At 46.7% G+C, this 60,948-nt stretch overlaps 1 non-coding gene across 1 annotated transcript; it reads left to right on the top strand.

Annotated features, from left to right (window-relative positions):
* Window positions 1-10,165: 10,165 nt before the first annotated feature.
* Window positions 10,166-10,247, top strand: TRNAS-AGA (transfer RNA serine (anticodon AGA)). Its single transcript has one exon. It is a non-coding gene; the product is annotated as a tRNA-Ser (tRNA).
* Window positions 10,248-60,948: the final 50,701 nt, after the last annotated feature.

The following is a 60,948-nucleotide window of genomic DNA, read 5'->3' as shown; positions in this document are numbered from 1 at the left end:
TTCGGGAGAGGTGCGGGATAACTCTACCCCCTGTGATCACTCCACCTCCTACAAGGTCCCCTCATATGGTGGTTCCCCTGGTCAGTCCAGAGGAGCCTATGCAATTAGGAGGGACATCATTTCGGGGGAGGGGACCAGTGGTGCGCCGTAAGACAGGAAGGTGTTTCTTCTGCGGGAGAAAGGGACATTTTATTGGGGGGTGTCCATCCCGTCCCTTGCAGAGTGAAGAGTCGTCGGAAAACTGTTGATCCCAGGTTGTGTGGTGGACGGCAATCTGGGAGTAGGTATTTCGTCCCTAGGTTCGTCTCAGTTTCTCGTACCGGCGGAGGTGGTGGTGGGTACGAGAACTGAGAGGATATCTGTTCTTCTGGATAGTGGGGCCGGGGCTAATCTGGTTGATGCTCGGTTTGCCCGGGTTCAAGGTATGCGATTGAGTGAGTTGGCTAAACCCATCCCCATATTCTCGATCGATGCCAGGCCTCTCGGTCAGGGAAGTTTTTTGCAAGCTGTGCATGATGTAAAACTTCAAGTGGGGGCGATACATAAAGAACTGTTGTCTTGCTACGTGTTGGAGGGTCTTCCCACTCCTATAGTGTTGGGCCTTCCTTGGTTAACTAAGTATAACCCGGTTATTAATTGGCAAACCAGAGAGATAAGCCAATGGAGTAAATTCTGTAATAAAAACTGCATGAACACGGTCATCGGTGCGGTTACTCCTTGGGTCTTACCTCCATTTCTGGCGGACTTCGAGGATGTATTCTCGGAGAAAGGGTGTCAGGAACTACCTCCTCATCGCGAGTATGACTGTTCTGTAAAACTGCTCCCTGAGGCCAAGTTACCTAAAGCTAGGTTGTATAACCTTTCTGGTCCTGAGAGGCAGGCCATGAAGGATTATATTTCAGAAAGTCTGGCTAAGGGGCATATTAGACCTTCATCTTCACCGGTGGCTGCGAGGTTCTTCTTTGTTAAGAAGAAAGATGGAGGCCTACGCCCTTGCCTGGATTTCCGCGAACTTAATCGGATTACGGTCCGAGATCCGTATCCGCTCCCACTTATTCCTGATCTCTTTAATCAGATCGTGAGCGCCAAATGGTTCTCTAAGTTGGATCTCAGGGGGGCGTACAATCTGATTAGGATGAAGGAGGGGGATGAGTGGAAGACGGCGTTTAACACTCCGGAGGGGCATTATGAGAACCTTGTCATGCCATTCGGTCTGACTAATGCCCCGGCGGTGTTCCAACACTTTGTTAATGACATTTTTCGCTGCCTGGTGGGACAGTTTGTTGTCATATATCTGGATGATATCTTAATTTACTCGCCGGATCTGGTGTCTCATCAGGAGCACGTTAGGCAGGTGTTACAGATCTTGCGGGATAATAAACTGTATGCCAAATGGGAAAAGTGTGTGTTCGCCGTACAGGAACTCCAGTTTTTAGGCTTCTTGGTTTCAGCGTCCGGTTTTCATATGGACCCTGGGAAAGTGCGGGCAGTTCTTGAGTGGGATCGGCCAGAGAATCTTAAGGCACTACAACGTTTCCTGGGGTTTGCTAATTATTACCGGAAGTTCATTCGTAATTTCTCGTCCATGGTTAAGCCTCTCACAGACATGACTAAAAAGGGGACGGATTTTTCTAGGTGGTCTGACAAGGCTTGTCAAGCATTCTCCTCCTTGAAAAAATGTTTTGCCTCGGCACCCATACTCATTCAACCTGATGCGTCACAGCCATTCATTGTAGAGGTAGACGCTTCCGAGGTAGGGGTGGGAGCAGTATTGTCACAGGGTTCGTCCCCTGGTAAGTGGAATCCGTGCGCCTTTTTCTCTAAAAAATTGTCGTCCGCTGAGAGGAATTACGATGTCGGCAATAGGGAACTCTTGGCCATTAAGTTAGCTTTTGAGGAGTGGCGCCATTTTTTGGAGGGGGCAGTCCATCCGGTCACCGTCATCACCAATCACAAGAACCTGCTATATCTGGAGTCCGCGAAACGTCTGAATCCCAGACAAGCTAGGTGGTCATTATTTTTTACCAGGTTTAATTTTGTCGTTACATATCGTCCTGGGTCAAAAAATGTAAAGGCGGATGCCTTATCTCGTAGTTTCCCTGGGGCCGGGAATACGGACGACCCGATTCCTATCCTTCAGGAGGGGGTGGTGGTTTCGGCAGTATGCTCTGAGCTGGAGGAGGAGGTATTGGAGGCTCAGAGGGACGCCCCTGTTGGACCTCCGGGGAGACTGTTTGTTCCAGATCAGTTGCGACAAAAGGTGATCGAGGCACACCATAACTCAGTTTTTGCAGGACACCCGGGGAGTAAAGCAACTGTGGATCTCCTCTCGCGTCGGTTTTGGTGGCCTAACTTACATAAGGAGGTGGTAACTTTTGTCGCGTCCTGTGGGGTTTGTGCGCGCTCTAAGACCTCACATACCCGTCCGTCTGGGGCCCTCTTACCTTTGAATATCCCGGAGCGTCCTTGGACTCATCTGTCTATGGACTTTATTACGGACCTCCCTCCGTCTTCGGGTAAAACGGTCATACTCGTTGTAGTGGACAGGTTCAGCAAGATGGCACATTTTATCGCTCTTCCGGCTCTCCCTAATGCTAAAACTCTTGCGCAGGTGTTCATTGGGGAGATTGTGAGGCTTCACGGGGTACCCTCCGAGGTGGTGTCTGATCGGGGGTCTCAGTTTGTGTCCAAGTTCTGGAAGGCGTTTTGTGCACGGCGGGGGATGCATTTGTCATTCTCATCGGCTTTTCATCCTCAGACCAATGGTCAGACGGAACGTATGAACCAGAGCTTGGAGACATATCTCCGGTGTTTTGTGTCAGAGAACCAGGAGGACTGGGCTTCTTTCTTACCTCTGGCAGAGTTTGCTCTTAATAATAGGCGGAGCGAGTCCACTGGTAAGTCTCCGTTTTTTGGGGCATATGGTTTTCACCCCCAGTTTTGTACTTTCAGTAGGGGGGGCTCTTCGGGGGTTCCTGAGGAGGAACGATTTTCCTCATCACTCGCTTCAGTATGGAGAGGGGTGCTGAAGAATCTGAATACTATGGGGAACCGATACAAACGTATGGCTGATAGGAGGAGAGTGTCTGGTCCGGACCTAAGTGTGAACAATCGGGTATGGTTGTCTACCAGGAATATTAAACTTAAGGTTCCCTCCTGGAAACTGGGTCCCAGGTTCATCGGGCCGTACAGAATCAGTTCTATTATTAATCCGGTGGCATTCCGTCTTGACCTCCCCCCTACGTTTAAAATTCACAACGTGTTCCACAGATCGTTGCTTAAGAGGTATGTCGCGCCGGTGGTACCGTCACCTTTACCTCCCCCTCCAGTGGTGGTCAATGGTAACTTGGAGTTCCAGGTATCGAGGGTCATCGATTCACGCTTTAATCGCCGGTCCCTTCAGTACCTGGTTCATTGGAAAGGGTATGGTCCTGAGGAGAGGATGTGGGTTCCTGCGTCGGATATAAACGCAGACCGATTAGTTCGGGCCTTCCACACGACTCACCCGGATAAACCTGGCCCTGAGGGTCCGGAGGCCCCTCGTAGTAGGGGGGGTACTGTCACGGGTGTGTCGCCACGAAGATCGTCACGATTACACAGCCTGACTTCTCGCAGCTGACTTGTTGGTGCTTTGTGTTTTTCGGCAGTGAGGGAGTTAATTCTCTCTCTCTCTGTGCTAGACGAGGTCCAGCCTCGCCCAGCTGCAATCAATGCTGCTGTAGTGAGACTCCTTCAAATGCCTGCTGGCCTGTTTGGGAAGTGTCGGTGAAAGCAATTCATGCAGACTAACAGAGCGGATCGTGGTATTTGGAGTTTCTGAGATAAGTGTATTTGGAGTGTTTTTTCCCTTCCTCGCTTTATCATTTATCTCCTTTCCCGTTGGTGTTCCCTCTGTTGTAGTTGTGTAGTTTTTGTATGCAAGGTGGTTTTGGTTTTTCCCTTGTACTGTCTCGTTCGTCTAAGTACTGTGTGTGGGCATATTATTACTTGTCCCCTTTTGTTGTGATCGGGGTCCTTCTCAGGACTAGATTACTTAGGTGCAGGGATCCTCAGGAGGTAGGGGTTACACTGGCGGCCTGGACCTCTGTACCTTTAACACTACCTCCAGGTTGAGGGATTAGTCAGGGCCCCAGCTTAGGGTCAGCTTAGGCCCCCTACCTCCAGTATACAGAGACAGCGTGACACCTATGCACCCTTCTGCACAGTTTTGAAATGGCGACGAAGATGTTTAGTGCTGACGATGCCATTATCAGCATGACTATTCCGGTGATTTACATGCTGGAGCACATGTTAAACAGAATTCGGAGTCAGGTGGTGGCACAAGAGGAGGTGGAGGAAGTAGAGGAGGAGGAGTTGTATTCGGAAGGGCTAACATCTGCAAGGTCCAGACGGTCGGCAGCACCAAGGCGGCAGGCATGTGAGGGTGGGGGAGATGCTTTTACCAGGGCGCATGGTAGCAGCCAAACTAGTGAGGAAGGTGCAGGAGCCCAGGAAGAAGTGGAGGACGAACTGATGGAAGACTCATCAGATGAGGGAGACCTTGATCACATTTCTGTTGTGCGAGGTTGGGGGGAGAGGACAGAGGAAGGAAGCATGATTGTTACCTCGCCACCAACACAACAGGGACTTGGTGCTCCTGGATGCGCAACACACATGAGTGCCTTCTTGCTGCACTACCTGCAACATGACCCTCGAATTGTGAGAATTAGAAATAATCCTGACTACTGGGTTGCCACACTGTTAGATCCCCGGTACAAAAGTAAATTTGCAGAAATTATTCCAGCCATAGAAAGGGATGCACGCATGCAGGAGTATCAGCAGAGACTGTTGCAGAATCTTACATGTGCTTTTCCACAAAATACCAGTGGTGCACGTAGTGAATCTCACAGTTCCAACTTGCCAACCGTGGGACCATCAAGTGTTCAGCACTCAAACCGTAACAGAACCACAGTATCTGCTGGTAACATCAATTTTGCGGTATCATTTCACCACTTTTTTAGCCCATCCTTTGCAAGGCCACAGGAGACAAGAAGTCTGACACATAGTCAACGCCTAGAGACGATGGTAAAGGAGTATCTCCAAGTAAACATTGAAGCCACGACTGTGTCACTGGACCCTTGCTCTTTTTGGGCTTCCAATCTGGATAAATGGCCGGAGCTAGCCACTTACGCCTTGGAGATCTTGTCATGCCCCGCAGCCAGCGTTCTGTCTGAACGTGTGTTCAGCGCTGCTGGTGGTGTGCTGACAGATAAGTGCACGCGGCTCTCCACTGATAATGTAGACAAACTCACATTCATAAAGATGAACAAATCATGGATCCGAAACGACTTTTCTACCCCTGTGTCATCCTGGGGAGAGTAAAAGCTTGATGATTGGTTAAAATCACCCTACCAACCGTTTTAAGCTTTCAAATTACTAATCATGTTTATCTGTATCTTGACTGGAAAATAATTTGGGCTTTGTAGCAGTGTGCAGCACTGATCCTATTAGGTCATCTATACTAAAGCTTCACCAGATTTAAAATTAAAAATAATTTTTAGCTGCATCTAGCCCGGAAAATAATTTTGGGGCTCCGAGATGCGCAAGACACATAAGTGCCTTCTTGCTGCACTACCTGCAGCATGACCCTCATATTGTCAGAATTCGAAGTAATCATGACTACTGGGTTGCCACACTCTTAGATCCCCCAAACTTTTCGATCAACCTTTTCATTTTAATAAAGACCAAAAAAATGGTCATTTTTGAAATTATAAGCATTAGCAGGTTGTTAGAAACTGAAATCAAACAGTTTTCAACTCAAAACTTTATTCTAGGTGATGTTACATTTTCACATAGGACCCCTTGTTCGAAAGGAGCTTCTGAACTCTCTCGTCCATTGAATTTGTCAGGTTTTGGATGGTTTCTGCTTCAATTGTTTTGCATGAGGACAGAATACCCTCCCAGAGCTGTTGCTTAGATGTGAACTGCCTCCCGCCATCATATACACTCCTTTTAATGATGCTCCAAAGGTTCTGAATGGGGTAGAGGTCAGGGGAGCATGGGGGTCACACCATAAGTTTGTCCCCTTTTATGCCCATATCAGCCAGAGATGCAGATGTTTTATGTGCAGCATGAGATGGTGCATTATCATGCAGAAAAATGATCTTGCTGTGAAATACACGGTTCTTCTTCTTGAACCATGGCAGGAAGTGCTGTTTGAGAAAATCCACATACATTATGGAGTTCATCTTTAGCGCCTTCAGGGATCCTAAAGGGGCCGATAATCTCTCTCCCCATGATTCCAGCCCAAAACATTACTCCACCTCCTCCTTGTTGGCGCTGTAGCCGTGTTTGCGTGGGGTGTCCATCAACCAGCCATCCTCCACTCCATCCATCTGGACCATCGAGCGCTGCACGGCACTCATCCGTGAACAAAACTGTTTTGAAATCAGTCTTCATGTAATGTTTGGCCCACTGGAGCCGTTTCTGCTTGTGTGAAGTGGATAGAGGAGGTCGACAGGATGGCGTATGCACAGCTGCAAACCTCTGAAGGACCCTGCATCTTGTTGTTCGGGGGACGTTGGAGGCACAAGCAGCTTCAAAAACTTGTCTGCTGCTATGACAAGGCTTTTTTGCCGCTGCTCTTTCAACCTGACGTAATTGCCTGTAGGAAAGAGTCCTCAATTTGCCCTTATCAGCACGCACACGTGTGTACTGTGAATCAGCTACATACTTCTTGATTGCCAAGACACTTCATCCTGATCATCGCACAATGTTGATTGTAGTAATGCCTTGACCTAAACACTCCACAATTTGTTGCTTCTCAGCAGCCGACACATCCTTTTTCTTTCCCATTTTGGCAGAAAATGTAGGCTGCTTAATAATGTGAGAGAGCCTTCTTAAGTAGTCTTGCCTTTCATTGGACACACCTGCCAAACTAATTAGCACAGGTGTCTGCAATTGCTTACAGTGATATAAAGAGCCCTGACACACATCACCATCAATGAGTTTAACTGACAAACAAACAAATTCTTCCCTTATCACTCCTAAACACTTTTTGCATAATAATTTGGAACGCAGTGTACATGTGCTTTTCCACAAAACACCAGCGGTTCACGTAGTGAATCTTACAGTTCTAACTTGCCAACCGTGGTCTGTATGGAGTTGTTCAATAAAGGGCCCAAAATTAAGATAACATAGATGGGAGAGGTCTCTATGAATAGGAATTCCTAAGTATTTGATACCCTGTGAGGGACAGGCAAAGGGAAAGTTGGACTGGATGGAATCCTATATGGATTTGGGGAGGGAGACATCGAGGGCCTCAGACTTCGCTGCATTGATTTTAAAATTTGACCATGTAACAAAGTGATCTATTTCAGCCATAACAGCAGGGATGGATATATGTGATTGAGTGATATATACTAGGACATCATCAGCAAATAGAGAGCACTTGTACTCGGTGCCTCCCACCTCAATCCACCTAATATTGGGGTTATGGCGAATTGATGAGAGCAGGTGCTCCGTCACTAGGATGTATAAGAGAGGGGACAGAGGACATCCCTGCCTTGTCCCATTGGTGATTGTGAAAGGTGATGAAAATGTTCTGACGCACCCCCTGGGCCTTGGGACACCCGGAGCCGGACCCTTTTTGGTGGATGCTGGTGGTTGTAGTCTTCGTGGCGGTGACCCGGTTCCGTGGCTCAGGGCGGTCAAACCAGTGGCGGAACTATTTATGTGGTTTTGATGTTTAAATGTCCGACTACGCCACCCGTGGATTGCGGTCAGAGTGAACCGCTGCTACAGGGCAGACCGCTGGGGCTGGTGTTGTGGGTGCAGCAGAGCGTAGCATAACTCCCCACGGGAGGAGTATAGCCTCAGGGCAGTGTATGCGGAGGATGGGGGTGATGGTGCAGGGCAGCAGCAGTAACGACACGGAGTCAGTGATGCAGTCCAGGGCCTTTACTCACAGTTCTTATTATCCAGACCACGTCTGCAGGTAACGGCTGCCCACGTCGTACTGTGCTCACCAGGTGAGGGGCTCAGACAACTCCCAGATAACTTTGGAGCACTTCACAGGACCCCCTTTGTGTGTCCTTTGTCTGGCCTTTCTTACCAACACTTCTGTCCGGCTGCCTCGGGCCTCCTCTAGGTAAACTTGGCGCCAGTTTCCCTGACCCTATGTGGTGCCTTCCTAGAGGGTGTAGCGAGGGGCTGCGCCACATAAAATGTCAGAGCCTCCGGTTTCTAGCTGAGGGTCGTTTCCTGCCTCCACTAGTTCGGGGACCGGTCTCCCCCTTTGGCCTGACCCCTCCACGCAGGTGGATTCGGGCGTGCGGTGGCGACTCGCCCGTCCGCACCCCTGGGATCCCTTCATTCCTCGTTCCTGGAGCCTTCTCCGCTCCTCTTCCTTCCTTCTCCCTCTTCCAGGCCTGGGCCTCTGTTACTAGGCCCGCCTCCGGAGCAGAGCTCATGCAGAGCCCCTGCTCCCTGCCACTTCTGCTCAGACTTCTCTGCACTGAACTAAGATGGTGCCCACCTTTTATACTCCCTTCTCAATGCACCCAGGAACTGCTTCCTCCCTGCTCCTGCACTACAGGGTTCCCCTTCCTCAGTGTTCCCTCCCCCCACTCCAGCCAGGGACAGGGACTGTCGTGCCCATCTCAGGGGCATATTGGTCGCCCTGCCCCACGGCAATGTGGTGTAATGCATGCAGGTGTCGGGTCCTGATCCACACTCCATCCTTACCTGAGAGTGAGATATCACACCTCTGGGTGAGGTGCAATACGTCTGTAGCAACCGAGCCCTCAGGGTGCTACAGTTCCATTTATCTTCAGCCTAGGTGACGTATTGCGATACAGGGCCGTGATTTTGGCTATAAAAGGGTCCCCTAGACCCCTACCCCAAGCTTTTTAAAAGAATCATATATGGCGTGCCAGGAGACTCTATGGAATGCTTTCTCAGCATCCAACGAGATTATCTAATTACAAATTTTTAACTGCATCTAGCCCAGGAAATACTTTGTGCCTAGTAGCAGTGTCTGCTAGTCAGCGGATTATCCCGGCTGTTAAGCAAGCTACACCACCTGTAGTTCAGACACTTAATTTTTTCAAAGGAAATGCTTCGGGGCCATGGGATACTTAGTGAAGAGCATCAGGAGGCACCCCAAGGCATAGGGGCTGGGACTGGCAGTAGGATGCCTTGCGGTGGACAGCCGAGCTCGATCCTTATAAAAGCTTTTTAACTGCAGCAGCTTTAGTGGACGCTACTGGAGCTGGAATTACCGCGGCTGCTGGCATGATACTTGCCCTCCAATAGATCCTTGTAAATGGATTTAAAGTGTATTCATTCAAATTAGAGAGACAATTTAAATTAAAAAGCTTAGAGCTGCCTCCACCACAGGGGGCTCGCTCGACCCACCAGCGGACAGGCACCAGTATTGGGAGAGGGGGGCTGGCCGTCAGGGTTCACCGCGGCTCTGGCACAAACCCGGCGACACGGAGGTGGCACGGGCAGGAGCGGACTGGCCATGTCGGCTTCTCACTTTTTGGATTTTAGAAGGGCATGACATGCCTATATCTGTGTCTCCCCCTCCTTTTACTCCTCCACCTCTTTTATTTTCGCATGACTATATGTACTTGTCACTTTTCCATGTGTTAGTTATGTCTTCTGAGCAGTTTGTCAGCTTTTGGACACCTTTGAAGGTGTTTTCTATGTGTTTCTATGTGTTTTTGTTTGCCTGCCATTGTTTTTAACGGTGTTCGAAGGTGTTCGACGAACAGTTCGGCGAACACACGGGTGTTCGATGAACCGAACCGAACTCGACCACTACGGGGGTGGCTCAACACTAGTTAAAAGACGCTCAATACCTGATCATATGAACAGCAAGTCTTTTTGCATGGAAGTGAATCTGTTCAAACTATTGAGCATTTTCAAAGCCCTTTTCAGGAGGTGTTTGGAACAAAGTCACTCGAAATCCGCCTTATGAATTTTAATAAACCTTGAACTGTAAAAGGTTCCAATTGATGATACCTTTAAATCAGATTTTTACATTTCAGTGAGGCCTGTAATTTTGTTTCCAATTGAAATCTTCCATTTTCTGAAATGTCTTCCAGAAGGATAATCACTGATATTGATCATGGTACTCTAAGAAAAGGTGTGAAACTCATAAGGGTGAAACAGCATCTGAATAGTTGTGGCCGAGTGGTTAAGGCGATGGACTAGAAATCCATTGGGGTCTCCCTGCGTAGGTTCAAATCCTGCCAACTACGTTTAACTTCATGTAACACTTTGATGAATTATCTGAGTAGATCAATATCCACATTCCCAAGTCTATCCCCCACAGAAATGGTCTGTAATCTTTGGATTATATTTGTAGAACCAGCTTAACAGCATCTGTAGATTTTCTTTTGATTAGTCAGCCTGGTGCGATGTCACTTGTGCATCACACCACCAATCAAACAATGCTCAGTGGGTGCCATCAGGTATGTGGTGCAAATCCTCCTTTTTTCCAGTGAACATAGATCACTGTCGTGTCCTTGTTGTGATATCATGGAACTTTAAGCACACTTGTGGAATAAAAGGGAGGAGATATTAATTTACCAATGAGTATTAGATATACATTTGCAGAAAAGCTTTAGAACCAGTTTTCATCATAATGCATGAATTTCCCAGGTTCCACTGAGATTAGAACTAGTGTTGAGCGAACATGCTCGACACTGCTCGGTACTCGCCCGAGCATCACGCTACTTGGGATGTTCGGCGAGCACCGAGCATTTCCGGGTTTCTCGGGCGGGAGCTCGGGTCTCCGCCCTGCATGTTTGGCGCTCTTTACAGAGCCAATGAACATGCAGGGATTGCCAGCCAGTCACTGTAATGCCGCAGCCATGTTGTTTGTGGGCATTACAGTGATTGGCTGGCCGCACAGCGTCACCTCGAGTATTTAAAACCGGGTACCGCCATCTTGGACACAGTCGCTCCGGATCAGACAGTGTAGGGACAGCGCTGCTGATTTAGGGAGAGATATATCCTGCAAAATAGTTAGTGTAGGGTCTGTAAAGGCTGCCAGATCAAGCAAACAGTCCTTCTCAGGACTAATATCCATCCCAGGTATATCAGGCAGGCAGGCTGTATAGGAGACGCAGTGGTTATACCAGCAAACGCTACATTACAGTCCTGTGTGCTGCTCCTGTTGCTGAAATTGCTGGACTTAGCTCCAGGTCCCGGGGGCCAGGAAAAATCCTTTTTTTTTATCCAAATCCTCTTTTTTTTTTCCTCCTACACAATGTACAAATACCCATCTTATTAACCTTTTGGTGTCCCCCCCCCCCCCCCAAAAAAAAAGTGTGCCTCTGATTTTTCAGACACAAATATATCTGTTGAAAATAGTCTGGTGTAGGCCCGAGAAATAGAAGTGTGGTTTTGCAGTTCTATGGGCCATTTGTATCTAAAAAAAACAGTTTGAGTGTGTCGCTCACTGTTCAGCCGCAAATATATATATTTAAAAAAGTCTGGTATACACCAGTAAATTATTACTGTGGTTTTGATGTTCCACGGTAAAACATCTCTATTATCCTGTTTTTGGCATTTTTTGCTGTATAAAAATAATAATAGTGTCTCCCTGATTTTTCAGACACAAATATATCTGTTGAAAATAGTCTGGTGTAGGCCCGAGAAATACAAGTGTGGTTTTGCAGTTCCACGGTACAAACCTCTGTATTATCCACTTTTGGGCCATTTGTATCTAAAAAAAAGCAGTTTGAGTGTGTCGCTCACTGTTCAGCCGCAAATATCTCTATTTAAAAAAGTGTGGTATACCCCAGTAAACAATAACTGTGGTTTTCCTCTTCCACGGTTCTAATCTACTCTTTATTACCCTTTTTCCATTGATAGTGCAAGTGTAAGCTATTTTACTTCATTTACAATGGGCAAGGCACGTGGCAATGGACGTGGAAGTGGATGTTCTGGTGATTGTTCGTGCAGAAGATGGGGCCGTGGCCAAGGTGAAAATGTGCCACAACCAACAGCCACATCTTCTCGCTCCCACTTCTTGACCGAATTACTAGGGAAGCACAGAACAACACCAGTATTGAGAACTGATCAGTGTGAATAGGTTATTAATTGGATAACAGACAATACTTCCAGTTACCTGGGCACCACCACCGCCGGTCTGTCTTCCACACGGTCAAATCTTAGTAGCCCTGAGTCTCGACCGCATACTCCTCCTCACCCTGATGCTCCTTCCTCCCAGCATGCCGAGTGTCGTCAGACAGCAAGTGATCCCACACTTGGACACTCTGAAGAGCTGTTCACTGGTCCATTTCCATATTTGGGCCCCTCGCCTGATACGCTTGAAGTGGTGGAAGAGGAGATCCCATGTTGCGATGCCCAAATATTTGAACAGCCACGGCCACAGGAAGTCGACGTTGGCAATCTGTCACAAGAGGTGGACGATGACGAGACACAATTGCCAGGAAGTGAGGAGGAGGATCGTGGTGCGCAAGTGGAAGAGGAGGAGGTGGTGGATGATCTAGTAACTGACCCAACGTGGAAGGAGGACATGCAGAGTGAGGCCAGCAGCACACAGGGGGAGGGAGGCAGAGTACCCCAACAGGCAGGAAGAAACAGTGTGGTGGCCGCAGACTAGAGATGAGCGTTGTTCTACTCGAACTGTTCGCCAATCTCAAATTCGAGCTGTTTTGGGCGGTGTTCGAGCCGTTCGGCGAACACGAACAATTTGAGAAAAATTCGGCTGTTCGAGGTTATGTTCGATAACTGTTCGTGCACCAAAATCATAACTGGATTTTTTCTCAGTAATGATGAAAATTAATGTTAATACGCAGTTTGAGTGTACAGCGGGGTGGGGGGCGGGGCAGGGGATGGATCTCTGCAGGAACAATGAAGATCTCCATTTTTTTTTCTCTTTCCCGCATTTGCAGTGGGGAGGTGCAATCTGTCAGCCTATCAGCAGCGCACACACGGAGCGAAGTGCTTTTTTTCACACAAGCAAGGGCATGTGTCATTGGCAGTGTATGTCACATGTCCTTGCCCTATAAGACCAAGCCATTTTCCCCGTTGCCACCATTTTCTCACTGCTGCAGCTGCGTGTTAGACGGCACCGCTGTTGCTGTGTGCGCTATACCTTGTTAATTTCAAGCCAATTTTCGCACAAATATACAGATAGCTTGGTAGTAGGGAATAGTTGTGATTGCAGTCCTTTTAAGGACTAGGTTACAGCATTTCCTACGACTTTTATCAGGGAGGTCTGTGCTCTTAAATAGATAGGTTGTGGGAGTAAAGACTAATTGTAATTGGAGTCCTTTTCAGGACTAGGTTACATGAGTTCCTATCAGTTTTTGCCAGGCAGGTCTGTGCCAGTGCTGTGCAAGTTTTTTCACAGCATTTGGCCTATTGCAGAGTGTGTAAGTCAGTGGAGTAGCCTATCTGTGTTGCAAGATATAACACCTGTGTATAGAATACCAATTTTTTTACTGCACCTAGTGAAGTAAAATCTTTTGGGCATAGCATCATTCTATTAGTCCATCTATACTGACCTCCATCAGGTTGCAAACTGAATATAATTTTTTTCTGCATCTAGCTCTGAAAAAATATTTGGGCTTCTAGCAGTGTGTGGGACTTGGTCTATTAGTCCATCTATACTGACCTCCATCAGGTTGCAAATTAAAAATAATTTTTTTCTTCATTTAGCTCTGAAAAAATATTTGGGCTTCTAGCAGTGTGTGGGACTTGTTCTATTAGTCCTTCTATACTGACCTCTAGCAGGTTGCAAATTGAATATAATTTTTTTCTGCATCTAGCTCTGAAAAAATAGTTGGGCTTCTAGCGGTGTGTGGGACTTGGTCTATTAGTCCATCTATACTGACCTCCATCAGGTTGCAAATTAAAAATAATTTTTTTCTGCATCTAGCTCTGAAAAAATATTTGGGCTTCTAGCAGTGTGTGGGACTTGGTCTATTAGTCCATCTATACTGACCTCCATCAGGTTGCAAATTAAAAATAATTTTTTTCTGCATCTAGCTCTGAAAAAATATTTGGGCTTCTAGCAGTGTGTGGGACTTGGTCTATTAGTCCATCTATACTGACCTCCATCAGGTTGCAAATTAAAAATAATTTTTTTCTGCATCTAGCTCTGAAAAAATATTTGGGCTTCTAGCGGTGTGTGGGACTTGGTCTATTAGTCCATCTATACTGACCTCCATCAGGTTGCAAATTAAAAATAATTTTTTTCTGCATCTAGCTCTGAAAAAATATTTGGGCTTCTAGCAGTGTGTGGGACTTGGTCTATTAGTCCATCTATACTGACCTCCATCAGGTTGCAAATTAAAAATAATTTTTTTCTTCATTTAGCTCTGAAAAAATATTTGGGCTTCTAGCAGTGTGTGGGACTTGTTCTATTAGTCCTTCTATACTGACCTCCAGCAGGTTGCAAATTGAATATAATTTTTTTCTGCATCTAGCTCTGAAAAAATACTTGGGCTTCTAGCGGTGTGTGGGACTTGGTCTATTAGTCCATCTATACTGACCTCCATCAGGTTGCAAATTTAAAATAATTTTTTTCTGCATCTAGCTCTGAAAAAATATTTGGGCTTCTAGCAGTGTGTGGGACTTGGTCTATTAGTCCATCTATACTGACCTCCATCAGGTTGCAAATTAAAAATATTTTTTTTCTGCATCTAGCTCTGAAAAAATATTTGGGCTTCTAGCAGTGTGTGGGACTTGGTCTATTAGTCCATCTATACTGACCTCCATCAGGTTGCAAATTAAAAATAATTTTTTTCTGCATCTAGCTCTGAAAAAATATTTGGGCTTCTAGCGGTGTGTGGGACTTGGTCTATTAGTCCATCTATACTGACCTCCATCAGGTTGCAAATTAAAAATAATTTTTTTCTGCATCTAGCTCTGAAAAAATATTTGGGCTTCTAGCAGTGTGTGGGACTTGGTCTATTAGTCCATCTATACTGACCTCCATCAGGTGGCAAATTAAAAATAATTTTTTTCTTCATTTAGCTCTGAAAAAATATTTGGCTTCTAGCAGTGTGTGGGACTTGTTCTATTAGTCCTTCTATACTGTCCTCCAGCAGGTTGCAAATTGAATATAATTTTTTTCTGCATCTAGCTCTGAAAAAATAGTTGGGCTTCTAGCGGTGTGTGGGACTTGGTCTCTTAGTCCATCTATACTGACCTCCATCAGGTTGCAAATTAAAAAAAAATTTTTTCTGCATCTAGCTCTGAAAAAATATTTGGGCTTCTAGCAGTGTGTGGGACTTGGTCTATTAGTCCATCTATACTGACCAACATCAGGTTGCAAATTAAAAATAATTTTTATCTGCATCTACAGTACCTCTGAAAAAATATTTGGGCTTCTAGCAGTGTGTGGGACTATTTGTATTAGTCCATCTATACTGACCTCCATCAGGTTGCAAATTCAAAATAATTTTTTTCTGCATCTAACCCAGCCAATAGTTTTGGCCTAATACCACAGTTTGGCCACTCAGCTCTGCTCGGTTACCATCCATTGTTTTTTTGTGCAAACAACTCGAGAGTTGTGAATTAGTTAACCACCAAAATGAGTGGAAAAAGGCCTGCTGCTGGTGGAAAGGGGAATAGGCGTGTTGGGAAGGGGAAAAAAGGTTGTGTCCGTGGGCTAGGTGTTAAAGCAACAGTAACATCTGCAGAAGAAAGACCATCTTCCAGCCAAACTAAAATGTCTACTTCTTTTAGCGGACAATGTGATAAGATCCCTTTCTTACGGCCACGCCAATCGCTACAAATTCCAGATGAGGCACAAAAACAGCAGGTGCTTCAATGGATATCAAGTGCTCCTTTAAGTGGGCTCTCCTCCACATCAACTTCAACATCACAAATACTCCAGTCCTCAAAGGTGTCACCCAAATCGCACTTGCTTCCTCACAGCTCCCAAATCTCCAGCTGCCCGTCTGAGTATGAGGTAGAACAGATGGTTGAGTCTGCAGAGCTGTTTACTCATACTATAGCCTGGGAATCAGAGGTCGACTCCAGCGCTTCTGTGAATCCAGACGAGGAAATGATCTGCACTGATGCCCAGAATCTTTATGAGTCGGATCCAGGACCAGACGCAGAAGGTTCTGACCATAATGTAGACCCTCATTCCCAAACTGTAACTCCTGTTGGTGGAGACAATGAGGAAGACGATGATAAGACTCAAATACCTGATTGGAGCGACAACTTTAGTTTTTTGTCAGGGCAGGAACAGGTTGGCTCTGAGGACGACGGGTGTGATAACGCACAGGGTGATGATGATGAGGTCGGAGATCGAACTTACTGTCAACCCACAGTCAGCCAAGAGATGAGGTCAGCAGAGGAGGTGGAGGAAGATGCTAGTGACGACGAGGTCAGGTTGCGCCTTCCTGGACAGAGACGTAGTACTGGAAGCACGTCAACAACTGCATCCTCAAACACAACTCTGCCTCTCACCACAAGTCGTGGTGGCTCTTCAGGTCGCATGGGTGCTAAGCCTTGCATAGCCTGGGCATTTTTTCAGATCGATAAAGATGACCCAACTCGTGTTATCTGTAACATTTGTCAGCAAAAGCTAAGTAGAGGCCAAAAAATACATAGTTTGAGTACTTCATGCATGAACCGGCACATGGACATGAAGCATAAGTTGCAGTGGGAAGCTCAGTGTGCTACAATGCGGCCTAGCCGGCCGGGCCAATCACCGTCTGCCATATCTTGTGCATCCGCGGCCTCTTCATCCTCTGTGACTGGGGGGACAGCAGTCACACCTGTTTTGGGGCGCAGACCTGCCACCTCTTTACCCGCAACAGCCAGCGTGATTGGCAGGTCATCATTTTCTTTGGAGGTGGGAACACCAGCTGGTGTTGAGCGCTGTCCGACATCGATAGCACCACCTTTGGATCAAGGCAACCTAACATGTCCGCCTGCATCTTCCTCACAGACCGGCAGTTTGCCGGGGACACCGTTATCAACCCCGTCTAAGCACAATAGCCAGCCCTCGGTCCCTCAGATGTGGACAAGTAAAAGACCATTTCCTCCTAGCCATGAGAAAGCTAAGAGGTTGAATTTCACCATCTGCAAGCTCTTGGCTACAGAAATGCTGCCTTTCCGCCTGGTGGACACAGAGGATTTTCGAGACCTTATGTCCGTCGCAGTGCTCCAGTACCAGATGCCCAGTCGGCACTACTTCTCAAAGAAAGGTGTGCCTGCGCTCCACCAGCATGTCGCACACAACATCACCGCTTCTTTGAGAAACTCTGTGTGTGACAGGGTGCATTTCACCACAGACACTTGGACGAGTAGGCATGGACAGGGGCGTTACATGTCGCTGACTGGGCACTGGGTAACTATGGTGACAGCAGGACAAGGGGCTGCTGTCCAAGTCTTGCCGTCCCCACGAGTTGTGCGTCAATCCTCTTTATGTCAAAGTTCCTCCACTGCTTCTGCCTCCTCATCCTCCTCTCGGTCTTCCACCTGCACCCAAAGCCTGTCTGGTCATGCCACAAGCTTTCTAACTGCGCAGAAGGGATCCTGCACACCTCCTTACTATGCTGGCAGTAGGGCTCAACGTCATCAGGCGGTTTTTACATTGAAATGTCTGGGAAATGTGAGTCACACAGCTGAGGAGTTGTGGTCAGCTCTGGAGAACCAATTTCATGAATGGTTGTCTCCACTGGACCTGAAACCAGGGAAGGCCGTGTGCGACAATGCTGCAAACCTGGGTGCGGCCCTTCGCCGGGGCAATGTCACACACGTGCCTTGTATAGCTCACGTGTTGAACCTGGTTGTCCAGCAATTTTTAGCCCACTATCCCAGACTAGATGGCCTTCTGCAGAGGGCACGGTCGCTGTGTGCTCACTTCCGCCGTTCGCATCCCGCAGCTCAGCGACTTACATCTCTACAGAAGTCGTTGGGCCTGCCACTTCACCGGCTAAAATGCGATGTGCCTACCCGGTGGAATTCAACTCTGCACATGTTGCAGCGACTGTGGCAGCACCGACAAGCCCTGGTGCAATACGTTCTGACGAATAGCCTGGGCCAACGAGATTCAGAGGTGGGGCAAATCACACTGGAGGAGTGGTCTCAGATCAGGGACCTATGCACCCTTCTGCACAGTTTTGAAATGGCGACAAAGATGTTTAGTGCTGACGATGCCATTATCAGCATGACTATTCCGGTGATTTACATGCTGGAGCACATGTTAAACAGAATTCGGAGTCAGGTGGTGGCACAAGAGGAGGTGGAGGAAGTAGAGGAGGAGGAGTTGTATGCGGAAGGGCTAACATCTGCAAGGTCCAGACGGTCGGCAGCACCAAGGCGGCAGGCATGTGAGGGTGGGGGAGATGGTTTTACCAGGGCGCATGGTAGCAGCCAAACTAGTGAGGAAGGTGCAGGAGCCCAGGAAGAAGTGGAGGACGAACTGATGGAAGACTCATCAGATGAGGGAGACCTTGATCACATTTCTGTTGTGCGAGGTTGGGGGGAGAGGACAGAGGAAAGAAGCATGATTGTTACCTCGCCACCAACACAACAGGGACTTGGTGCTCCTGGATGCGCAACACACATGAGTGCCTTCTTGCTGCACTACCTGCAACATGACCCTCGAATTGTGAGAATTAGAAATAATCCTGACTACTGGGTTGCCACACTGTTAGATCCCCGGTACAAAAGTAAATTTGCAGAAATTATTCCTGCCATAGAAAGGGATGCACGCATGCAGGAGTATCAGCAGAGAGTGTTGCAGAATCTTACATGTGCTTTTCCACAAAATACCAGTGGTGCACGTAGTGAATCTCACAGTTCCAACTTGCCAACCGTGGGACCGTCAAGTGTTCAGCACTCAAACCGTAACAGAACCACAGTATCTGCTGGTAACATCAATTTTGCGGAATCATTTCACCACTTTTTTAGCCCATCCTTTGCAAGGCCACAGGAGACAAGAAGTCTGACACATAGTCAACGCCTAGAGACGATGGTACAGGAGTATCTCCAAGTAAACATTGAAGCCACGACTGTGTCACTGGACCCTTGCTCTTTTTGGGCTTCCAATCTGGATAAATGGCCGGAGCTAGCCACTTACGCCTTGGAGATCTTGTCATGCCCCGCAGCCAGCGTTCTGTCTGAACGTGTGTTCAGCGCTGCTGGTGGTGTGCTGACAGATAAGCGCACGAGGCTCTCCACTGATAATGTAGACAGACTCACGTTCATAAAGATGAACAAATCATGGATCCGAAACGACTTTTCTACCCCTGTGTCATCCTGGGGAGAGTAAAAGCTTGATGATTGGTTAAAATCACCCTACCAACCGTTTTAAGCTTTCAAATTACTAATCATGTTTATCTGTATCTTGACTGGAAAATAATTTGGGCTTTGTAGCAGTGTGCAGCACTGATCCTATTAGGCCATCTATACTAAAGCTTCACCAGATTTAAAATTAAAAATAATTTTTAGCTGCATCTAGCCCGGAAAATAATTTTGGGGCTCCGAGATGCGCAAGGCACATAAGTGCCTTCTTGCTGCACTACCTGCAGCATGACCCTCATATTGACAGAATTCAAAGTAATCATGACTACTGGGTTGCCACACTCTTAGATCCCCCAAACTTTTCGATCAGCCTTTTCATTTTAATAAAGACCAAAAAAATGGTCATTTTTGAAATTATAAGCATTAGCAGGTTGTTAGAAACTGAAATCAAACAGTTTTCAACTCAAAACTTTATTCTAGGTGATGTTACATTTTCACATAGGACCCCTTGTTCGAAAGGAGCTTCTGAACTCTCTCGTCCATTGAATTTGTCAGGTTTTGGATGGTTTCTGCTTCAATTGTTTTGCATGAGGACAGAATACCCTCCCAGAGCTGTTGCTTAGATGTGAACTGCCTCCCGCCATCATAGACACTCCTTTTAATGATGCTCCAAAGGTTCTGAATGGGGTAGAGGTCAGGGGAGCATGGGGGTCACACCATAAGTTTGTCCCCTTTTATGCCCATATCAGCCAGAGATGCAGATGTTTTATGTGCAGCATGAGATGGTGCATTATCATGCAGAAAAATGATCTTGCTGTGAAATACACGGTTCTTCTTCTTGAACCATGGCAGGAAGTGCTGTTTGAGAAAATCCACATACATTATGGAGTTCATCTTTAGCGCCTTCAGGGATCCTAAAGGGGCAGACAATCTCTCTCCCCATGATTCCAGCCCAAAACATTACTCCACCTCCTCCTTGTTGGCGCTGTAGCCGTGTTTGCGTGGGGTGTCCATCAACCAGCCATCCTCCACTCCATCCATCTGGACCATCGAGCGCTGCACGGCACTCATCCGTGAACAAAACAGTTTTGAAATCAGTCTTCATGTAATGTTTGGCCCATTGGAGCCGTTTCTGTTTGTGTGAAGTGGATAGAGGAGGTCGACAGGATGGCGCATGCACAGCTGCAAACCTCTGAAGGACCCTGCATCTTGTTGTTCGGGGGATGTTGGAGGCACAAGCAGCTTCAAAAACTTGTCTGCTGCTATGACAAAGCTTTTTTGCCGCTGCTCATTCAACCTGACGTAATTGCCTGTAGGAAAGAGTCCTCAATTTGCCCTTATCAGCACGCACACGTGTGTACTGTGAATCAGCTACATACTTCTTGATTGCCAAGACACTTCATCCTGATCATCGCACAATGTTGATTGTAGTCATGCCTTGACCTAAACACTCCACAATTTGTTGCTTCTCAGCAGCCGACACATCCTTTTTCTTTCCCATTTTGGCAGAAAATGTAGGCTGCTTAATAATGTGAGAGAGCCTTCTTAAGTAGTCTTGCCTTTCATTGGACACACCTGCCAAACTAATTAGCACAGGTGTCTGCAATTGCTTACAGTGATATAAAGAGCCCTGACACACATCACCATCAATGAGTTTAACTGACAAACAAACAAATTCTTCCCTTATCACTCCTAAACACTTTTTGTATAATAATTTGGAACGCAGTGTACATGTGCTTTTCCACAAAACACCAGTGGTTCACGTAGTGAATCTTACAGTTCTAACTTGCCAACCGTGGTCTGTATGGAGTTGTTCAATAAAGGGCCCAAAATTAAGATAACATAGATGGGAGAGGTCTCTATGAATAGGAATTCCTAAGTATTTGATACCCTGTGAGGGCCAGGCAAATGGAAAGTTGGACTGGATGGAATCCTATATGGATTTGGGGAGGGAGACATCGAGGGCCTCAGACTTCGCTGCATTGATTTTAAAATTTTACCATGTAACAAAGTGATCTATTTCAGCCATAACAGCATGGATGGATATATGTGATTGAGTGATATATACTAGGACATCATCAGCAAATAGAGAGCACTTGTACTCGGTGCCTCCCACCTCAATCCACCTAATATTGGGGTTATGGCGAATTGATGAGAGCAGGTGCTCCGTCACTAGGATGTATAAGAGAGGGGACAGAGGACATCACTGCCTTGTCCCATTGGTGATTGTGAAAGGTGATGAAAATGTTCTGACGCACCCCCTGGGCCTTGGGACACCCGGAGCCGGACCCTTTTTGGTGGATGCTGGTGGTTGTAGTCTTCGTGGCGGCGACCCAGTTCCGTGGCTCAGGGCGGTCAAACCAGTGGCGAACTATTTATCTGGTTTTCATGTTTAAATGTCCGACTACGCCACCCGTGGATTGCGGTCAGAGTGAACCGCCGATACAGGGCAGACCGCTGAGGCTGGTGTTGTGGGTGCAGCAGAGCGTAGCATAACTCCACACGGGAGGAGTATAGCCTCAGGGCAGTGTATGCGGAGGATGGGGGTGATGGTGCAGGGCAGCAGCAGTAACGACACGGAGTCAGTGATGCAGTTCAGGGCCTATACTCACAGTTCTTATTATCCAGACCACGTCTGCAGGTAACGGCTGCCCACGTCGTACTGTGCTCACCAGGTGAGGGGCTCAGACAACTCCCAGATAACTTTGGAGCACTTCACAGGACCCCCTTTGTGTGTCCTTTGTCTGGCCTTACTTACCAATACTTCTGTCCGGCTGCCTCGGGCCTCCTCTTGGTAAACTTGGCGCCAGTTTCCCTGACCCTATGTGGTGCCTTCCTAGCAGGTGCAGCGAGGGGCTGCGCCACATAAAATGTCAGAGCCTCCGGTTTCTAGCTGAGGGTCGTTTCCTGCCTCCACTAGTTCGGGGACCGGTCTCCCCCTTTGGCCTGACCCCTCCACGCAGGTGGATTCGGGCGTGCGGTGGCGACTCGCCCGTCCGCACCCCAGGGATCCCTTCATTCCTCGTTCCTGGAGCCTTCTCCGCTCCTCTTCCTTCCTTCTCCCTCTTCCAGGCCTGGGCCTCTGTTACTAGGCCCGCCTCCGGAGCAGAGCTCATGCAGAGCCCCTGCTCCCTGCCACTTCTGCTCAGACTTCTCTGCACTGAACTAAGATGGTGCCCACCTTTTATACTCCCTTCTCAATGCACCCAGGAACTGCTTCCTCCCTGCTCCTGCACTACAGGGTTCCCCTTCCTCAGTGTTCCCTCCCCCCACTCCAGCCAGGGACAGGGACTGTCGTGCCCATCTCAGGGGCATATTGGTCGCCCTGCCCCACGGCAATGTGGTGTAATGCATGCAGGTGTCGGGTCCTGATCCACACTCCATCCTTACCTGAGAGTGAGATATCACACCTCTGGGTGAGGTGCAATACGTCTGTAGCAACCGAGCCCTCAGGGTGCTACAGTTCCATTTATCTTCGGCCTAGGTGACGTATTGCGATACAGGGCCGTGATTTTGGCTATAAAAGGGTCCCCTAGACCCCTACCCCAAGCTTTTTAAGAGAATCATATATGGCGTGCCAGGAGACTCTATGGAATGCTTTCTCAGCATCCAACGAGAGTATCTAATTACAAATTTTTAACTGCATCTAGCCCAGGAAATACTTTGTGCCTAGTAGCAGTGTCTGCTAGTGAGCGGATTATCCCGGCTGTTAAGCAAGCTGCACCACCTGTAGTTTAGACACTTAATTTTTTCAAAGGAAATGCTTCGGGACCATGGGATACTTAGTGAAGAGCATCAGGAGGCACCCCAAGGCATAGGGGCTGGGACTGGCAGTAGGATGCCTTGCGGTGGACAGCCGAGCTCGATCCTTGTAAAAGCTTTTTAACTGCAGCAGCTTTAGTGGACGCTACTGGAGCTGGAATTACCGCGGCTGCTGGCATGAGACTTGCCCTCCAATAGATCCTTGTAAATGGATTTAAAGTGTATTCATTCAAATTAGAGAGACAATTTAAATTAAAAAGCTTAGAGCTGCCTCCACCACAGGGGGGCTCGCTCGACCCACCAGCGGACAGGCACCAGTATTGGGAGAGGGGGACTGGCCGTCAGGGTTCACCGCGGCTCTGGCACAAACCCGGCGACACGGAGGTGGCACGGGCAGGAGCGGACTGGCCGTGTCGGCTTCTCACTTTTTGGATTTTAGAAGGGCATGACATGCCTATATCTGTGTCTCCCCCTCCTTTTACTCCTCCACCTCTTTTATTTTCGCATGACTATATGTACTTGTCACTTTTCCATGTGTTAGTTATGTCTTCTGAGCAGTTTGTCAGCTTTTGGACACCTTTGAAGGTGTTTTCTATGTGTTTCTATGTGTTTTTGTTTGCCTGCCATTGGTTTTAACGGTGTTCGAAGGTGTTCGACGAACAGTTCGACGAACAGTTCGGCGAACACACGGGTGTTCGACGAACCAAACCGAACTCGAACACTACGGTGGTGGCTCAACACTACCGCAGACAGAAGGCAGGCAACCGTTCCCCGTAACACCAACACGAGGGACGTTGCCAGTACAAGCGGTAGGTCATCCAGAGTCTGGGATTTTTTTAAAGACTCTGCTGATAACCCCAAAACGGCCATATCTTCCACCTGCCATGCCAGCATCAGCAGGGGTGACAAAACTACCAGCCTGACCACCACCAGCATGATCAGGCACATGGCAGCAAAGCACCCGACTTTGTGGGGCGAAACCCAGGGTCCACGACCAGTGTCAGCGGGTGTCACCACTGCTTCTTCCACTGTTGTGCGTGCAATAGAACCCCCTGTTGTGTTTGCAAGGCAATCCCCTGTCCATACTGCATGTAAAGATGCCCCCTCCTCTCAGTCTTCACTTGTTATGGCATTTTCTCAAGAAACAGCATCAACGTCCACGTCCACGTCCCACCGCAGCGTTCAATTATCCATATCCCAGACCTTTGAATGAAAGCGGTAATTCGCAGCTAACGCCCCACAGGCCACAGTCCTAGATTCGCACATTTCACGACTGCTTGCATTGGAAATGCTGCCTTTTAGGCTGGTGGAGACGGAATCCTTCCGCAATCTTATGGCGGTGGCCGTCCCTCGGTACTCGGTCTCCAGCCGACACTATTTTGCCAGGTGTGCCATCCCCGCACTACACAAGCACGTGTCCCAAAGCATCTGCCGTGCCCTCAACAACGCAGTTACTGGGAGAGTCCACCTGACAACGGACACGTGGACAAGTGCTTGTGGCCAGGGACGGTACATCTCTCTGACGCCACACTGGGTAAACATAGTGGAAGCCGGGACCCAGTCGGACCTTGGGACGGAACACATCCTCCCCACACCGAGGATTGCGGGCCCTATGTCAGTCAGAGTTGCCCCCACAGTGTACAGCTCCTGCGCATCCTCCTTCTCCTCCTCCTCCTCATTTTCAGACTCCATCTCAGATATCACCACGTCAGTTACAAGCTGGAAGCATTGCAGTACTGCCTTCGCCAAGCGGCAACAGGCTGTGCTGAAATTCATAAGCTTAGGTGATAAACCTCACACTGCTTGTGAGTTGTGGACAGCTGTGAAAGAGCAGGCAGATCTGTGGCTGAGACCGCTGAACCTACATCCCGGCATGGTCCTGTGTGACAATGGCCGTAACCTGGTGGAGGCTCTGAGGTGAGGTGAGATCACACACGTACCATGCCTGACTCATGTGCTTAACCTCGTGGTTCAGCATTTTCTTAAATCGTACCCCGAGTTGCCAGATCTGCTCGTGAAAGTACGCCGCCTGTCAGCTCATTTTCGCAAGTCGGCTACAGCTTCCGCCGCCCTTGCTGTGTTGCAGCAGCGTTTGCAGCTTCCGTCACACCAACTGGTGTGTGATGTCCCCACACGTTGGAACTCTACTCTCCACATGTTGCAAAGGATTTGTGAGCAGAAGAGAGCAGTTGTGGAGTACCAGCTGCAACAAGGCCGTCGATATTCAGGTCAGACTCCACACATAAGACCTCAGGAGTGGACCTGGATGTCTGACATATGTACCATCCTGACAAACTAGAGGAGGCCACCAAGATGGTGAGTGGCGATGATACCATCATTAGTGTCAGCATCCCACTTGTCTGTCTTTTGCAATGCTCTCTGCAGAGAATTAAAGAGGAGGCATTGCAGCCAGAGTATGATGAGATGGATCAAGAAGCCATAGCGGGCAATTACACACAGCCCAGCCTCATCTCATCCCAATGTGCATTGGGGGACAATGAGGGAGAGGAGGAGGAGGAGGAGGAAGAACAGGAGCTGCTATCATGCGTTGTAGATGGTAGTACCTGTACAAGTGTCATACCGTCGGTTCAGCGTGGGTGGCCTGAGGACAGGGGAGAGGAGGAAGAGGAGGAGGAGGAGAGCATGGTCAGTCGTCATCTTGGTGAGGACACGGAAATCTTGCCCATTACCAGTCTGGCACGCATGGCTGACTTTATGTTACGCTGCCTTAACCATGACCCTCGCGTTGTCAAAATGTTGGGTGACAGTCATTACTGGTTGGTGACACTTGTAGACCCCCGCTACAAGGAGAACTTTCACTCTCTTATTCCTGAGGTGGAGAGGTCTGCAAAAATGGGGCAATACCAGAAGGCCCTTGCTGCAGAACTCTTAAAAAAATTCCTATCTGAACACGCTAGCGGCAGAGGTCACAGTTCGTTGCCCAACCAAGGCGTACAGGCGAGAGAGATGCAACTCCAATCCAGCAGAGGCAGGGGAACACTGTCAACGTTCTGGGACAGTTTTCTGACACCCGCCCAGCTTACAGGCCCTGAGGCGCGGGGTACTCTCACAAGGAGTCTAAAGTTTCAAAAGATGGTGAGGGAGTACCTTGCCGATCGTACCAGCGTCCTCCGTGATTCCTCTGTGCCTTTTAATTATTGGGTATCCAAGCTGGACACGTGGAATGAACTCGCTTTGTACGACTTGGAGGTCCTGGCCTGCCCTGCCGCTAGCGTGTTATCGGAGCGTGTTTTTAGTGCCGCTGGGGGAATTATAACTGATAAGCGCACTCGCCTGTCAACTGACAATGCTGACAAGCTGACCCTTATCAAAATGAACAAGGGCTGGATTGGGCCAGACTTCTCATCACCACCAAATGACAGCAGAGTAACATAAAGTCAAATCCACTGTGTTATTTCGGGAGGTGTATTCACATGCACCGCTTCACTCCCACACATGGGTATACGCTTCCTCGTTTCGGCTGTTTAATCTTCTTCTCCTTATCCTCAGCCTCCACCACCACTATACCACCAGGGTGCCAGCATTGCAAGTTCCTCCGTCCTAATTTTTGGCAGCTTTTGCTGGGAAAGCATAAGCAAATACCATGGGACACCCACTCCCCAATAATGGGACTTATGTTTGTAATATGCTGTACTGCATGGCTCTTGTAAGGGGCATTGCAAGTTGCTCCATCCTAATTTTTGGCAGCTTTTGCTGGGAAAGCATAAGCAAATACTATGGGAGACCCACTCCCCAATAATGGGACTTATGTTTGTAATATGCTGTACTGCATGGCTCTTGTAAGGGGCATTGCAAGTTGCTCCATCCTAATTTTTGGCAGCTTTTGCTTGCAAGGCATAAGCAAATACTATGGGACACCCACTCCCAAATAATGGGACTTATGTTTGTAATATGCTGTACTGCATGTGACGCGCCCCCTGGACCGTGTGTACACGTGTGTGGGATACCCGGTGCCGGGTCTCTGGGGTCTGTAGTCTCCATGGCGTTGACCCGGTCCCGTGGCTCAGACTGGTCAAACCAGTGGCAGTCTTTCTTAGGTTTTGAGGTTAATTGTCCGACTGCGCCACCCGTGGATTGCGGTCAGGGAGTACCACCGCTGCGAGGCAGACCGCTGAGGCTGGTGTTGTGTGCGCAGCATAGAATGGGATAACTCCCCTCGGGAGGAGTATAGCCTCAGGGCAGTGAGTGTGGATGATGGGGGTGATGGTGCACGAGTGCAGCAGGAACGACTCAGAGTCTTTGCAGTGCAGTTCAGGGTCTTTACTGATGAATATAAGATAGACCCTCCCGGGAGTACTGGCTAGCATAAGAGGCCTGGTCAGTCTGTGAGCAAGCAGGAGTTCCCCTGGCCAGGTGGAGTTGTAGGCCTCCCCGTCTGTCTGCACTCTTCCTGGCTACCTTGCTGTAAGCGGGTAGAAGTAGCCCACGTCCCTGAGTGTACCGTGTAGTGCTCACCCGTATGGCTGGTGACTTGGGGCCTTCTGTTATCCTCCGCTCCACGACGGCGGTGCTGGTCCCTTGCTTGTGACTGTGCCTCCGGGCTTCTATGGCCAGAGGACCTGAAATCCCCTGCCGGCTGGTTTCTGCTGCTGGATTTATAAGTCCACACAGCTTCGGACTCCTGCGTCTGGTTCCTATTGTCTTCTGCCAGGGCGAGCTCTGCTCAGCTTCCAGCCCCTGGTCTTTAGCTCCTAGCTCCTACAGAGCTCCTTGCTGTTACTTTCCCTTGCTCTCACTGTGACTCTGACTGTTCTCTGACTCACTCAACCCCGCCCCAGATCCAGTTTATAAGGGCAGAATTCTCCCTTCCCAGGACTGGGGTAGGAGGATGTTGCATGTTTAAGGGATCCTGACCAGGAAACCTCCCACTTGCTCTCCGACGTAATATCTCTATTACTGTGGTGACCAGACCCCTGGGGTGCCACACATGGCTCTTGTAAGGGGCATTGCAGTTCCTCATAATTTTTGGAAAGCCTTCCATTCACTGCTTAGGCCAACAGTGCACAGGAGACCCAGTTGCTATAAATCGAAAAAAAGGTTTAGTTAACACCCTCTGACCTCCATTTCATTTCCAAGGGGCATTGGAGTGGCTCGAAATTTTTGGTAGGCATTGCACTCACTGTATGCCCTATAACTGTGTAGCCGAACAGCTCCTTTTGTTACAGAAATATATCCTACAAGACATATCTGGTTGACTGGCCTGATATTGATGTGAATTGTCCCTGTTCCTCCTGCTCTTTCTCCTTTGCCACCACCTCATCCATCATTTATCACCTGAAGCTTTGTTTTATCGGGAGTCATAGAACTGGGATAGTAGCAGGAAAACATCCAGCAATCCTCGGAGGAGGTAGGATATGCGCCAAAACGCGGACCACCTCAGGCCTAGCCACTACTACATACATGCGCTTGCATTCCAAGAAAACAAAGCAGATGCTAACTTCTATCATCATCATCATGCTCCTCACCTAGGCACTCTCAACTCCCCTGATGGAGAAGCCAGGGCCCACCGGAGGAGTCTGGTTCTCTGGTGGGCTCGTCCAATGCTGCCCTAAAGGAGGCCAGGCTAAGAAAAGTGTGGGGGAAGGTGACAGGAGAAATCAGGGCGGCTGGGGACCGAGTATGGACACCCGGCCGCCACCTGGCGGCTGGGGACCGAGCGTGGACACCCGGCCGCCGGGCGGCTGGGGACAGAGTGTGGATACCTCGCTGCCGAAGCGGCCATGAGGTAGTGGCCAGCTTCAGCCTCCTCCAAACTAAAAGGCCCCATTTCAAGTGAAAGCTAGCAGTATGGTATTGCAGCCTGCGGGTGGGTGGGTGGTTGGCTGCATATTTTCGCTTGCATTGCAAGGAATGGGGGAGGTACAATTGAACACTGCCCTGGGACAAGGACTTGCATGGGGATAGTTGCAAGTCTGCATCTTCTGATGCGGCAAGGATCACTTCTGATGGGCACACTTTTACACAGTGACCTGGGGGTCAGAGATGCTTCCAGGGGTCTTCCCCATGCTGATCCCTTGTCTTTTCAGCACTGTATGCATGTGTCACACAGCACATGGCCAGATAAGGTTGTAAAATGTTAAAATGACATTTCCCGGTGAACGCATTTGTCACGGTTGAAAGCAATACAAAAGTGCAAAAACGCATGAAAAATGCTACTTGTGAACATAGCCCAAGGTGTGGAGGAGTAATTTTGTTTTTGGTTATTTATTTTACCTTATACACAAGTTTTTACCCTGGAAAGGAAATTCCTTTACATATTTCACAGGAAAACCGTTTCAGTTTCGTTTTTGAACGTTTTATTGTGAGCTCGCAAAAGTGGCTTAATACCTCTGACCACGTTGTTGACAGCAGTGACCTGGGGGTCAGAAATGCTTTCAGGGGCGATCCCCATGCTGCCCCCATGTCTTTTGAGCACTGTCACTATCGTTTTGGGCACTTTTTAGGCTTTCTACAGACTGCCGGGCGTGCTGCCGCAAAAATGCTCGGTTCTCTCAGAGTAACATAAAGTCAAATCCACTCCCCAATAATGTGAATAATGTTTTTAATATGCTGTACTGCATGGCTCTTGTAAGGGACATTGCAAGTTCCCCCTTCCTAATTTTTGGCAGCTTTTGCTTGGAAGGCATAGGCAAAGACTATGGGAGACCCACTCCCCAATAATGGGAATAATGTTTTTAATATGCTGTATTGCATGGCTCTTGTAAGGGGCATTAAAATCGTCTTGTTAAGCTACTGTGACCTCCACGTCTCTTCCAAGGGTCGTTAATATTGTCTTCTAATTCCACTGCGACCTCCACCACTCTTCCAAGGGGCATTAAAAGCGTCTTGTTAAGCTACTGTGACCTCCACGTCTCTTCCACAGGGCGTTGATATTGTCTTTTTATTCCACTGTAACCTCCACCACTCTTCCAAGGGGCATTAAAACCGTCTTGTTAAGCTACTGCGACCTCCACATCTCTTCCAAGGGGCATTAAAACTGTCTTGTTAAACCACTCTGAACTCCACGTCTCTTCTAAGGGGCATTAAAACCATCTTGTTAAACCACTCTGAACTCCACAGCTCTTCCAAGGGGCATTGACATGTTGTTTTTAATTACCTCTAACCTCCACGACTCTTGCAACGGGCATTGCATTTCCTCCTAATTTTTGTCAGCTTTTGCTTTTCAATGCATAGGCAAAAACTAAGGGAGACCCACTCCCCAATAATGGGTAGAAGGTTTTTAATACACTGTAATCCACATCTGTTTCAAGGGGCATTGCAGTGCCTATTAATTTTTGGAAAGCCTTCCATTCCCTGCTTAGGCCAACAGTGTACAGGAGACACAGTTGCTATAAATGGAAAAAACGGCTTAGTTAAGGCCCTCTGACCTCCATGTCACTTCCAAGGGGCATTGGAGTGCCTCGAAATTTTTGGTAGGCATTGCATTCACTGTATGCCTTATAACTGTGTAGCTGAAACGCTCCTTTTGGTACAGAAACATATCCTACAAGACATGTGTGGTTGGCTGGCCTGATATTGATGTGAATGGTCCCTGTTCCTCCTGCTCTTTCTCCTTTGCCACCACCTCATCCATCATTCATCATCCGAAGCTTTGTTTTAACGGGAGTCAAAGAACTGGGATAGTAGCAGGAAAACATCCATCAATCCTCGAAGGAGGTAGAATATGCGCCAAAATGCTGACCGCCTCAGGCCTAGCTGCTACTACATACATGCGCTTGCATTCCAAGGAACAGAAAGCTAAGGAGGTGGATGGCCTCATGATCATGAATAATTTACTCATTGTGTAGGAGGCCGACCACTGCTGCTGTCTACCTTCTGAACTTTGTGTTGAAGCCTGATTGACCCAGGACCCACAATCCTCTATGTCTGGAGGACGTGTTGCATTCCAGTGTCCAACTGTGTCCCGGCTTCCACAATATTAACCCAGTGTGAAGGCGTCAGTGAGATGGACCATTCCTGGCCACATTCACTTGTCCACGTGTTTGTGGTTAGGCTATCCTTCCCACTAAATGCACTGGGGAGGGCACAGGTAATGTTTTGGTAAGCGCGCTTGTGTATAAGGCGCACCGGGACAAATAGGGGCGGCAGGGGACCGTTTATGGACACCCGGCCACCCTCATGCGGCTGGGGACTGTGTGTGGGCACCCGGCCGCGGGGCGGTTGGGGACTGAGTATGGACACCCGGCCGCCCCCTGGCGGCTGGGGACCAAACGTGGACACCCGGCCGCCGGGCGACTGGGGACTGAGTATGAATACCAGGCTACCGACGCAGCCATGACGTGGTGGCCAGGTTCCACCTCCACATGCCTAAAAGGCCCAATTTCAAGTGCAAGCAAGCTAGCAGTATGGTATTGCAGCCTGGGGGTGGGTGGGTGGCAGGCTGCATACTTGCGCTTGTGTTGAAAGTTATGGGGGAGGTACAATTGAACACTGCCCTGGGACAAGGACTTGCACAGGGATAGTTGCAAGTCTGCATCTTCTGATGCGGCAAGGATCACTTCTGATGGGCACACTTTTAGGCAGTGACCTGGGTGTCAGAGATGCTTCCAGGGGTCTTCCCCATGCTGTTCCCATGTCTTTTTAGCACTGTATGCATGTGTCACACAGCACATGGCCAGATAAGGTTGTAAAATGTTAAAATGACATTTCCAGGTGAATGCATTTGTCACGGTTGAAAGCAATACAAACGTGCAAAAACGCATAAAAAATGCTACTTGTGAACATAGCGCAAGGTGTGGAGGAGTATTTTTGTTTTTGGTTATTTAATTTAACTTATACACAAGTCTTTACCCTGGAAAGGATGTTCCTTAACCCCTTTCCGACCTGGTCAGTAATAGTACGCACCAGGTCGGGAAGGCCGGTTCAGCGGGGGCTCCGGCGGTGAGCCCGCACTGAAGCGAGCACATGTCAGCGGATTATTCGAATCGCAATCCACCCGCGGCTGTTAACATGTTAAATCTCTGACAGTGGCATTTAACTCGTGCTTCCGGGAGTCCTAAGCCCCGCCCATCAGTGACCCCATCACGTGATCGCGGGTCACCAATGGGTGGGCATGACAACTCAGGGTCTGCAGCAGATGCCTGTGGTTGTCATGTCTCAATTGCTATGAGCGCCACCTAGTGGTCAGCACTCATAGCAACTGAGCATTTCTCCTGCATACAAGCGATCTGCTCATCGCTTGTATGCAGTAGAAGCAATCAGACAACTGCTGCTTCTAGTCTCCTCTGGAGACTATAGAAGCAAGCAGAAAGTGTAAAAAAAAAGTTTAAAAAAAAAAAAAAAAAAAAATATATAAAAGTTTAAGTCACCCCCCTTTCGCCCCATTCAAAATAAAATATATATATATATAACAAAAAAACACATGCACATATTTGGTATCGCCGCGTTCAGAATCGCCCGATATATCAAAATAAAAGAAGAATTAATGCAATCAGTAAACGGCGTAACGAGAAAAAAATTTTAAACGCCAGAATTAATTTTTTTTGGTCGCTACAACTTTGCAATAAAATGCAATAACGGGCGATCAAAACATCGGATCTACCCCAAAATGGTATCAATAAAAACGTCAGCCCAGCACGCAAAAAATAAGCCCTCACCTGGCCCCAGATGCCGAAAAATGGAGAAGCTAAGGGTCTCGGAAAATGGCGTCATTTTTTTTGTTTTTTTTAGCAAGCTTTGGATTTTTTTTTCACCACTTAAATAAAAAAGAACCTATACATGTTTGGTGTCTATGAACTTGTAACGACCTGGAAAATAATGATGGCAGGTCAGTTTTAGCAATCTGTGAACGTGGTAAAAAAAGGACCGAAAAAACAACTGTGGAATTGCATTTTTTTTGCAGTTTCACTGCATTTGGATTTTTTTTCCCATTTTCCAGCACACAATATGGTAAAACCAGTGATGGTGTTTAAAATTACAACTCGTCCCGCAAAAAATAAGCCCTCACATGGCCATATTGAACGAAAATTAAAAAAGTTCTGGCTCTGGGAAGAAGGGGAGCAAAAAAGAAAACACAAAAACAGAAAGACCCATGGTCGTTAAGGGGTTAACATATTTCACAGGAAAGCACTTTCACTTTCATTTTTGAAAGTTTTATTGTGAGCCTGTAAAAGTGGCTTAATACCTCTGACCACGTTGTTGACAGCAGTGACCTGGGGGTCAGAAATGCTTCCAGGGGCGATCCCCATGCTCTCCCCATGTCATTTGAGCCCTGTCACTATCGTTTTGGGCACTATTTAGGCTTTCTAAAGACTGCCGGGGGAGCCGTCGCAAAAATGTTCGGGTCTCCCATAGACTAACATTGGGCTCGCTGCTCGGGTCGAGCACCCGAGTATCACAGTGAGCTTGGCCCGAGCTTCGAGCACCTGAGCATTTTAGTGCTCGCTCAACACTAATTAGAACTCAGATCACTGGATTCAGAGTGAATTTCTCACATTTCCACAATGTACACATGCTCTTTTACCATTTTCAAAAGAAAATCCAGCCAGCTTCATTGGTCATATGGTTCAATGGTGAATCCAGTGATTCGAGTTCAAATCTCAGTGGAACCTGCAAAATTCTTTGTTCACAGCGGTTTTATCTTTTCTGCTCACACTCAATTTGCCAATACACATGGTTTAACATAAAAAGAAAAAGTTAAAATCCACATGGCAAAAAAGATCTATTTATCAAGAAAGTTTAACTCAAAAGTTAAACTTGACTTCATGAAGCAAAACTCATATAATCTATGTCATATCAAGCAATCGTACTCTATGACTTGTGCCAATGTTCGCATGACACTTTTTCCAGGTGGTTGAAACTGACCAAGATTTCAAGCCAAAACGGCCTCAAAAAACGACAGCGATTCTTTTCCTGAATCACCCTTTTTAGTGTTTTCCAGCATTTTTGTAAACATAGTTTGGTGATGTTTTTCTAAGTATTGTTTTGGGCATCAAATGAGTTTGTTTAAGTTTCTTTTTTGCTCGCAAAATGCTGTGAACGTCACTCAGGAACCTTCCAGGGGTCTTTCTAACCTACTCATTGACTTGTATAGCAAGTATAAATCAAGCAAAATATAACTGAAAAATGATATGCTCACTAGAGATGAGCGTTGTTCTACTCGAACTGTTCTCCAATCTCAAATTCGAGCTGTTTTGGGCGGTGTTCGAGCCGGTCGGCGAACACGAACAATTTGAGAAAAATTCGGCTGTTCGAGGTTATGTTAGATAACTGTTCGTGCACCAAAATCATAACTGGATTTTTTCTCAGTAATGATGAAAATTAATGTTAATACGCAGTTTGAGTGTACAGCAGGGCAGGGGATGGATCTCTGCAGGAACAATGAAGATCTCCATTTTTTTTTCTCTTTCCCGCATTTGCAGTGGGGAGGTGCAATCTGTCAGCCTATCAGCAGAGCACACACGGAGCGAAGTGCTTTTTTTCACACAAGCAAGGGCATGTGTGATTGGCAGTGTATGTCACATGTCCTTGCCCTATAAGACCAAGCCATTTTCCCCGTCGCCACCATTTTCTCACTGCTGCAGCTGCGTGTTAGACGGCACCGCTGTTGCTGTGTGTGCTATACCTTGTTAATTTCAAGCCAATTTTCGCACAAATATACAGATAGCTTGGGAGTAGGGAATAGTTGTGATTGCAGTCCTTTTAAGGACTAGGTTACAGCATTTCCTACGACTTTTATCAGGGAGGTCTGTGCTCTTAAATAGATAGGTTGTGGGAGTAAAGACTAATTGTAATTGGAGTCCTTTTCAGGACTAGGTTACATGAGTTCCTATCAGTTTTTGCCAGGTAGGTCTGTGCCAGTGCTGTGCAAGTTTTTTTCACAGCATTTGGCTGAATCTAGCAAAGCTAATCCTTTTTGGCCTATTGCAGAGTGTGTTAGTCAGTGGAGTAGCCTATCTGTGTTGCAAGATATAACACCTGTGTATAGAATACCAATTTTTTTACTGCACCTAGTGAAGTAAAATCTTTTGGGCATAGCATCATTCTATTAGTCCATCTATACTGACCTCCATCAGGTTGCAAACTGAATATAATTTTTTTCTGCATCTAGCTCTGAAAAAATATTTGGGCTTCTAGCGGTGTGTGGGACTTGTTCTATTAGTCCATCTATACTGACCTCCATCAGGTTGCAAATTAAAAATAATTTTTTTCTGCTTCTAGCTCTGAAAAACTATTTGGGCTTCTAGCGGTGTGTGGGACTTGGTCTATTAGTCCATCTATACTGACCTCCATCTGGTTGAAAATTAAAAATAATTTTTTTCTGCATCTAGCTCTGAAAAAATATTTGGGCTTCTAGCAGTGTGTGGGACTTGGTCTATTAGTTCATCTATACTGACCTACATCAGGTTGCAAATTAAAAATAATTTTTTTCTGCATTTAGCTCTGAAAAAATATTTGGGCTTCTAGCGGTGTGTGGGACTTGGTCTATTAGTCCATCTATACTGACCTCCATCAGGTTGCAAATTAAAAATATTTTTTTTCTGCATCTAGCTCTGAAAAAATATTTGGGCTTCTAGCAGTGTGTGGGACTTGGTCTATTAGTCCATCTATACTGACCTCCATCAGGTTGCAAATTAAAAATATTTTTTTTCTGCATCTAGCTCTGAAAAAATATTTGGGCTTCTAGCGGTGTGTGGGACTTGGTCTATTAGTCCATCTATACTGACCTCCATCAGGTTGCAAATTAAAAATAATTTTTTTCTGCATCTAGCTCTGAAAAAATATTTGGGCTTCTAGCAGTGTGTGGGACTTGGTCTATTAGTCCATCTATACTGACCTACATCAGGTTGCAAATTAAAAATAATTTTTTTCTGCATCTAGCTCTGAAAAAATATTTGGGCTTCTAGCGGTGTGTGGGACTTGGTCTATTAGTCCATCTATACTGACCTCCATCAGGTTGCAAATTAAAAATAATTTTTTTCTGCATCTAGCTCTGAAAAAATATTTGGGCTTCTAGCAGTGTGTGGGACTTGGTCTATTAGTCCATCTATACTGACCTACATCAGGTTGCAAATTAAAAATAATTTTTTTCTGCATCTAGCTCTGAAAAAATATTTGGGCTTCTAGCAGTGTGTGGGACTTGGTCTATTAGTCCATCTATACTGACCTACATCAGGTTGCAAATTAAAAATAATTTTTTTCTGCATCTAGCTCTGAAAAAATATTTGGGCTTCTAGCGGTGTGTGGGACTTGGTCTATTAGTCCATCTATACTGACCTCCATCAGGTTGCAAATTAAAAATAATTTTTTTCTGCATCTAGCTCTGAAAAAATATTTGGGCTTCTAGCAGTGTGTGGGACTTGGTCTATTAGTCCATCTATACTGACCTCCATCAGGTTGCAAATTAAAAATAATTTTTTTCTGCATCTAGCTCTGAAAAAATATTTGGGCTTCTAGCAGTGTGTGGGACTTGGTCTATTAGTCCATCTATACTGACCTCCATCAGGTTGCAAATTGAATAAAAAAAATTTCTGCATCTAGCTCTGAAAAAATATTTGGGCTTCTAGCGGTGTGTGGGACTTGGTCTATTAGTCCATCTATACTGACCTCCATCAGGTTGCAAATTAAAAATAATTTTTTTCTGCATCTAGCTCTGAAAAAATATTTGGGCTTCTAGCAGTGTGTGGGACTTGGTCTATTAGTCCATCTATACTGACCTACATCAGGTTGCAAATTAAAAATAATTTTTTTCTGCATCTAGCTCTGAAAAAATATTTGGGCTTCTAGCAGTGTGTGGGACTTGGTCTATTAGTCCATCTATACTGACCTCCATCAGGTTGCAAATTAAAAATAATTTTTTTCTGCATCTAGCTATGAAAAAATATTTGGGCTTCTAGCAGTGTGTGGGACTTGGTCTATTAGTCCATCTATACTGACCTCCATCAGGTTGCAAATTGAATAAAAAAATTTTCTGCATCTAGCTCTGAAAAAATATTTGGGCTTCTAGCGGTGTGTGGGACTTGGTCTATTAGTCCATCTATACTGACCTCCATCAGGTTGCAAATTAAAAATAATTTTTTTCTGCATCTAACCCAGCCAATAGTTTTGGCCTAATACCACAGTTGGCCACTCCGCTCTGCTCGGTTACCATCCATTGTTTTTTTGTGCAAACAACTCCAGAGTTGTGAATTAGTTAACCACCAAAATGAGTGGAAAAAGGCCTGCTGCTGGTGGAAAGGGGAATAGGCGTGTTGGGAAGGGGAAAAAAGGTTGTGTCCGTGGGGTAGGTGCAGAAGAAAGACCATCTTCCAGCCAAACTAAAATGTCTACTTCTTTTAGCGGACAATGTGATAAGATCCCTTTCTTACGGCCAACGCCAATCACTACAAATTCCAGATGAGGCACAAAAACAGCAGGTGCTTCAACGGATATCACGTGCTCCTTTAAGTGGGCTCTCCTCCACATCAACTTCAACATCACAAATACTCCAGTCCTCAAAGGTGTCACCCAAATCGCACTTGCTTCCTCACAGCTCCCAAATCTCCAGCTGCCCGTCTGAGTGTGAGGTAGAACAGATGGTTGAGTCTGCAGAGCTGTTTACTCATACTATAGCCTGGGAATCAGAGGTCGACTCCAGCGCTTCTGTGAATCCAGATGAGGAAATGATCTGCACTGATGCCCAGAATCTTTATGAGTCAGATCCAGGACCAGACGCAGAAGGTTCTGACCATAATGTAGACCCTCATTCCCAAACTGTAACTCCTGTTGGTGGAGACAATGAGGAAGACGATGATAAGACTCAAATACCTGATTGGAGCGACAACTTTAGTTTTTTGTCAGGGCAGGAACAGGTTGGCTCTGAGGACGACGGGTGTGATAACGCACAGGGTGATGATGATGAGGTCGGAGATCCCACTTACTGTCAACCCACAGTCAGCCAAGAGATGAGGTCAGCAGAGGAGGTGGAGGAAGATGCTAGTGACGACGAGGTCAGGTTGCGCCTTCCTGGACAGAGACGTAGTACTGGAAGCACGTCAACAACTGCATCCTCAAACACAACTCTGCCTCTCACCACAAGTCGTGGTGGCTCTTCAGGTCGCATGGGTGCTAAGCCTTGCATAGCCTGGGCATTTTTTCAGATCGATAAAGATGACCCAACTCGTGTTATCTGTAACATTTGTCAGCAAAAGCTAAGTAGAGGCCAAAAAATACATAGTTTGAGTACTTCATGCATGAACCGGCACATGAACATGAAGCATAAGTTGCAGTGGGAAGCTCAGTGTGCTACAATGTGGCCTAGCCGGCCGGGACAATCACCGTCTGCCATATCTTGTGCATCCGCGGCCTCTTCATCCTCTGTGACTGGGGGGACAGCAGTCACACCTGTTTTGGGGCGCAGACCTGCCACTTCTTTACCCGCAACAGCCAGCGTGATTGGCAGGTCATCATTTTCTTTGGAGGTGGTAACACCAGCTGGTGTTGAGCGCTGTCTGACATCGATAGCACCACCTTTGGATCAAGGCAACCTAACATGTCCGCCTGCATCTTCCTCACAGACCGGCAGTTTGCCGGGGACACCCTTATCAACCCCGTCTAAGCACAATAGCCAGCCCTCGGTCCCTCAGATGTGGACAAGTAAAAGACCATTTCCTCCTAGCCATGAGAAAGCTAAGAGGTTGAATTTCACCATCTGCAAGCTCTTGGCTACAGAAATGCTGCCTTTCCGCCTGGTGGACACAGAGGATTTTCGAGACCTTATGTCCGTCGCAGTGCCCCAGTACCAGATGCCCAGTCGGCACTACTTCTCAAAGAAAGGTGTGCCTGCGCTCCACCAGCATGTCGCACACAACATCACCGCTTCTTTGAGAAACTCTGTGTGTGACAGGGTGCATTTCACCACAGACACTTGGACGAGTAGGCATGGACAGGGGCGTTACATGTCGCTGACTGGGCACTGGGTAACTATGGTGACAGCAGGACAAGGGGCTGCTGTCCAAGTCTTGCCGTCCCCACGAGTTGTGCGTCAATCCTCTTTATGTCAAAGTTCCTCCACTGCTTCTGCCTCCTCAACCTCCTCTCGGTCTTCCACCTGCACCCAAAGCATGTCTGGTCATGCCACAAGCTTTCTAACTGCACAGAAGGGATCCTGCACACCTCCTTACTATGCTGGCAGTAGGGCTCAACGTCATCAGGCGGTTTTTACATTTAAATGTCTGGGAAATATGAGTCACACAGCTGAGGAGTTGTGGTCAGCTCTGGAGAACCAATTTCATGAATGGTTGTCTCCACTGGACCTGAAACCAGGGAAGGCCGTGTGCGACAATGCTGCAAACCTGGGTGCGGCCCTTCGCCGGGGCAATGTCACACACGTGCCTTGTATGGCTCACGTGTTGAACCTGGTTGTCCAGCAATTTTTAGCCCACTATCCCAGACTAGATGGCCTTCTGCAGAGGGCACGGTCGCTGTGTGCTCACTTCCGCAGTTCGCATCCGGCAGCTCAGCGACTTACATCTCTACAGAAGTTGTTGGGCCTGCCACTTCACCGGCTAAAATGCGATGTGCCTACCCGGTGGAATTCAACTCTGCACATGTTGCAGCGACTGTGGCAGCACCGACAAGCCCTGGTGCAATACGTTCTGACGTATAGCCTGGGCCAACGAGATTCAGAGGTGGGGCAAATCACGCTGGAGGAGTGGTCTCAGATCAGGGACCTATGCACCCTTCTGCACAGTTTTGAAATGGCGACGAAGATGTTTAGTGCTGACGATGCCATTATCAGCATGACTATTCCGGTGATTTACATGCTGGAGCACATGTTAAACAGAATTCGGAGTCAGGTGGTGGCACAAGAGGAGGTGGAGGAAGTAGAGGAGGAGGAGTTGTATGCGGAAGGGCTAACATCTGCAAGGTCCAGACGGTCGGCAGCACCAAGGCGGCAGGCATGTGAGGGTGGGGGAGATGGTTATACCAGAGTGCATGGTAGCAGCCAAACTAGTGAGGAAGGTGCAGGAGCCCAGGAAGAAGTGGAGGACAAACTGATGGAAGACTCATCAGATGAGGGAGACCTTGATCACATTTCTGTTGTGCGAGGTTGGGGGGAGAGGACAGAGGAAGGAAGCATGATTGTTACCTCGCCACCAACACAACAGGGACTTGGTGCTCCTGGATGCGCAACACACATGAGTGCCTTCTTGCTGCACTACCTGCAACATGACCCTCGAATTGTGAGAATTAGAAATAATCCTGACTACTGGGTTGCCACACTGTTAGATCCCTGGTACAAAAGTAAATTTGCAGAAATTATTCCTGCCATAGAAAGGGATGCACGCATGCAGGAGTATCAGCAGAGACTGTTGCAGAATCTTACATGTGCTTTTCCACAAAATACCAGTGGTGCACGTAGTGAATCTCACAGTTCCAACTTGCCAACCGTGGGACCGTCAAGTGTTCAGCACTCAAACCGTAACAGAACCACAGTATCTGCTGGTAACATCAATTTTGCGGAATCATTTCACCACTTTTTTAGCCCATCCTTTGCAAGGCCACAGGAGACAAGAAGTCTGACACATAGTCAACGCCTAGAGACGATGGTACAGGAGTATCTCCAAGTAAACATTGAAGCCACGACTGTGTCACTGGACCCTTGCTCTTTTTGGGCTTCCAATCTGGATAAATGGCCGGAGCTAGCCACTTACGCCTTGGAGATCTTGTCATGCCCCGCAGCCAGCGTTCTGTCTGAACGTGTGTTCAGCGCTGCTGGTGGTGTGCTGACAGATAAGCGCACGAGGCTCTCCACTGATAAAGTAGACAGACTCACGTTCATAAAGATGAACAAATCATGGATCCGAAACGACTTTTCTACCCCTGTGTCATCCTAGGGAGAGTAAAAGCTTGATGATTGGTTAAAATCACCCTACCAACCGTTTTAAGCTTTCAAATTACTAATCATGTTTATCTGTATCTTGACTGGAAAATAATTTGGGCTTTGTAGCAGTGTGCAGCACTGATCCTATTAGGCCATCTATACTAAAGCTTCACCAGATTTAAAATTAAAAATAATTTTTAGCTGCATCTAGCCCGGAAAATAATTTTGGGGCTCCGAGATGCGCAAGGCACATAAGTGCCTTCTTGCTGCACTACCTGCAGCATGACCCTCATATTGTCAGAATTCGAAGTAATCATGACTACTGGGTTGCCACACTCTTAGATCCCCCAAACTTTTCGATCAACCTTTTCATTTTAATAAAGACCAAAAAAATGGTCATTTTTGAAATTATAAGCATTAGCAGGTTGTTAGAAACTGAAATCAAACAGTTTTCAACTCAAAACTTTATTCTAGGTGATGTTACATTTTCACATAGGACCCCTTGTTCGAAAGGAGCTTCTGAACTCTCTCGTCCATTGAATTTGTCAGGTTTTGGATGGTTTCTGCTTCAATTGTTTTGCATGAGGACAGAATACCCTCCCAGAGCTGTTGCTTAGATGTGAACTGCCTCCCGCCATCATAGACACTCCTTTTAATGATGCTCCAAAGGTTCTGAATGGGGTAGAGGTCAGGGGAGCATGGGGGTCACACCATAAGTTTGTCCCCTTTTATGCCCATATCAGCCAGAGATGCAGATGTTTTATGTGCAGCATGAGATGGTGCATTATCATGCAGAAAAATGATCTTGCTGTGAAATACACGGTTCTTCTTCTTGAACCATGGCAGGAAGTGCTGTTTGAGAAAATCCACATACATTATGGAGTTCATCTTTAGCGCCTTCAGGGATCCTAAAGGGGCCGACAATCTCTCTCCCCATGATTCCAGCCCAAAACATTACTCCACCTCCTCCTTGTTGGCGCTGTAGCCGTGTTTGCGTGGGGTGTCCATCAACCAGCCATCCTCCACTCCATCCATCTGGACCATCGAGCGCTGCACGGCACTCATCCGTGAACAAAACAGTTTTGAAATCAGTCTTCATGTAATGTTTGGCCCACTGGAGCCGTTTCTGCTTGTGTGAAGTGGATAGAGGAGGTCGACAGGATGGCGCATGCACAGCTGCAAACCTCTGAAGGACCCTGCATCTTGTTGTTCGGGGGACGTTGGAGGCACAAGCAGCTTCAAAAACTTGTCTGCTGCTATGACAAGGCTTTTTTGCCGCTGCTCTTTCAACCTGACGTAATTGCCTGTAGGAAAGAGTCCTCAATTTGCCCTTATCAGCACGCACACGTGTGTACTGTGAATCAGCTACATACTTCTTGATTGCCAGGACACTTCATCCTGATCATCGCACAATGTTGATTGTAGTCATGCCTTGACCTAAACACTCCACAATTTGTTGCTTCTCAGCAGCCGACACATCCTTTTTCTTTCCCATTTTGGCAGAAAATGTAGGCTGCTTAATAATGTGAGAGAGCCTTCTTAAGTAGTCTTGCCTTTCATTGGACACACCTGCCAAACTAATTAGCACAGGTGTCTGCAATTGCTTACAGTGATATAAAGAGCCCTGACACACATCACCATCAATGAGTTTAACTGACAAACAAACAAATTCTTCCCTTATCACTCCTAAACACTTTTTGTATAATAATTTGGAACGCAGTGTACATGTGCTTTTCCACAAAACACCAGTGGTTCACGTAGTGAATCTTACAGTTCTAACTTGCCAACCGTGGTCTGTATGGAGTTGTTCAATAAAGGGCCCAAAATTAAGATAACATAGATGGGAGAGGTCTCTATGAATAGGAATTCCTAAGTATTTGATACCCTGTGAGGGCCAGGCAAAGGGAAAGTTGGACTGGATGGAATCCTATATGGATTTGGGGAGGGAGACATCGAGGGCCTCAGACTTCGCTGCATTGATTTTAAAATTTTACCATGTAACAAAGTGATCTATTTCAGCCATAACAGCATGGATGGATATATGTGATTGAGTGATATATACTAGGACATCATCAGCAAATAGAGAGCACTTGTACTCGGTGCCTCCCACCTCAATCCACCTAATATTGGGGTTATGGCGAATTGATGAGAGCAGGTGCTCCGTCACTAGGATGTATAAGAGAGGGGACAGAGGACATCACTGCCTTGTCCCATTGGTGATTGTGAAAGGTGATGAAAATGTTCTGACGCACCCCCTGGGCCTTGGGACACCCGGAGCCGGACCCTTTTTGGTGGATGCTGGTGGTTGTAGTCTTCGTGGCGGCGACCCAGTTCCGTGGCTCAGGGCGGTCAAACCAGTGGCGGAACTATTTATGTGGTTTTCATGTTTAAATGTCCGACTACGCCACCCGTGGATTGCGGTCAGAGTGAACCGCCGCTACAGGGCAGACCACTGAGGCTGGTGTTGTGGGTGCAGCAGAGCGTAGCATAACTCCCCACGGGAGGAGTATAGCCTCAGGGCAGTGTATGCGGAGGATGGGGGTGATGGTGCAGGGCAGCAGCAGTAACGACACGGAGTCAGTGATGCAGTTCAGGGCCTTTACTCACAGTTCTTATTATCCAGACCACGTCTGCAGGTAACGGCTGCCCACGTCGTATTGTGCTCACCAGGTGAGGGGCTCAGACAACTCCCAGATAACTTTGGAGCACTTCACAGGACCCCCTTTGTGTGTCCTTTGTCTGGCCTTTCTTACCAACACTTCTGTCCGGCTGCCTCGGGCCTCCTCTTGGTAAACTTGGCGCCAGTTTCCCTGACCCTATGTGGTGCCTTCCTAGCGGGTGTAGCGAGGGGCTGCGCCACATAAAATGTCAGAGCCTCCGGTTTCTAGCTGAGGGTCGTTTCCTGCCTCCACTAGTTCGGGGACCGGTCTCCCCCTTTGGCCTGACCCCTCCACGCAGGTGGATTCGGGCGTGCGGTGGCGACTCGCCCGTCCGCACCCCTGGGATCCCTTCATTCCTCGTTCCTGGAGCCTTCTCCGCTCCTCTTCCTTCCTTCTCCCTCTTCCAGGCCTGGGCCTCTGTTACTAGGCCCGCCTCCGGAGCAGAGCTCATGCAGAGCCCCTGCTCCCTGCCACTTCTGCTCAGACTTCTCTGCACTGAACTAAGATGGTGCCCACCTTTTATACTCCCTTCTCAATGCACCCAGGAACTGCTTCCTCCCTGCTCCTGCACTACAGGGTTCCCCTTCCTCAGTGTTCCCTCCCCCCACTCCAGCCAGGGACAGGGACTGTCGTGCCCATCTCAGGGGCATATTGGTCGCCCTGCCCCACGGCAATGTGTTGTAATGCATGCAGGTGTCGGGTCCTGATCCACACTCCATCCTTACCTGAGAGTGAGATATCACACCTCTGGGTGAGGTGCAATACGTCTTTAGCAACCGAGCCCTCAGGGTGCTACAGTTCCATTTATCTTCAGCCTAGGTGACGTATTGCGATACAGGGCCGTGATTTTGGCTATAAAAGGGTCCCCTAGACCCCTACCCCAAGCTTTTTAAGAGAATCATATATGGCGTGCCAGGAGACTCTATGGAATGCTTTCTCAGCATCCAACGAGAGTATCTAATTACAAATTTTTAACTGCATCTAGCCCAGGAAATACTTTGTGCCTAGTAGCAGTGTCTGCTAGTAAGCGGATTATCCCGGCTGTTAAGCAAGCTGCACCACCTGTAGTTTAGACACTTAATTTTTTCAAAGGAAATGCTTCGGGACCATGGGATACTTAGTGAAGAGCATCAGGAGGCACCCCAAGGCATAGGGGCTGGGACTGGCAGTAGGATGCCTTGCGGTGGACAGCCGAGCTCGATCCTTATAAAAGCTTTTTAACTGCAGCAGCTTTAGTGGACGCTACTGGAGCTGGAATTACCGCGGCTGCTGGCATGAGACTTGCCCTCCAATAGATCCTTGTAAATGGATTTAAAGTGTATTCATTCAAATTAGAGAGACAATTTAAATTAAAAAGCTTAGAGCTGCCTCCACCACAGGGGGCTCGCTCGACCCACCAGCGGACAGGCACCAGTATTGGGAGAGGGGGGCTGGCCGTCAGGGTTCACCGCGGCTCTGGCACAAACCCGGCGACACGGAGGTGGCACGGGCAGGAGCGGACTGGCCGTGTCGGCTTCTCACTTTTTGGATTTTAGAAGGGCATGACATGCCTATATCTGTGTCTCCCCCTCCTTTTACTCCTCCACCTCTTTTATTTTCGCATGACTATATGTACTTGTCACTTTTCCATGTGTTAGTTATGTCTTCTGAGCAGTTTGTCAGCTTTTGGACACCTTTGAAGGTGTTTTCTATGTGTTTCTATGTGTTTTTGTTTGCCTGCCATTGGCTTTAACGGTGTTCGAAGGTGTTCGACGAACAGTTCGACGAACAGTTCGGCGAACACACGGGTGTTCGACGAACCGAACCGAACTCGAACACTACGGGGGTGGCTCAACACTAATGCTCACTAGTGTTGAGCCACCCCCGTAGTGTTCGAGTTCGGTTCGGTTCGTCGAACACCCGTGTGTTCGCCGAACTGTTCGTCGAACTGTACGTCGAACACCTTCGAACACCGTTAAAACCAATGGCAGGCAAACAAAAACACATAGAAACACATAGAAAACACCTTCAAAGGTGTCCAAAAGCTGACAAACTGCTCAGAAGACATAACTAACACATGGAAAAGTGACAAGTACATATAGTCATGCGAAAATAAAAGAGGTGGAGGAGTAAAAGGAGGGGGAGACACAGATATAGGCATGTCATGCCCTTCTAAAATCCAAAAAGTGAGAAGCCGACACGGCCAGTCCGCTCCTGCCCGTGCCACCTCCGTGTCGCCGGGTTTGTGCCAGAGCCGCGGTGAACCCTGACGGCCAGCCCCACTCTCCCAATACTGGTGCCTGTCCGCTGGTGGGTCGAGCGAGCCCCCCTGTGGTGGAGGCAGCTCTAAGCTTTTTAATTTAAATTGTCTCTCTAATTTGAATGAATACACTTTAAATCCATTTACAAGGATCTATTGGAGGGCAAGTCTCATGCCAGCAGCCGCGTAATTCCAGCTCCAGTAGCGTCCACTAAAGCTGCTGCAGTTAAAAAGCTTTTATAAGGATCGAGCTCGGCTGTCCACCGCAAGGCATCCTACTGCCAGTCCCAGCCCCTATGCCTTGGGGTGCCTCCTGATGCTCTTCACTAAGTATCCCATGGTCCCGAATCATTTCCTTTGAAAAAATTAAGTGTCTAAACTACAGGTGGTGTAGCTTGCTTAACAGCCGGGATAATCCACTGACTAGCAGACACTGCTACTAGGCACAAAGTATTTCCTGGGCTAGATGCAGTTAAAAATTTGTAATTAGATACTCTCGTTGGATGCTGAGAAAGCATTCCATAGAGTCTCCTGGCACGCCATATATGATTCTCTTAAAAAGCTTGGGGTAGGGGTCTAGGGGACCCTTTTATAGCCAAAATCACGGCCCTGTATCGCAATACGTCACCTAGGCTGAAGATAAATGGAACTGTAGCACCCTGAGGGCTCGGTTGCTACAGACGTATTGCACCTCACCCAGAGGTGTGATATCTCACTCTCAGGTAAGGATGGAGTGTGGATCAGGACCCGACACCTGCATGGATTACACCACATTGCCGTGGGGCAGGGCGACCAATATGCCCCTGAGATGGGCATGACAGTCCCTGTCCCTGGCTGGAGTGGGGGGAGGGAACACTGAGGAAGGGGAACCCTGTAGTGCAGGAGCAGGGAGGAAGCAGTTCCTGGGTGCATTGAGAAGGGAGTATAAAAGGTGGGCACCATCTTAGTTCAGTGCAGAGAAGTCTGAGCAGAAGTGGCAGGGAGCAGGGGCCCTGCATGAGCTCTGCTCCGGAAGCGGGCCTAGTAACAGAGGCCCAGGCCTGGAAGAGGGAGAAGGAAGGAAGAGGAGCGGAGAAGGCTCCAGGAACGAGGAATGAAGGGATCCCAGGGGTGCGGACGGGCGAGTCGCCACCGCACGCCCGAATCCACCTGCGTGGAGGGGTCAGGCCAAAGGGGGAGACCGGTCCCCGAACTAGTGGAGGCAGGAAACGACCCTCAGCTAGAAACCGGAGGCTCTGACATTTTATGTGGCGCAGCCCCTCGCTACACCCGCTAGGAAGGCACCACATAGGGTCAGGGAAACTGGCGCCAAGTTTACCAAGAGGAGGCCCGAGGCAGCCGGACAGAAGTGTTGGTAAGAAAGGCCAGACAAAGGACACACAAAGGGGGTCCTGTGAAGTGCTCCAAAGTTATCTGGGAGTTGTCTGAGCCCCTCACCTGGTGAGCACAGTACGACGTGGGCAGCCGTTACCTGCAGACATGGTCTGGATAATAAGAACTGTGAGTAAAGGCCCTGGACTGCATCACTGACTCCGTGTCGTTACTGCTGCTGCCCTGCACCATCACCCCCATCCTCCGCATACACTGCCCTGAGGCTATACTCCTCCCGTGGGGAGTTATGCTACGCTCTGCTGCACCCACAACACCAGCCTCAGCGGTCTGCCCTGTAGCAGAGGTTCACTCTGACCGCAATCCACGGGTGGCGTAGTCGGACATTTAAACATCAAAACCACATAAATAGTTCCGCCACTGGTTTGACCGCCCTGAGGCACGGAACCGGGTCGCCGCCACGAAGACTACAACCACCAGCATCCACCAAAAAGGGTCCGGCTCCGGGTGTCCCAAGGCCCAGGGGGTGCGTCAGAACATTTTCATCACCTTTCACAATCACCAATGGGACAAGGCAGGGATGTCCTCTGTCCCCTCTCTTATACATCCTAGTGACGGAGCACCTGCTCTCATCAATTCGCCATAACCCCAATATTAGGTGGATTGAGGTGGGAGGCACCGAGTACAAGTGCTCTCTATTTGCTGATGATGTCCTAGTATATATCACTCAATCACATATATCCATCCCTGCTGTTATGGCTGAAATAGATCACTTTGTTACATGGTCAAATTTTAAAATCAATGCAGCGAAGTCTGAGGCCCTCGATGTCTCCCTCCCCAAATCCATATAGGATTCCATCCAGTCCAACTTTCCCTTTGCCTGTCCCTCACAGGGTATCAAATACTTAGGAATTCCTATTCATAGAGACCTCTCCCATCTATGTTATCTTAATTTTGGGCCCTTTATTGAACAACTCCATACAGACCACGGTTGGCAAGTTAGAACTGTAAGATTCACTACGTGAACCGCTGGTGTTTTGTGGAAAAGCACATGTACACTGCATTCCAAATTATTATGCAAAAAGTGTTTAGGAGTGATAAGGGAAGAATTTGTTTGTTTGTCAGTTAAACTCATTGATGGTGATGTGTGTCAGGGCTCTTTATATCACTGTAAGCAATTGCAGACACCTGTGCTAATTAGTTTGGTGGGTGTGTCCAATGAAAGGCAAGACTACTTAAGAAGGCTCTCTCACATTATTAAGCAGCCTACATTTTCAGCCAAAATGGGAAAGAAAAAGGATGTGTCGGCTGCTGAGAAGCAACAAATTGTGGAGTGTTTAGGTCAAGGCATGACTACAATCAACATTGTGCGATGATCAGGATGAAGTGTCTTGGCAATCAAGAAGTATGTAGCTGATTCACAGTACACACGTGTGCGTGCTGATAAGGGCAAATTGAGGACTCTTTCCTACAGGCAATTACGTCAGGTTGAAAGAGCAGCGGCAAAAAAGCCTTGTCATAGCAGCAGACAAGTTTTTGAAGCTGCTTGTGCCTCCAACGTCCCCCGAACAACAAGATGCAGGGTCCTTCAGAGGTTTGCAGCTGTGCATACGCCATCCTGTCGACCTCCTCTATCCACTTCACACAAGCAGAAACGGCTCCAGTGGGCCAAACATTACATGAAGACTGATTTCAAAACAGTTTTGTTCACGGATGAGTGCCGTGCAGCGCTCGATGGTCCAGATGGATGGAGTGGAGGATGGCTGGTTGATGGACACCCCACGCAAACACGGCTACAGCGCCAACAAGGAGGAGGTGGAGTAATGTTTTGGGCTGGAATCATGGTGAGAGAGATTGTCGGCCCCTTTAGGATCCCTGAAGTCGCTAAAGATGAACTCCATAATGTATGTGGATTTTCTCAAACAGCACTTCCTGCCATGGTTCAAGAAGAAGAACCGTGTATTTCACAGCAAGATCATTTTTCTGCATGATAATGCACCATCTCATGCTGCACATAAAACATCTGCATCTCTGGCTGATATGGGCATAAAAGGGGACAAACTTATGGTGTGACCCCCATGCTCCCCTGACCTCTACCCCATTCAGAACCTTTGGAGCATCATTAAAAGGAGTGTCTATGATGGCGGGAGGCAGTTCACATCTAAGCAACAGCTCTGGGAGGGTATTCTGTCCTCATGCAAAACAATTGAAGCAGAAACCATCCAAAACCTGACAAATTCAATGGACGAGAGAGTTCAGAAGCTCCTTTCGAACAAGGGGTCCTATGTGAAAATGTAACATCACCTAGAATAAAGTTTTGAGTTGAAAACTGTTTGATTTCAGTTTCTAACAACCTGCTAATGCTTATAATTTCAAAAATGACCATTTTTTTGGTCTTTATTAAAATGAAAAGGTTGATCGAAAAGTTTGGGGGATCTAAGAGTGTGGCAACCCAGTAGTCATGATTACTTCGAATTCTGACAATATGAGGGTCATGCTGCAGGTAGTGCAGCAAGAAGGCACTTATGTGTCTTGCGCATCTCGGAGCCCCAAAATTATTTTCCGGGCTAGATGCAGCTAAAAATTATTTTTAATTTTAAATCTGGTGAAGCTTTAGTATAGATGGCCTAATAGGATCAGTGCTGCACACTGCTACAAAGCCCAAATTATTTTCCAGTCAAGATACAGATAAACATGATTAGTAATTTGAAAGCTTAAAACGGTTGGTAGGGTGATTTTAACCAATCATCAAGCTTTTACTCTCCCCAGGATGACACAGGGGTAGAAAAGTCGTTTCGGATCCATGATTTGTTCATCTTTATGAACGTCAGTCTGTCTACATTTTCAGTGGAGAGCCGCGTGCGCTTATCTGTCAGCACACCACCAGCAGCGCTGAACACACGTTCAGACAGAACGCTGGCTGCGGGGCATGACAAGATCTCCAAGGCATAAGTGGCTAGCTCCGGCCATTTATCCAGATTGGAAGCCCAAAAAGAGCAAGGGTCCAGTGACACAGTCGTGGCTTCAATGTTTACTTGGAGATACTCCTGTACCATCGTCTCTAGGCGTTGACTATGTGTCAGACTTCTTGTCTCCTGTGGCCTTGCAAAGGATGTGCTAAAAAAGTGGTGAAATGATTCCGCAAAATTGATGTTACCAGCAGATACTGTGGTTCTGTTACGGTTTGATTGCTGAACACTTGACGGTCCCACGGTTGGCAAGTTGGAACTGTGAGATTCACTACGTGCACCACTGGTATTTTGTGGAAAAGCACATGTAAGATTCTGCAACAGTCTCTGCTGATACTCCTGCATGCGTTCATCCCTTTCTATGGCAGGAATAATTTCTGCAAATTTACTTTTGTACCGGGGATCTAACAGTGTGGCAACCAAGTAGTCAGGATTACTTCTAATTCTCACAATTCGAGGGTCATGTTGCAGGTAGTGCAGCAAGAAGGCACTCATGTGTGTTGCGCATCCAGGAGCACCAAGTCCCTGTTGTGTTGGTGGCGAGGTAACAATCATGCTTCCTTCCTCTGTCCTCTCCCCCCAACCTCGCACAACAGAAATGTGATCAAGGTCTCCCTCATCTGATGAGTCTTCCATCAGTTCGTCCTCCACTTCTTCCTGGGCTTCTGCACCTTCCTCACTAGTTTGGCTGCTACCATGCGCCCTGGTAAAACCATCTCCCCCACCCTCACATGCCTGCCGCCTTGGTGCTGCCAACCGTCTGGACCTTGCAGATGTTAGCCCTTCCGCATACAACTCCTCCTCCTCTACTTCCTCCACCTCCTCTTGTGCCACCACCTGACTCCGAATTCTGTTTAACATGTGCTCCAGCATGTAAATCACCGGAATAGTCATGCTGATAATGGCATCGTCAGCACTAAACATCTTCGTCGCCATTTCAAAACTGTGCAGAAGGGTGCATAGGTCCCTGATCTGAGACCACTCCTCCAGCGTGATTTGCCCCACCTCTGAATCTCGTTGGCCCAGGCTATACGTCAGAACGTATTGCACCAGTGCTTGTCGGTGCTGCCACAGTCGCTGCAACATGTGCAGAGTTGAATTCCACCGGGTAGGCACATCGCATTTTAGTCGGTGAAGTGGCAGGCCCAACGACTTCTGTAGAGATGTAAGTCGCTGAGCTGCGGGATGCGAATGGCGGAAGTGAGCACACAGCGACCGTGCCCTCTGCAGAAGGCCATCTAGTCTGGGATAGTGGGCTAAAAATTGCTGGACAACCAGGTTCAACACGTGAGCCATACAAGGCGCGTGTGTGACATTGCCCCGGCGAAGGGCCGCACCCAGGTTTGCAGCATTGTCGCACACGGCCTTCCCTGGTTTCAGGTCCAGTGGAGACAACCATTCATGAAATTGGTTCTCCAGAGCTGACCACAACTCCTCAGCTGTGTGACTCACATTTCCCAGACATTTCAATGTAAAAACCGCCTGATGACGTTGAGCCCTACTGCCAGCATAGTAAGGAGGTGTGCAGGATCCCTTCTGCGCAGTTAGAAAGCTTGTGGCATGACCAGACAGGCTTTGGGTGCAGGTGGAAGACCGAGAGGAGGTTGAGGAGGCAGAAGCAGTGGAGGAACTTTGACATAAAGAGGATTGATGCACAACTCGTGGGGACGGCAAGACTTGGACAGCAGCCCCTTGTCCTGCTGTCACCATAGTTACCCAGTGCCCAGTCAGCGACATGTAACGCCCCTGTCCATGCCTACTCGTCCAAGTGTCTGTGGTGAAATGCACCCTGTCACACACAGAGTTTCTCAAAGAAGCGGTGATGTTGTGTGCGACATGCTGGTGGAGCGCAGGCACACCTTTCTTTGAGAAGTAGTGCCGACTGGGCATCTGGTACTGGGGCACTGCGACGGACATAAGGTCTCGAAAATCCTCTGTGTCCACCAGGCGGAAAGGCAGCATTTCTGTAGCCAAGAGCTTGCAGATGGTGAAATTCAACCTCTTAGCTTTCTCGTGGCTAGGAGGAAATGGTCTTTTACTTGTCCACATCTGAGGGACCGAGGGCTGGCTATTGTGCTTAGACGGGGTTGATAAGGGTGTCCCCAGCAAACTGCCGGTCTGTGAGGAAGATGCAGGCGGACATGTTAGGTTGCCTTGATCCAAAGGTGGTGCTATCGATGTCGGACAGCGCTCAACACCAGCTGGTGTTACCACCTCCAAAGAAAATGATGACCTGCCAATCACGCTGGCTGTTGCGGGTAAAGAGGTGGCAGGTCTGCGCCCCAAAACAGGTGTGACTGCTGTCCCCCCAGTCACAGAGGATGAAGAGGCCGCGGATGCACAAGATATGGCAGACGGTGGTTGGCCCGGCCGGCTAGGCCGCATTGTAGCACACTGAGCTTCCCACTGCAACTTATGCTTCATGTCCATGTGCCGGTTCATGCATGAAGTACTCAAACTCTGTATTTTTTGGCCTCTACTTAGCTTTTGCTGACAAATGTTACAGATAACACGAGTTGGGTCATCTTTATCGATCTGAAAAAATGCCCAGGCTATGCAAGGCTTAGCACCCATGCGACCTGAAGAGCCACCACGACTTGTGGTGAGAGGCAGAGTTGTGTTTGAGGATGCAGTTGTTGACGTGCTTCCAGTACTACGTCTCTGTCCAGGAAGGCGCAACCTGACCTCGTCGTCACTAGCATCTTCCTCCACCTCCTCTGCTGACCTCATCTCTTGGCTGACTGTGGGTTGACAGTAAGTGGGATCTCCAACCTCATCATCATCACCCTGTGTGTTATCACACCCGTCGTCCTCAGAGCCAACCTGTTCCTGCCCTGACAAAAAACTAAATTTGTCGCTCCAATCAGGTATTTGAGTCTTATCATCGTCTTCCTCATTGTCTCCACCAACAGGAGTTACAGTTTGGGAATGAGGGTCTACATTATGGTCAGAACCTTCAGCGTCTGGTCCTGGATCCGACTCATAAAGATTCTGGGCATCAGTGCAGATCATTTCCTCGTCTGGATTCACAGAAGCGCTGGAGTCGACCTCTGATTCCCAGGCTATAGTATGAGTAAACAGCTATGCAGACTCAACCATCTGTTCTACCTCATACTCAGACGGGCAGCTGGAGATTTGGGAGCTGTGAGGAAGCAAGTGCGATTTGGGTGACACCTTTGAGGACTGGAGTATTTGTGATGTTGAAGTTGATGTGGAGGAGAGCCCACTTAAAGGAGCACTTGATATCCGTTGAAGCACCTGCTGTTTTTGTGCCTCATCTGGAATTTGTAGCGATTGGCGTGGCCGTAAGAAAGGGATCTTATCACATTGTCCGCTAAAAGAAGTAGACATTTTAGTTTGGCTGGAAGATGGTCTTTCTTCTGCAGATGTTACTGTTGATTTAACACCTACCCCACGGACACAACCTTTTTTCCCCTTCCCAACACGCCTATTCCCCTTTCCACCAGCAGCAGGCCTTTTTCCACTCATTTTGGTGGTTAACTAATTCACAACTCTGGAGTTGTTTGCACAAAAAAACAATGGATGGTAACCGAGCAGAGCTGAGTGGCCAAACTGTGGTATTAGGCCAAAACTATTGGCTGGGTTAGATGCAGAAAAAAATTATATTCAATTTGCAACCTGATGGAGGTCAGTATAGATGGACTAATACAACAAGTCCCACACACAGCTAGAAGCCCAATATTTTTTCAGAGGTAGATGCAGAAAAAAATATATTCAGTTTGCAACCTGATGGAGGTCAGTATAGATGGACTAACAGAGAAAGTCCCACACACTACTAGAAGGCCAAATATTTTTTCAGAGCTAGATGCAGAAAAAAATTATATTCAGTTTGCAACCTGATGGAGGTCTGTATAGATGGATTAATAGAACAAGACCCACACACAGCTAGAAGCCCAATATTTTTTCAGAGGTAGATGCAGAAAAAAATATATTCAGTTTGCAACCTGATGGAGGTCAGTATAGATGGATTAATACAACAAGTCCCACAAACAGCTAGAAGCCCAATATTTTTTCAGAGGTAGATGCAGAAAAAAATATATTCAGTTTGCAACCTGATGGAGGTCAGTATAGATGGACTAATACAACAAGTCCCACACACAGCTAGAAGCCCAATATTTTTTCAGAGGTACTGTAGATGCAGATAAAAATTATTTTTAATTTGCAACCTGATGGAGGTCAGTATAGATGGACTAATAGAGAAAGTCCGACACACTACTAGAAGGCCAAATATTTTTTCAGAGCTAGATGCAGAAAAAAATTATATTCAGTTTGCAACCTGATGGAGGTCTGTATAGATGGATTAATAGAACAAGACCCACACACAGCTAGAAGCCCAATATTTTTTCAGAGGTAGATGCAGAAAAAAATATATTCAGTTTGCAACCTGATGGAGGTCAGTATAGATGGACTAATACAACAAGTCCCACTCACAGCTAGAATCCCAATATTTTTTCAGAGGTAGATGCAGAAAAAAATATATTCAGTTTGCAACCTGATGGAGGTCAGTATAGGTGGACTAATAGAACAAGTCCCACACACTGCTAGAAGGCCAAATATTTTTTCAGAGCTAGATGCAGAAAAAAATTATATTCAGTTTGCAACCTGATGGAGGTCAGTATAGATAGATTAATAGAACAAGACCCACACACAGCTAGAAGCCCAATATTTTTTCAGAGGTAGATGCAGAAAAAAATTATATTCAGTTTGCAACCTGATGGAGGTCAGTATAGATGGATTAATAGAACAAGACCCACACACAGCTAGAAGCCCAATATTTTTTCAGAGCTAGATGCAGAAAAAAATTATATTCAGTTTGCAACCTGATGGAGGTCAGTATAGATGGATTAATAGAACAAGACCCACACACAGCTAGAAGCCCAATATTTTTTCAGAGGTAGATGCAGAAAAAAATATATTCAGTTTGCAACCTGATGGAGGTCAGTATAGATGGAATAATACAACAAGTCCCACACACAGCTAGAAGCCCAATATTTTTTCAGAGGTACTGTAGATGCAGATAAAAATTATTTTTAATTTGCAACCTGATGGAGGTCAGTATAGATGGACTAATAGAGAAAGTCCGACACACTACTAGAAGGCCAAATATTTTTTCAGAGCTAGATGCAGAAAAAAATTATATTCAGTTTGCAACCTGATGGAGGTCAGTATAGATGGATTAATAGAACAAGACCCACACACAGCTAGAAGCCCAATATTTTTTCAGAGGTAGATGCAGAAAAAAATATATTCAGTTTGCAACCTGATGGAGGTCAGTATAGATGGACTAATACAACAAGTCCCACACACAGCTAGAAGCCCAATATTTTTTCAGAGGTAGATGCAGAAAAAAATATATTCAGTTTGCAACCTGATGGAGGTCAGTATAGATGGACTAATACAACAAGTCCCACACACAGCTAGAAGCCCAATATTTTTTTCAGAGGTAGATGCAGAAAAAAATATATTCAGTTTGCAACCTGATGGAGGTCAGTATAGATGGACTAATACAACAAGTCCCACACACAGCTAGAAGCCCAAATATTTTTTCAGAGGTACTGTAGATGCAGATAAAAATTATTTTTAATTTGCAACCTGATGGAGGTCAGTATAGATGGACTAATAGAGAAAGTCCGACACACTACTAGAAGGCCAAATATTTTTTCAGAGCTAGATGCAGAAAAAAATTATATTCAGTTTGCAACCTGATGGAGGTCAGTATAGATGTATTAATAGAACAAGACCCACACACAGCTAGAAGCCCAATATTTTTTCAGAGGTAGATGCAGAAAAAAATATATTCAGTTTGCAACCTGATGGAGGTCAGTATAGATGGACTAATACAACAAGTCCCACACACAGCTAGAAGCCCAATATTTTTTCAGAGGTAGATGCAGAAAAAAATATATTCAGTTTGCAACCTGATGGAGGTCAGTATAGATGGATTAATAGAACAAGACCCACACACAGCTAGAAGCCCAATATTTTTTCAGAGCTAGATGCAGAAAAAAATTATATTCAGTTTGCAACCTGATGGAGGTCAGTATAGATGGATTAATAGAACAAGACCCACACACAGCTAGAAGCCCAATATTTTTTCAGAGGTAGATGCAGAAAAAAATTAGATTCAGTTTGCAACCTGATGGAGGTCAGTATAGATGGACTAATAGAATGATGCTATGCCCAAAAGATTTTACTTCACTAGGTGCAGTAAAAAAATTGGTATTCTATACACAGGTGGTATATCTTGCAACACAGATAGTCTACTCCACTGACTAACACACTCTGCAATAGGCCAAAAAGGATTAGCTTTGCTAGATTCAGCCAAATGCTGTGAAAAAAACTTGCACAGCACTGGCACAGACCTGCCTGGCAAAAACTGATAGGAACTGATGTAACCTAGTCCTGAAAAGGACTCCAATTACAATTAGTCTTTACTCCCACAACCTATCTATTTAGGAGCACAGACCTGCCTGATAAAAGTCGTAGGAAATGCTGTAACCTAGTCCTTAAAAGGACTGCAATCACAACTATTCCCTACTCCCAAGCTTTCTGTATATTTGTGCGAAAATTGGCTTGAAATTAACAAGGTATAGCGCACACAGCAACAGCGGTGCCGTCTAACACGCAGCTGCAGCAGTGAGAAAATGGTGGCGACGGGGAAAATGGCTTGGTCTTATAGGGCAAGGACATGTGACATACACTGCCAATGACACATGCCCTTGCTTGTGTGAAAAAAAGCACTTCGCTCCGTGTGTGCGCTGCTGATAGGCTGACAGATTGCACCTCCCCACTGTAAATGCGGGAAAGAGAAAAAAAAATGGAGATCTTCATTGTTCCTGCAGAGATCCATCCCCTGCCCCTCCCCCCACCCCGCTGTACACTCAAACTGCGTATTAACATTAATTTTCATCATTACTGAGAAAAAATCCAGTTATGATTTTGGTGCACGAACAGTTATCGAACATAACCTCGAACAGCCGAATTTTTCTCAAATTGTTCGTGTTCGCCGAACGGCTCGAACACCGCCCAAAACAGCTCGAATTTGAGATTGGCGAACAGTTCGAGTAGAACAACGCTCATCTCTAATGCTCACTTCTGTTAACCGCTTGGCGTTTTGGGAAACTTAATGAGGTTAAAAGACTCTCAATACCTGATCATATGAACAGCAAGTCTTTTTGCATGGAAATGAATCTGTTCAAACTATTGAGCATTTTCAAACCCTTTTTCAGGAGGTGTTTGGAACAAAGTCACTCGAAATCGGCCTTATGAATTTTAATAAACCTTGAACTGTAAAAGGTTCCAATTGATGATACCTTTAAATCAGATTTTTACATTTCAGTGAGGCCTGGAATTTTGTTTCCAATTGAAATCTTCCATTTTCTGAAATGTCTTCTAGAAGGATAATCACTGATATTGATCATGGTGCTCTAAGGAGAGGTGTGAAACTCATAAGGATGAAACAGCATCTGAGTATTTGTGGCCGAGTGGTTAAGGTGATGGACTAGAAATCCATTGGGGTCTCCCTGCGTAGGTACAAATCCTGCCAACTACGTTTAACTTCATGTAACATTTTGACAAATTATCTGAGTAGATCAATGTCCACATTCCCAAGTCTATCCCCCACAGAAATGGTCTGTAATCTTTGGATTGTATTTGTAGAACCAGCTTAACAGCATCTGTAGATCTTCTTTTGATTGGTCAGCCTGGTGTGATGTCACTTGTGCATCACACCACCAATCTAACAAAGCTCAGAGGGTGCCATCAGGTATGTGGTGCAAATCCTCCTTTTTTCCAGTGAACACAGATCACTGCCGTGAATGATGGACTGGGATATGAACTTTGATTTGCACCAACTCTACTTGAATTATCTTTCCGATGGAACCTTTTAGCACACCATGAAAAATCTTTAGTGACTTCTGGATAAGCAGAAGTTTTGCAATTTCTTTTTTTCTCACCCTTTTTCCAGATAAAAGATCCAGCACGTTAATTATTAGCCAGATTTCATCAACATTTTAAAACTGTCCTTGTTGTGATATCATGGAACTTTAAGCACACTTGTGGAATAAAAAGGGAGGAGATATTAATTTACCAATGTGTATTAGATATACATTTGCGGAACAGCTTTAGAACCAGTTTTCATCATAATTAGAGATGAGTGTTGTTCGATTCGAACTGTTCGCCAATCTCAAATTCGAGCTGTTTTGGGCGGTGTTCGGGCCATTCGGCGAACATGAACAATTTGAGAAAAATTCGGCTGTTCGAGGTTATGTTCGATAACTGTTCGTGCACCAAAATCATAACTGGATTTTTTCTCAGTAATGATGAAAATTAATGTTAATATGCAGTTTGAGTGTACAGCGGGGCGGGGGGAGGGGCAGGGGATGGATCTCTGCAGGAATAATGAAGATTTTAATTTTTTTTTCTCTTTCCCGCATTTACAGTGGGGAGGTGCAATCTGTCAGCCTATCAGCAGCGCACACACGGAGCGAAGTGCTTTTTTTCACACAAGCAAGGGCATGTGTCATTGGCAGTGTATGTCACATGTCCTTGCCCTATGATACCCAGCCATTTTCCCCGTCGCCACCATTTTCTCACTGCTGCAGCTGCGTGTTAGACGGCACCGCTGTTGCTGTGTGCGCTATACCTTGCTAATTTCAAGACAATTTTCGCACAAATCTACAGATAGCTTGGGAGTAGGGAATAGTTGTGATTGCAGTCCTTTTAAGGACTAGGTTACAGCATTTCCTACGACTTTTATCAGGCAGGTCTGTGCTCTTAAATAGATAGGTTGGGAGTAAAGACTAATTTTTCACAGCATTTGACTGAATCTAGCAAAGCTAATCTTTTTTTGGCCTGTGTTAGTCAGTGGAGTAGCCTATCTGTGTTGCAAGATACACCACCTGTGTATAGAATACCAATTTTTTTACTACACCTAGTGAAGTAAAACCTTTTGGGCATAGCATCATTCTATTAGTCCATCTATACTGACCTCCATAAGGTTGCAAATTGAATTTAATTTTTTTCTGCATCTAACTCTGAAAAAATATTTGTCCTTCTAGCAGCGTGTGGGACTTGTTCTACTAGTCCATCTATACTGACCTCCATCAGTTTGAAAATTCAAAATAATTTTTTGACTGCATCTAGCTCTGAAAAAATATTTGGCCTTCTAGCAGTGTGTGGGACTTGTTCTATTAGTCCATCTATACAGACCTCCATCAGGTTGCAAATTGAATATAATTTTTTTCTGCATCTAGCTCTGAAAAAATATTTGTCCTTCTAGCAGTGTGTGGGACTTGGTCTACTAGTCCATCTATACTGACCTCCATCAGGTTGCAAACTGAATATAATTTTTTTTCTGCATCTACCTCTGAAAAAATATTTGGGCTTCTAGCAGTGTGTGGGACTTGTTTTATTAGTCCATCTATACTGACCTCCATCAGGTTGCAAATTAAAAATAATTTTTATCTGCATCTAGCTCTGAAAAAATATTTGGGCTTCTAGCAGTGTGTGGGACTTGTTCTATTAGTCCATCTATACTGACCTCCATCAGGTTGCAAACTGAATATAATTTTTTTCTGCATCTACCTCTGAAAAAATATTTGGGCTTCTAGCAGTGTGTGGGACTTGTTCTATTAGTCCATCTATACTGACCTCCATCAGGTTGCAAATTGAATATTATTTTTTTCTGCATCTAGCTCTGAAAAAATATTTGTCCTTCTAGCAGTGTGTGGGACTTGTTCTACTAGTCCATCTATACTGACCTCCATCAGGTTGCAAATTCAAAATATTTTTTTGTCTGCATCTAGCTCTGAAAAAATATTTGGGCTTCTAGCAGTGTGTGGAACTTGGTCTATTAGTCCATCTATACTGACCTCCATCAGGTTGCAAATTGAATATAATATTTTTCTGCATCTAGCTCTGAAAAAATATTTGGCCTTCTAGCAGTGTGTGGGACTTGTTCTATTAGTCCATCTAGTCTAACCTCCATCAGGTTGCAAACTGAAAATAATTTTTTTCTGCATCTACCTCTGAAAAAATATTTGGGCTTCTAGCAGTGTGTGGGACTTGTTTTATTAGTCCATCTATACTGACCTCCATCAGGTTGCAAATTGAATATAATTTTTTCCTGCATCTAGCTCTGAAAAAATATTTGTCCTTCTAGCAGTGTGTGGGACTTGTTCTACTAGTCCATCTATACTGACCTCCATCAGGTTGCAAATTCAAAATAATTTTTTGTCTGCATCTAGCTCTGAAAAAATATTTGGCCTTCTAGCAGTGTGTGGGACTTGTTCTATTAGTCCATCTATACTGACCTCCATCAGGTTGCAAATTAAAAATAATTTTTATCTACATCTAGCTCTGAAAAAATATTTGTCCTTCAAGCAGTGTGTGGGACTTGTTCTAGTAGTCCATTTATACTGACCTCCATCAATTTGCAAACTGAATATAATTTTTTCTGCATCTACCTCTGAAAAAATATTTGGGCTTCTAGCAGTGTGTGGGACTTGTTTTATTAGTCCATCTATACTGACCTCCATCAGGTTGCAAATTAAAAATAATTTTTTGACTGCATCCAGCTCTGAAAAAATATTTGGCCTTCTAGCAGTGTGTGGGACTTGTTCTATTAGTCCATCTATACTGACCTCCATCAGGTTGCAAATTGAATATAATTTTTTTCTGCATCTAGCTCCGAAAAAATATTTGTCCTTCTAGCAGTGTGTGGGACTTGCTCTACTAGTCCATCTATACTGACCTCCATCAGGTTGCAATCTGAATATAATTTTTTTCTGCATCTACCTCTGAAAAAATATTTGGGCTTCTAGCAGTGTGTGGGACTTCTTTTATTAGTCCATCTATACTGACCTCCATCAGGTTGCAAATTAAAAATAATTTTTTGACTGCATCTAG

Source organism: Phyllobates terribilis, unplaced genomic scaffold, assembly GCF_046119375.1.
Source record: "Phyllobates terribilis strain yellow unplaced genomic scaffold, ASM4611937v1 Scaffold_13__5_contigs__length_258822181, whole genome shotgun sequence".
Taxonomy (NCBI): domain Eukaryota; kingdom Metazoa; phylum Chordata; class Amphibia; order Anura; family Dendrobatidae; genus Phyllobates; species Phyllobates terribilis.
This window is presented reverse-complemented; position numbering and strand designations above follow the sequence as displayed.